The sequence below is a fragment of the Sceloporus undulatus genome, chromosome 1, assembly GCF_019175285.1.
Source record: "Sceloporus undulatus isolate JIND9_A2432 ecotype Alabama chromosome 1, SceUnd_v1.1, whole genome shotgun sequence".
Taxonomy (NCBI): domain Eukaryota; kingdom Metazoa; phylum Chordata; class Lepidosauria; order Squamata; family Phrynosomatidae; genus Sceloporus; species Sceloporus undulatus.
In genome coordinates this window covers 352,136,202-352,203,075 of record NC_056522.1, presented here as the reverse complement: position 1 = coordinate 352,203,075, position 66,874 = coordinate 352,136,202, and the positions used below count along the sequence as shown (strand labels likewise).

The following is a 66,874-nucleotide window of genomic DNA, read 5'->3' as shown; positions in this document are numbered from 1 at the left end:
CAACAAGAACCAAGCGGCGCTTCCCGGCAGCAGAACACAAGAAGCAGCCCCGAGGAGGAGGAGGAGGAGCAGGAGAACGCCGCCCCCTTCCCTTCCTTCCTTCCTCCCCGCCTTCCCCAGCCGCAAAATGCTCCCCTCAAGCCCATAATAATAATAATAAAATAATAATAAATAAAAATAAATAATAATAATATAATAATAATAGTTCCCTCGGGGCCATCAGGCTCATAATAATAATAAATTGAACAACAATAATACTAATAATGAGATCATAATAATGGTTCCCCTCAGGGGTGTTGAGATAAATATAATTATGATGATTGGTGTTGTGTAGTGGTGTCCCCTCCAGGGGCCATCAAGCTCATAATAATAATAGTAATGGTTCCCTCAGTGGCCATCAAGCTCATAATAATGAAAATAATAGTAATGGTTTCCCTCAGGGCCATCAGGCTCATATAATAATAATAGTAATGGTTCCCTCAGGGCCATCAGGCTCATAATAATAATAATAGTAATGGTTCCCTCAGGGCCTCAAGCTCATAATAATAAAATAATAGTAATGGTTCCCTCAGGGGCCATCAGGCTCATAATAATAATAATAAAATAATAGTAATGGTTCCTTCAGGGGCCATCAGGCTCATAATAATAATAAAATAATAATAGTAATGGTTCCCTCAGGGGCCATCAGGCTCATAATAATAATAATAGTAATTGGTTCCTTCAGGGGCCATCAAGCTCAAATAAAATAAAATAGTAAGGGTTCCCCAGGGCCATCAGGCTCATAAGAATAATAATAATATAGTAATGGTTCCCTCAGGGGCCATCAGGCTCATAATAATAATAATATTGTAATGGTTCCCTCAGGGGCCATCAGGCTCATAATAATAAATAATAGTAAATGGTTCCCTCAGGGGCCATCAGGCTCATAATAATAATAATAATAGTAATGGTTCCCTTCAGGGGCCATCAGGCTCATAATAATAATAATCATACTAGTAATGGTTCCTTCAGGGGCCATCAAGCTCATAATAATAATAATAATATGTGAATGGTTTCCGCAGGGCCATCAGCCTTCATAATAAGAATAAATAATAAGATAATGGTCCCCTCAGGGCCATCAGGCTCATAATAATAATAATAATGAATTAATGGGTTCCCTCAGGGGCCTCAGGCCTCATAATAATAATATTGTAATGGTTCCTCAGGGGCCATCAGGCTGCATAATAATATAAATAATAATAATCAGTAATGGTTTCGCTCAGGGGCCATCAGCTCATAATATATAATAATAGTAATGGTTCCCTCAGGCATCAGGCTCATAATAAGAATAATAATAGTAATGGTTCCCTCAGGGGCCATCAGGCTCATAATAATAATATAATAGTAATGGTTCCCTCAGGGGCCATCAGGCTCATAATAATAATAATGGTGGTGATGATGATGATGACGATGGATGGGTTGTCAGTAACAACAACAACAACAACAACAATATTCACCTTACCGCCTCTCCCCAGGGATCAAGCCTAGGAACACAACAACAATAATAAACTTATTTATTAATGTGCCCGCCTCTCCCCATGGATCGAGGGCAGGGAATAACAAAAAAACAACAATTGTAACAGCACCAATTATCATTATTATTGTTGTTGTTGTTAGTTCTTAGCCACCTCTCTACATGGATTGAGACAGGAAGAACAACAAAAACAACCAACAATAACACCAAAATAATAATAATAATAATATAATTTCTTATCTGCCTCCCCATGGATCGAGGTGGGGAACAACAATGAATCACACATTTTTGACAACAACAGCATAACAATAATAACAACAATATTTATTTCTTACCAGCTCTTCTCATGATCAAGGCAGAGAACAAACAACTCATGGATGGAGGCGGGTGGGGGGGTGGGGACAATAAATCAATTAAAAACATCTATTAATCACATTACTTAAAACAGGCAACAGTTTAAAAGGAGAAATAAACATACGTATTTAAAATAGTCTTATTTAAGATGAGATGATGATGATGATGATGAGTGATGATGATGATGTAGTTAATGAAGCCTAAAAGCCTCCCAAAAGGATTCCAAAGCCCCTCCCTAAACTGCAGTGGAATAACAGCATCATAACACTGAGTGGTATTAGATCTCCAGAGTCATAGTCCAATGTTCAAACCCTACTACACCAGGCTGGCTCTCATATTAGGTGTGTGTGTGTGCGCCTTCAGTGTTTCCGACTTAGTGGCAAATCTTGCCAAGAAAAACGCAAGAAAGACCTGAAGGCACACAACAACAACATCCTATTACAGGGTAAATAGGAATGACATAGATCCACGAAAAGCATAGTAATACTAAATTTGAGAAGAAAAGAATCCATCAAACTGATTGTAAGCTAATTCCACCAAGGGAACCAACCGATCATGGGGTTTCTTTGACAGTTTCCTCAGAGGGGGTTTACCATGGCCTTCCCCGAGGCTGAGAGCGTGTGATTTGCCCAAGGTCTCATGGCTGAGCTGGGAATCAAACCCTGGTCTTCAGAGTCATAGTCCAGTCCTTAAACCATGACTTTTCAGCCTCAGAGGATGGCAGTGGCAAACCCTCTTACTCTGAAGAAACTTGCCAAGAAACCCCATGATAGGGTTGCCATAAGTTGGGAATGTTTTGAAGGCAACAACACAGAGACACACAGATGCACCCATGACGATCAGGGCTTACTCTGGGTCTTTTTCTCCACAAGCTGGACACCTTTCCTATGCCATCCATGGCTCTTTAAACATGTGTTTCTTTCTCCCATCTTTGAGCTCATGGTCTATACACTGACTATTTTCTAGTTCTCTCTTATCGCACAACTGTTTCTGTTCCTACAGAGCAGATTTGTCTGATTTATCCCATTCCCCCATTGTGGCTCCTGATAAACTGGACCTCTTCTTTCCAGTCTTTGTCTCCAGCCTGAGCTCGCTAAACAAACTGGCTAGAACTTTTTCTGCTTCTCACTTCTGTAAGATTTGTCCCACACAAATAATAGAGCAGGTTTTAGGTCGGTGCGTGTGCCAACAAAGAGCTCTTCTTGCACAAGACAGGGAACCCTGGCTTCTTTTCCCCAAGGGCTGCAAGAAGGTGGCAGCAGCTGCCTTCTCCTTTCTCAAGCTGGTGCCTCAGAGGCACGAAACTTGAACTTTCTTACCTGCCATGGGCTGTCTCCACACTTTTGAACTGGATGCAGTAGCCTTTCCAGTGGGCGCCAAAAGTCAGAGAAATATCTGCAAGTACTGGAATGTCGAGGTCTGCAGTAATTTATTCATTTACAGAGATCTTGTAGCACTTTGGAGACTAAATGAAAGAAAGAAAGTTGGTGGCATGAGCTTTCGTAGACTTCAGTCTACTTTCAGGTGTACTTCCTCAGATGCATACTATTGTTATATCTTTGAATTGTTCATTACAGTTTATCAGGAGCATGGTAGAGGAGCCAAGGAATTTTCCAGTTACAGTGGTACCGGCGGGAATACGAAGCGCCCCTTACGAATTTCCGGGTTACGAAAAATCATAGAAAAAAAATGTTCCGGGTTACGAAGTTATTTGGTTACGAAAAAAATTTGGGCTTGGCGCTTTTCGCACGAAATCGCGGCTTCGCATTAGCGCCTAGTTTTCGGCTTACGAAGGTTTCGGTTACGAACGCGGTGGCGGAACGAATTAAATCGTAACCCGGGTACCACGTAAATCCAATTTGTCAGATGAGCTTAGGGGTTGAGCCTGTACTGCATATAAGGTTGGCTAAATAAATCATTAGGAGAATAAGAATGAACGTCATTAGTAGATTTTATTTTATTGGGTATCTGTCCACAAGTGAAAAGATATTTACACCAAATAAACAAAAATAGCAAACTCATAGAAAGGTGGGTTGTCAGCAACACTCATCTAGGGGAGGTGCTGGGTTTTTTATAGCTACTCAGGTCTTACAATTAGGTGCTCCATATTGCAGCGTGCTTCCTATACAAATGCTCTGGATGTCTGCAACTTTTCTTTGTCTTGACTTCTCTGCCGGGGGAGGCTTAGATAAGTCCTCTCTGGGATCCCTGCTTCTGTGGCTCCTGGGGCCTCTGTTCGTGGCATGTCATCTGGGGTCCTCAGATGTTCTATCAGAGCCTTTGTTCTCTGATTCAGAGTCCATCCCATGTCCTGGAGGCAGGGCATGATACCCCCCTTAAGACTTTTTTTTTAAACTCACATTTTGCTCCCGATCTTCCCGAAATACCCAGAGCCTCCTTTACAGCTCTGGGTGACTGTTTTCCACTGTACCATTGGCATTAGTTCCTGTGTTTGCTTTCTTGTACTTACAATACAGCATAGTACTATTTAAATCACCTTGTTTGCTCTGCCTCCTGTGTGCTATAATTCATTAAAATAGGGAAGTCATAATTGTGGCAGTTATGCAGTCTCATAAATACATAATATGTAACACTATTATGGAAGCACCGCCATTCCTGGCCCAGATTGGGAAGATGAACATATAGCCCATCATTCCACCATCTTTTCAACTGTCCCCTGTTGTACCAACAGTTGCCTTGTGGTGGCATTCATCTTTACACTTTGTATAGTTACTCTTTATAGGCAAACCTCCATAACAAAGCCTCTGACAAAGACACTGCTTTTTACGAAGTTATTGTTCTGCCTGCCAGACCATACTTTTCTTCCTTGTCCTCAGTCTACTTGGGAGCTTATTTTGCAGAATCAGTTTGAATTCTGGGTGGCAGCGCCACTGGGGGTGACCTTGAGCAAGTCACACGTCTCAGCCTCAGGGAAAGCAATGGCAAACATCGAACAAATTTTGCCAAGAAATCCCCATGATGGGGTCACCTTAGCTAGGGTCACACCATAAATCAGAAACAATTGAAGGCAGACAACAACAGCAGCAATAATTAAGAACAACATAAATGAAATTCTCTTATGGTAAATTTGAATTTATCCAAGGATTTGATGAGTCTGTAATCATAGCCTATTAGATCCTGAAATGTGATCTTTTGTTTCCTCTCACTTTTCGAAAGTTTATCAGATTACTCATCTACCGATGACTGTTCAGTTTTGAAGCCCAATGTATGTGGCAACGACACAACAAAACGCTCCTGACAAATGTCTGAAAAAGACTAAAAGAGGAAAGGGTATGACAAAATAGCACTGCAAATCAGGTAGAGGTCATTCACAAACTGAGCTGGAAAATGTTACTTCCTCATTTGTGCCACTTCACTTTGAGACAGTCATGCCTCTAAGTATGTTTCTAGTTATTTAGAAATGATACTCAAACCTTGGGTACAAGTAACTACCTTACCTGTAACATTTATTTTATTTATGTATTAACACTTTACTGATTACTGAAACAAATGATTGCTAATCTCCATCACTCAAAGCACATTGGCATTACCGTTTCACATTTTTGAGATACAAGAATATAAACAGATACAATGATATTTAGGAAAAACTAAAGGTTGACTACACTTATCCAAAATGCTTGGATCAAAAGTGTTGCATATTTAATTTCCCCCCCCAGATTTTAGAATACTTATATTGGCATATATGTAATAATGAGGTACCTTGGAGATGAGACGCAAGTCTAAACATGAAATTTACACCTTATGCACATAGCCTGAAAGTAATTTTATACAATATTTTTTAATAATTTTGCACATGAAACAAAGTCTGTGTGCGCTGACCCTCAAAATAAAAGTGTCACTATGTCAGCCTCCCATGAAAAAAGTTTTAGTTTTATGGATATTTCTGATATCAAAATCCAGATAAGGGAGGCTGCAACCTGTAGTTAGTGGGTGTGTTTATGTATAATAACATACTACCTTTGAGTAACTGGGGACAATATTCGTGTTTTTTCCAAAAACAATGCAATGACTGGTAGTGTTCTTACTTTTGAGGGTATAAGGCAATAATGTTCATTCCTCCTAAAATTGGCTTTTTGCAAGGGAATGTTTGGACATTTTTGTAAATGTAAATTGTATTTTTAAAACAATTTAAAATGAACAGAATAGGATATTTGCAAGAGTAATGCATTTCCCCCCATGTTAGCACATATGCAGCTATATGCAGGGGTAATCAGCTGATCTAAAACAAATCTCAAAGTCTGTAAAATGCCTAAAACCCTTGAGGCACCAGATCTTATCTCATCCTAGAAGCTAAGTGAGGGTCAGCCCTGGTTAGTACGTGAGGAAAGACGCCAGGGAAAACCAGGTGCTATAGACAATATTCAGAGGAATGCTATCGCAAACCACCTGTGAGTACTTTTGCCTAAGAAAACCCCATGAAATTTATAGGTCCAAAGATCAACAGACTTGGAAGCACACACAAACACACAAACAATGTGGCATACCTTAAGAGGTCATACAAAAAGGCACAAATATTCTCAATGGTAGCTTCGGAGAACCAAAGTTTCTCAAACAAGCAAATATATCTTTAAATATGCAGGAGGAAATTAGGAGGTGTGACAATAAGTAGAGTCAATCATGTATATATTATCTTCAGATGGTGTGGTAAGAAGAGTCACAGATGTAGCGGCCAATGGGCCTAGCTCACTAGGAACCAAAAAAAGAGTAAATAATGAGTGATGGAAACGGTGATAAATATTATTTTTTAAAAAATAATGGGCCAATGTGTATTTTACCACTTTTTAAAAATAACATAACAACTCTGAACTCATTGACTATTTGCTGCCTGATTTCTAGGGCATGTTTAAATAAAGTTTTATGGTGATAATAAAAAAAAATCAGGGGTGCACCAAGCAAAGAGTGTCTGGCATCTTCATCTGCCTTTCAACTCTTAAAATTAGAAACGGATGTTAATGTCATAGCTTTATGGTGTAGATGTGGCTTTGTAAAAAATAAAAATCATATTAAATGCTAAGTACAGTAAACATCTGAGAGTTCACTGAGCCCCAGCCCAACCCAATATTGGACTTAAGCCTGCTTACCTGCCTGCCTGCCTGCCAGGGACCATGAGGGCAGAGGAGGGGCTGCTTCTCCCTTCTCCCTCCGGAGGCCATGGGGCGCCGGGCAGCAGCGCCCCTTCTCAGGTAGGAGCCCTGCTCCCTTCCCGCCGCTTTCTGGACCTCTTGCGCCGCCTGCACTTTCTTTGTCTTATATATATATATATACATGCCCCCCGCTGCTGAGATGGTCCTCCTTTCAGGGTGGCCCGCCGGACGCCCTCCTTGCGGTTGCAAAAGGTCCTCCATTTCGAGCTGGGCTAAGAAGCACTGAGCTCTCTTTCTGTGAGTGTTCCTTCCTTTCCATGGCTCACATCCTGCATTTTCCTTCGGCGCCTTGCATTTTGTGGAGCCTTCCTCTCCTCCTCTGCGGCTGCAATGGGGGACACTCCACCTGTTTCCTCACGTTGTTATTATTATTACTATTATTATTATTATTGCTATGTACTATTATTTTGCCTCTCAAGACAGTGTTGGAGTGGGCTGATGCAGGAGAAACGGTGCAAAGATTTTTATTTTGTGTATTTATTTACAGTATCTATCTATTTTGTGGGGTTGATTTGAGAGTTGGACTATGACTCTGGAGACCAGGGTTCAAATCCCTGCTCAGCCCTGAAGCCCACTGGGAGACCTTGGGCAAGAAGTCACACTCTCTCAGCCTCCTCAGGGGAAGGCAATGGCAAGCCTCTTCTGGACAAATCCTGCCAAGGAAACCCCGTGATAGGTTTGCCTTAGGGACACCGTAAGTCAGGAATTACCTGAAGGCACACACAACTCACACACAGAAAGGCACACAACACACACACATATTAGAATCATAGAGTTGGAAGAGACCGCAAGGGCCATCCAGTCCAGCCCCATTCTGCCATGCAGGAAATCCCAATCAAAGCATCCCCAGGGACAGATGACCATCCGGCCTCTGCTTAAAGACCTCCAAGGAAGGAGACTCCACTTCAAGTCGTTTCCAACTTACAGCCGCCCTAAGGCAAACCTACCACAGGGGTTTCTTGGCAAGTTTCATCAGAAGGGGTTTGCCGGCTTTGCCTTCCCCTGAGGCTGAGAGAGTGTGACTTGGCCAAGGTCACCCAGTGGGTTTCTATGGCCGAGTCGGGAATCAAACTCTGGTCTCCAGAGTCCTACTCCAACCCTCAAACCACTACACCACGCTGCATCTCTTCCCATGGAAACCCACTGGATGAGCTTGGGCAAGAAGTCACACTCTCTCAGCCTCAGAGGAAGGCAGAGGCAAACCCCCCTCTGGACAAACCTTGCCAAGAAAACCCCATGTTAGCTTCGCCTTAGGGTTGCCTTAAGCCACACTTACTGTTACAACAATAGGTGGTTGTTGTTGTGTGCCTTGAGTTTGTTGTTTGACAGGTTTTCTTGGCATGATTTGTTCAGAGGAGGTTTGCCTTTACCTTACTCTGCGGCTGAGAAAGTGTGACCTTTGCCTAAGGTCACCCAATGGGGTTTCCATGGCTGAGCAGGTATTCAAACCCTTAGTCTTCAGGAGTGATAGTCAAACCAATAATAATAATAACAATAATAATAATATTGTATTTATATCCCGCCTCTCCAGTTGGATCGAGGCGGCTTACAGCATAGGTAAAAGTATGATGCAGAATAAAATCCATTATCCCTCCCTCCCTCCCTCCCTCCCCCACACAACACTTAAAATTCCCAAATAACAACAACAGTAATAAAATAGCATTCCATAATAAAAATGATAAAAGGAAAGGCTTGTCGGAGGAGATCTGTCTTGACAGCCTTTTTGAAGCTGTCAAGATTGGTGATGCATATAGTATGGCCCTTCTAATTGGAATCACAGATAAACGCACTTGGTTGATATGAATATCCAAAAGGACCTTTGGATCTTTTACATCATTTAGAGGAGTTTTAAAAAAACAACAACAACCCTAAACAAATTCAACTCACATCAGTATTTAACTTACAACATGTACTGTCCTGATAAGGAAGCAGCAAAAAATTTGGCATACGCTTGAAAGCTTCCTTCAAGATCTTCAAAAGGGCCTTTTCAGTGAGGTGTACGATGTGCAAACTCATTAACATTTAATCGGTGAAAAATACAGATAATATAAGAATCAAAAACTCTACTTTGATTGACAGCCCTGTTAAAGATAAGTTGTTTTCTCACGTAATTGAATGCTTCAAGAATAATCGGCCCCTTTGATCACTTTATTTATTCACAGAAACCTTGGCTAATTCCTGTTTCCTCTTTCTATTTCCTATTTCTTTCCTATTATTAATACAAATAAATAACCAGGTTCATAATTTTCTGTATTGAAACTAAGCCTACAAATATGATTTTTAGGCATGTTTAAGCTTGTACAAGTGCCATAAGTCACTGTCTGGAGGTAGCATAATTTACTTATTTCCCAAATGTTTACTGGTAGAAAGTTTGTTTTGGGAGCTATCTGACCTGAAATTGGAAGATCTTTTACGAACATCTGCTTCTTGCTGAGGAGCAGGGGACTTATTTCCCAACAGAGAACAAACTATTAGCTCTGTTTAATGCCCTTTAAAGTCCTTGGCCACCAAAATTAACCTGCATTGCAACATGTGCTGTTTGCAGCACGTCAGGTGCCTGAATGAAAAAAGAAATGCAACAATTACTGCATATATTCATATATAAGTCTAGAAATTTTAGTCAAAAAATTGATCCAAAAAACCCCGAGTCGACTTATCCATGAGTCAATATAGGTACTATAAGTAATGTACTTTAACTCTCATTTTAAAAAAAAATCTCCTGGTGAAAGGCAAAATTGTAATCTGTCCTGGGATCGCTAGTCCCCCTGTATTCTCTCATCCAGCCAGCCTTTATTTTGAGCATATGCCTGCTATAATGTAATAATAATAATAGTAATAATAAATATTTATTTATATCCCACCTCTTCCGCTTTGATTTTGTAAGTTCTTTGCCATTGTTTTCTTTTGCATTATTGTTTAGATCCTTTGTTATATGCCCCTAGATTTTATCCTTGACTTATCCACAGGTCATATCAAAATCCATAATTTTGGCCCTAAAACTTGCCCTCGACTTATACATGAGGTTGACTAATAGTTGAATATATACGGTACAGACAATTATCTGCCTTGTATGTTGGAGGCAGTTTTTACTCACTGTAGTTGAATGTCTTTTACAAGTCTGATTAAGGTCTTAATATAATTTGTTACAATGGCTGTTTATTTAGACCAAAAACCCAGCAGTGACCTATTGATACGTATTTGTTCTCAAATTGTAATTATTAAGGTAGATTTGGAATTGTATTTATGATTGCCTGTAATTGTGGCATGGTGGTTTGAACATTGGACTACAACTCTGGAGACCAGGGTTCGATACCTGCTCAGCCATGAAACCCACTGGGAGACCTTAGGCAAGTCACACGCTCTCAGCCTCAGGGGAAAGCAGTGGTCAACCTCCTCTGGACAAATCTTGCTAAGAAAACTCCATGAAAGGTTTGCCTTAGGGTTGCTGTAAGTCGGAAACGTCTTGAAGGCACACAACACACATAATTAATTAAAATGTATGGGCATCACAAATATGAAAACCAACCAAAAGTACTGTATAAGGCTTGCATATAGGAAATCTGGCTGTCCGTGGGTTTACTGTCTGGTTTTGGCTTAATATGCTCCATTTCCCATTTGTGGAAAGGGAATGTTGCTTATTATTTGCTCTTGTTCATTGAATTTTCTTAGAGTTGGTAGAATGGGAATTATTTGTTTCTGCACAACATAGACTGGGTTATATGCAAGCTATAGTCTAACTAGCATAATTCAGTTACTGGAATATACATTGCCATCATCATCATCATCATCTATACCTGATTTTTTTCTAAAAAAACAAAACAGGTTGCCTACTTCTTGTGGGTGCTCCTAACTAGAGTAGACCCACTGAATCAGTATCTGAATGGTGGGTCAACAGTTATGGAAATCTTAGTGATTCAATGGGTCCAAACTAATTTGGGCAATGAATAGGATTCAGACCATAGACTACGTCTTGGTAAGAACTCTTGAAGTAAGTAGATCAGTTCAGTTTCTGGGGCGGGGGGGGGGATATTTTGGCATTCTTATTGCAAAGAGATCTGTCTTTCTCCCAATAGAAGCAGAATGTTGTTAAACCGAGAGAGTTCTTCTCTCCTGTCCAGTCTCAGCACAAATCAGTTCTCTGCATGTCTACAGAGCGATGAAGCCCACCATGTTTGATGGACCTAGTCCCATGCAGCTAGACACATGAATAACTGGATACAGCCTTAATTAGAAAGGAAGTACATCTTTCGTTCTTGTTAACTGCCCTCGAGTCGACCCCAACTCATGGCAACCCTGTGGATGAGGCATCTCCAAAACCCTCTATCCTCCATTGCTCTGCTTAGGTCCTGCAAATTAAGGGCCATGTCCTCCCTGATTGAGTCAAGCCATCTGGCATGGGGTCTTTCTGTTTCTGCTATCTTCTACTCTTCCTAGCATTATTGTCTTTTCTAATGAGTCATGCCTTCTCGTGACATGGCCAAAGTATGACAGCCTCAGTTTCATCGTCTTGGCTTCCAAGGAGATTTCAGGATCTATTTAAGGACCCATTTGTTTGTCTTTTTGTTTGTCTGTGACATCCTCAGCACTTCTCCAGTACCATGTCTCAAATGAGTTTATTTTCTCCTTATCTGCTTCCTTCACTGTCCAGCTTCAACATCCATATGTGCTGATGGGAATACAATGGTTTGGATGATTATAACTTTAGTGCCCAATTGTATATCTTTACACTTAAGGATCTTACCAGGTTCTTTCATAGCTGCCCATCCCATTCCTCGTCTTCGTCTGATTTCTTGAATGCAGTCTCTGTTTTGATCAGTATTTGATCCGAGATATGGGAAGTCTTTAACTATTTAAATATAGTTATATTCTTGTACCAACCCAACCCTCGTTTACAAAATTCTGTTGTAGAGGAATTGCTTTATCAGAAGAATCGTCATATCAGAACAATCTCTAGCAAACCATATTCTTTAAGGACTTGACCAGTTGGGTGTGTTCAGGTGTGTCTTACTATTTTACGTAGCTCTCTAAAATCAGGCTAGTTCAGTTCAAACTAGTCTTGTGACCTTATGCTAAGCTATGGGCACATTCTCATCTGGGATGCATTTTATTATTAGAATGCTGTCTGGTTCATTATATCTTTGGAGATATCTGAGACTTACATTCTTCAGTTGTTGAGTTTGTATGACTGAGGATATAAAAAGGTAGTAGTTCTATTAAAAAGAATGTAAAACAAAATGCTGGCTGTGAGTCTCTCTTTCTCTTAAAAACATGGGTATGAGGAAGGACATATTTTATAATTGCCAATATAATCGCACCAGTAAAAGAAAAATTGGACCTGTACCAGTACAGCTGATATTAATAAGATTTGTCCCATTTTAGTGAACTATACTGCCTGTGTCATGCAACATAATCCAACCAAGTAAGGGCACAGAATTAAAGTAGTCATTTGTTGTTCTGTGCCTTTTAAGTTGTTTCTGACTTATGGTGAGTCTAAGGTGAACCTGTCACGGGGTTTTCTTGGCAATATTTATTCAGCAAGGGTTTCCCTTTGCCTTCCTTTGAGACTGAGAGAGTGTGACTTGGCCAGGGTCACCCAGTGGGATTTCCATGGCTGAGTGGGGCTTTGAAACCTGGTCTCCAGAGTTGTAGTCCAGTGCTCAAACCACTACAGCATGATGGCTATACCAAGTGGGATTAATTTCATTCCAAACTTTCCTAATATTCTAACATTATTGTACAGCACCTTGAGATCTTTATATAGCGGGCAGAAGATAAATACATTTATAAGTTCATTTAATAAATAAATACCTTTAAAGGAGAAACTTTAAACTATCTACATACACGACTATATGTCGAGGGCAAGTTTTATGGCCAAAATTTTGATGTGACTCGTGGATAAGTCGAGGGTAAAACTTAGGTGCATATAATGAAGGATGTAAAGGACGAAATAAAGGAAAACAATTCCAAAGAACTTGCATAATTCCAGCAAACATAACTATTAGTGCATATACTAAAGGCTGGATGGATGAGAGAGTAGAAGGGGGTCAGTGCTTCTACGACAGATTAAACTCTTACCTTTCACATACAGTACTTACATTGACATGTGGATAAGTCGACTCAAGATTTTTGGGTCAATTTTTAAGCCTAAATTTCTAGACTTATACATGAGTATATACAGTAAACTACCATTTTGAAATAAGAACATTCTAGATATTTTGTCGTTGTTCCTGGAGCACATTTTTTTAAAGAGAAAAGGGCAACTTTTCACTTCTCCTCCCATGTATTGTACAAAATGTGTTCTGTTTAAATCATGTGTAATTCAAACTTGTTGTGCCTGCCCTTAAAATGCTGAGTACTCTTGGCCTTCATTTGAGTCACACAGCCCATGCTGCGAAGCACAATAAAGTCATTCACATCCATTCACTACATCTGTCATTTCCTTTGCATGTTTCCTTATCTGGCTGAATGAGCATATTGGCAGGTCATGGGAACAATGTTATCAGCAAGACAATTGTAGTCCATGAATCTTGTGCTTGGTAATGCAGCATTAAAATGTATCTAGAATAATTTTACCAGTTGATGCTGGGCAGAGCTTGGACTCTTAAGTAGATTACAACATTCTGATAGTATTCTTTCCACCAAAATAGCAATACAATACAATGTCTTCACTTGCTTCCAGGTTTAAATTTACTTTTATGACACTTTTTAAAAGTGGAATTTTTATTTTTTTAACCTTCACAAAAATGCAGTTGTTTGCTTGTGCTACCATGGATTTTACATAGTCCAAAAGGTGCTACAACAAGATCTCTTTGCATACTGATTTTCCAGAGTAACATAGCTATGTCTCTGAATACATGAAAGCAGGCTGGTTCATTGATCTCATAGAATCATTGCTTAGTAAACACATTTGATCTTTCTGTGGTCACTCGGGTGTGAATAAGATTTTCTCTTCTCTATTGTCAGTTGAATTTCAATTTTTTTCCCATTCCAAAGGTCTGTACATAATATTAGTTCTGTTTTATTTATATTCTAATCTTAAATGTTGATAAAGTGTATTGAAAGCACCAGAATTCATTTCTCAATCCCTGCTATTATGTTTTCCCAACCTTTCTAACTATAAATGTAGACCATGGCTTGGATTTAAAAATACTGTACAGTAGTCTAGTTGTTTTCCTTATGATGAGGGACTGGTCTCATGTTCAGGCTTGGTGCTAATCTTAAAAAAGACCATACACTAAGGGGCGAAGTAGACAGCAAGGAAGGAGCAGCTTCTGGCTGTGATTGGGCCAGGACTGCAGCGACCGCATGGCCCTCTCCCAAAGTGGGCCACTACCTGCAGTCCCAAGTCACGCCAGCCAGGAGTCATTTTTGTGGTGGCTTAGGGTTCCATTTTGTGGCATCGGAGCCACTTCTAGCCACTTTGGGGGTCTGCGTCATGTAAACGCCACACCCACAAAGTGGTTGGAAGCCGCATCTTTTGGCTCATGTATTTCCAGCCTAAAATTAAAAGCCTATATATTATGTCTAGTATTAGAGGCAGTATACTTGCAAATACTAGTTGCGAGGGAAAAGAAACATTTGCTATACTCAAATCCTGCTTTTGAGCTTTCCATAGGCACGTGGTCCATCATTCTGGGAACAAAATGCTGGACTAGACAAACCTTAGATCTGATCCAGCACAACTATTAATATATTCTTAAAACAAGTAGAAAGAAGGGCTTTAAAACAAGCATTGTGTTCTGGAAACAGGTGACCTACTAAGCAACTCAAGTATCTTGGAGTGTTAGTTCCAGGAACCAACCATGTGATAATTGTTTATTGCCACATTGCCTACTGCTGGTCCTGTGCGAGTATGCCACTTGTATTTTCTTTGAATTGATGTCTCAGTAGAGTATATTGTTCAGAGCTTACTGCAGATAATTTGGAAATATTTTTGGTTCTACTTATAATTGTGATCATCCTGATGTAATGCTTTCTTTGCTAAGGTACCTACAAATTTCACAGGATTATGTCCCACACCTCAAGTAAGCCCAACTTTTCCTTGCTTTTACAGTCTATTAGCAGTAGAATACCATGTGAAAGTTCATTCCTTCAAACATTTGTTTATTGATTTAAAAAAAGAATTACAAAACTACTTCAAGGATAGGTTTCTGACAATGTGGGTACCAGCCAATTAGTGCTAAGCACAATAGTTTTTGAGAACTATGTTCTATACTTTATTCTACAAAGGAAATTGTACAGAATTTGTTGAAAATGTCTCAAATAACAAACATTTCTGTGATTTGTCAAATGTCTGTACAAAGCCAGAGAAACAGCTTAATTTTTGTAGCAACTTTCATTTAGGAATACAGTACTGTTTTTCTGCACCTTAAATTCTTACAATGATATGACTATTTAAATAAACGTATATGATCTAAGTATGTGTGAAAACTGTTTCCCAGATAAGTTGTTTGAAACAGAAAATCTCACATACTTTACTTCAGTCAATAAAATATCATGATTCTAATTCTGTGTCTGGTTTTCTTTAATGTACTTTTTGTGAATCTTGAATCTCTTCAAATAGTGAATCAAACTATTCTATCTCAGTTTTAGATAGAATAGTTAGAAAATTCAAATTAGGCAATCCTAAAGCGAATTTATCACAGTTTGCTTGGCAAGAATTGTTTAGAGGGGGTTTGCCTTCCTGTGAGATTCAAAAGAGTGTGACTTGCTGAAGGTAACTCTATGGGTTTCCATGGCTGAGTTGAGATTTGAACCCTTGTCTCTAGAGCTGTAGGCACTACAAACCACTACACCACGCTGGTTCTCTGTTTTAAAAAGGCATTTCTTAAATTTAGCTGGAAAGGCAGTGGTGTTTGGATATATGTGTTATAAGATATATAGATCTACTACTGAAGCCACTCTTCCTTTTCCTCATTATAGCAAGAGTCCTTGTTTGTTGTTGTTAACTGTCCTCGAGTCGATCTTGACTCATGGCAACCCTGTGGATGAGACAACTCCAAGACCCTCTGTCCTCCACTGCTCTGCTTAGCCTCTACAAACACATACTCCTACCCTCCTTAATGGAGTCCATCCATCTAGCATACAGCCTTCCTCTCTTTCTACCCCCCTCCACTTTTACTGGCGTTATTGTTTTTTCCAGTGAGTCATGCCTTCTCATGATGTGTCTGAAGTACAACAGCCTCAGTTTTGTCACCTTGGCTTCCAGGGAGATTTCTGGCTTGACCTGCTCTAGGACCCATTTGTTTGTCTTTTTAGTTGTCCATCCTCAGCACTCTTCTCAAGCACCACGTCTCTAATGAATTGATTTTCTTCTTATCTGCTTTCTTAACTGTCCAGCTCTCACATCCATACGTATAGCGAATACAATAGCTTGTATGTTTCTAACCTTTGTGTCCTTGTACTGTGTCCATATATTGTGTTAGACCACAGTTCCAAGAAAACTGGTTTATCGCAGACAAAGCTGTATTCTGGTGTATGCTGCATGATTGCTCCCTTTGCAAATGGGAACAGCTGAACATATTAGGACCTTCTATCCATGGCTGGTTTATTGTGATCTCTAAATTTGGTACTCTGTCTTGTCTCTTCTCTGATACAATAGAAATTAGCTGACTGCATACTGTGTATTGTTCTCTGGCTAACTGGGGGAGAGACATGCAAAGTGATAATTTCAGACATCATGATAAACAAACCAAAGAAGGAAGGTGCATGATTTGTTTAGCTGTTACTGTTAGCATGGGAGTGATCAAATAGCGTTTTACTAGCATGCTGCCTCTCCCTTTTGTGCTTAGTGATTTTCCAAACATGTCCACATCTTCGGCCACTGGTGGGGGGTGGAGGGGCAAAGAACGTGGAGGAAAGGATCTTTGAAAATGATTAGGTGACTATGAATGTGAATTTGTCATTCCGGTTGTTCACCAGTCTTACAGGCATCCAGTTGCACAGGTGCCCACACTCAGACACATAAGCCAAATATTGTAACTGCAAGTAGTTGATTTAAAATTAAGATAATGAAGTGAATCTGACATTTGTTGCATGTGACATTTCTTCATTATGTGAGGGCTGTGTGTGTATTTCAAATCAAGATAACATTACAGCCAATATGCTGTCACCTGATGTTCCTGATAGGCTGTTAGTTAGGAGTCCACAAACTTGTTCACCATGTTTATCCTGGCAAATTTCCCTCTTATCTCCAAAGAATGTAGCAACCTGAGCCCATTCTTTCCTTCTGAGCTTGGAATTTAGGAAACTAAACATTTCAGTTTCCTATATTCTGAGTCTGTTGTTGGCTGTTGTTTCTGATCTTGTACTGCGTTTAGCTTCTCAAATGTGTTCTGGTAATTAACTGAAGCACTTGTGATTATTTATGAAAACTTGTTCCAGCGTTTATTTAGTTTGGAACCCTACTCTGCAGTTGGAGTTTTATTTACCTAGAATTATGATGCACCCGCGTGACTTGTGATCTCCCAAGGGGAATGCAGTCATATATTGGGACTGCATTTAACACCACCCTCTGCTTTTGTAGTCTTCTGAACATAGTAAAACCAGGAGTTTTATTAAGCCTCTCATGAATTGTGTGTGCAGAGCTGAAAGTTGTGTAGGTCTAGACTCTACACTATGACATGAAGAAAATGTCAGAATCTGGCAGTGGTTGCACAACATGTTTCAAACTCTTTAAAGCTCAAGGAGGAAAGTGTTTGCAGAAGTTGTGGTGTTGCTAATAACTGAAGAGTTCTATCCTGGTATTTCTTTTCTTGACAAATATCATCTTGAGGAATGTGAAAGGGAATATTGTTACAGGTAACTGTGCAATAAGCAAACCAAAGAGGAAGTTAGTTTCCAGCCAAAGGCAGTTAGTGGCCTGCTTGCACAACACATCATACCTTTATTAATTGTAATCCAGGTCAACGTAACAACAGAACATCCTCATACATTGTGTGATATAAAAGAAAAAGTAATTATACAGTTATTAATTTCCTTGGGATTGTTTTCCAATAGTATGATGTATATAAAGAGATTATATGTATACATATGTAGGTTACTTTCATTTCATTGTATTTCTTTGTCCCCCCCCCCATATTTTATGACTCAGTGATAGAAACATTTCATACAGAGACATGTTACATTTTATTCTGACTTAGTTATCTCCATTTTTTGTGTAACAATTTTTATTAGTTTTGTTAATAGGTATTTTCTCTGATAAAACTTGTTAGAAATCTTAACCAACTATGATATCTTTTCATTATGAAAGGGATCCTTCCTTCCCTTTTCTTTTTCTCCAGGTAAACAGTAATCAGCATTCCACTTGTTCTCTTTGTTTCTGAAAAGCAGTCCTTTAAATTTAAAAAAAGCCATACACTTTCTGGATTGTCACTCAAGGGCAAATGTAAAAGGACAGCTTTATGCCATTTTAATGGCTTTATACTCTGATCTAGCTAAAAATAGTCACTAGATGATTGAGCTGAGAGAGTGAGCTTTGTAGGGGAAGAAGACCCATGGAAGTTGACTTGTAATAGATTTATGATCAGATACAAGAAACTATGAAACTGAGTTGGATATCCTTAACAATTGGAGTAGTGTTGGTTAGAATTGGGACAAGACAGAAGAAGCCAATAGCAACCTAAGATGCCTAATAATGGTAGATGGCAAGAGTACAGTGCATTTGTTTAGTATAACTTGTCTGGAAGAGGGCACTGTGTAAAATAATCATGACATGGATATACATGTTGAAAAACTTAAGGTAAAATTCGGCTTTTGAAGAAATGGAAGAATGAGGTAGTGGAAAATTCCACACAGTTAGAGGCGTATATCAAAAGGGGATTTGCCACATAGCAACAGGTGCTTGTATTTCATGATAAACTATTCCTTTTGTGTAAACCACATGAGACATCATGTCTTCTTACTGGTTGCTTCATTTAGGCTGTTGATACTTTGCATTTCTGTAGAGATTTTCAAGATAACTAACACCATGCACACACTTTCATAGTAAATCTAGAAATAACAGGACTAATTTTACATCTAAAAACAGTAAAGGGTAAAAGAGGTCAGGATTCTGGAATAATTTCCCTATAAGGAAGGATTGAAATATATGGAGCTTCTTAGTTTATTAAAATTAATAAAAGGTGGTATTATAGGTATTCATAAAATGATGTATATATAAAGGGGAACATAAGTATAATTATCTAGGAAATGAAGTGGAGATTGAGCGAGAAGTCTTTTATTCACAGGGGAAAGAGGAAGGGAGAAGGAGATTGTTGTTGTATGTTTATATGTAGGTTTATGCCTATGTCAGTGTATGTCTATATTTTGTGTTAAATTTTAAATAAATTTATTTTATACTGAAAAAAATGAAATGATGTGTGTGGCCTTGAGAAAGTGCGTGTAAAGAAACATTTCTCCCTAATATTCTAGAAACCTGGATTATCTAGTTAATATGAATTTATGGAATTCACAGAGACATGAGGATAGAATCATAGAACTGGAAGAGACCACAAGGGCCATCCAGTCCAACCCCATTTTGCCATGCAGGAACTCTCAGTCAAAGCATCCCTGACAGATGGCCATCCAGCCTCTGTTTAAAGACCTCTAAGTAAGGAGACTCCACTACACTCCAAGAGAGTTTGTTCCACTGTCAAAGAGCCCGTACTGTCAGGAAGTTCCTCCTAATGTTGAGGTGGAATCTCTTTTCCTGTACCTTGCATCCATTGCTTCGGGTCCTAGTCTCTGGAGCAGCAGAAAACAAGCTTGCTCCCTCCTCAATATGACATCCCTTCAGATATTAAAACAGGGCTATCATATCACCTCTTAACCTTCTCTTCTCCAGGCTAAACATCCCCAGCTCCCTCAGTCGTTCCTCATAGGGCATGGTTTCAAGACCCTTCACCATTTGGATCACCTTCCTTTGGACACACTCCAGTTTCTCCAAATCCTTTTTAAATTGTGGTGCCCAGAACTGGACACAATATTCCAGGTGAGGTCTGACCAGACTCCCAGCATAATCCAACTTCAGTTTTTTGTTGTTTTTTGTTTGTTTGTTTGTTTTTTCTCTTCAAGCAGTTAAAATTGCATGGCGGGAGAGTAGGGCAATGTTGCGTACCTCTTGCTGTCAAATTTCTTGTGAGATACATCTCCACACTTTCCACCCATTTGGCAAATGTCTACAGTGGCAAAGCCTGCTGGATATACAGTATGTGCACTGTCTCCCTGCAAACTGAAAAGATGTGTGATCTTGGTTCTAATTCAACATGAAGCTTTTGCTTTGCAGACATTGCACAGACAGGAAGAAGCATGGAAGAAGGGACAGTAGGTAACACACGTGCTTCTTGCTATATGGAAGGGGACTTTAGAGAGTAAAGTTTCCAGTGAGAATTAGACATTATGGCTGTATGTTGTATCTAGGATCAGAGGCAGCATGCATCTGAATATCAGCTCCTGAGAGAGTAGCACAGAGAGCTTTGCTCCCATGTCTTGGTTGTGGTCTTCCTGTAGGGATTTGGTCAGCCTTTTTAAGACGCAGAATGCTATGCAGCATTAAATAGGCCTTTGGTCTGGTCCAGCAGGTTTGCTCTTGCATAACATGATCTTCCTTTGATGGCAGGCCTCCAAGAAAATACACGTTGGTCCTTTGACAAAATAACGAGAGACAAACTCCACTGGAGAAGTGCACCTATTTCTGCTATTATTCAATGGCTTTGTGTTAACAAACAACAATTTCCTTAAAACAATGGTCTTCCTTCTGATTCAAAACATGTTCTCTCTAGCCAGTATTACACATACAGGTGTTCAAATAACTATCTACCTCATTAATTATGACTAACTTCATCATAATTTTTTTCGCCTGTATGATTTTTTGAACACTTTTGCCTGATGAAGAAGCCAGTTGAGCTTTGGAAGTTTGCAACATATATTTTGTACATTTTGGTTTTGGATGTTATTGTACTTTGCTACATGGCTCTCACTGGATGTGCTTTCTGGATGTAAGATGCCACATTTTAGCCGTATCAGAGGAAATGTAAAGAGAGGCCATTGGACTAGGACTTTTATCATTTGAGATTTCTACCTCAAACAAAGGTAAAACATTTTTCTAAAACATTTGGACTACATTTGGCACGTTTTACCAAAACAGCACCTAAAAATGTTTCCTGATGGAAAACAATGGAGGGCTTCTTTAGAAATTGAGTTCTCTCTGCCTAACAAAGTAGCTTGAAGCTTCACAAAGGATGGAGGCAACTTGGACCTTAAGAGGAGCATCTGTTTTCTTTCTTTTTTCTTTCTAATGATGCATAAAATTTTATTTCCTGGAGTACCCACATGCCAGAAGGAGGAGAGGGGTCCACCTGCAATAATGTCCCTCCAACAGCACCTGACAAAATGCAGGATTGTGATTAACATTATCATAATTTTCTTTCTCCTGCATGTTTTTTTAAACACATTTGCCAGCTAAAAAGCCAGTGAAGATCTGAAAGCTTGCAACATGTATTTTGAATGTTGGTTGATCCAATAGAGGTATCACTGTTATGCAGATTTTGGGTGTTATTGTATTTACCCCTCACATTTACTTCTATCATTTTTAAGGTCCCGTTTACTGTAGAATGAACAGTTTGGAGGCAGCATTTTTCACTATCTAAATCTTTGTTCTTAAATATGTGTTCACACAGTAGGCAAATTTTAGATGAGAACAGAAATAATGAAGATTGAGTTCTTACCCCTTGGGAACTTTAAGATTGCTCTTTGCTATCATGCAGCAAAACGTCCCTTAGGTGTTGTTCATATGCTGTAATAAATTCATTTGCAACATTATGGTTTTTATTAACTGGGTTGTTATAATTTAATCATTCTAATTAATGTTAATTGTTATCTGTTATGTTTCACATTGTTTGGTTATAGCTAAAAGAAAAGCAATTATTAAATGTAATAATGAAATATTCAATTGTTCAGCCTGATGATTTTGCTGTAGGTCCTTCTTGTGTCACATTTGGAAGCCTAAATGTAAGTGATATTAAGTATAACTCTCTATATTTGTCTATGAGATAGTTTGGGACACTTATAAATTGCTTTATGTGTCTGTTTTATCATAACTTCCATTTCAACAGATACAACTTTTGTGTTTTGGCAATAAGATGTAACATCACATGTCTGCTGATAATAAGTGTCAGTAGCATATCTGAATGTTCTGGGTTAGATGTTCCTCCATGCTGCTATACTGTGTTGTTGTGCCTACTACTTGTGTACCAATTTTAAAATCTTTGAATGCGTTTTAGGATTATCATTAGCACAAGACAAATTTTGAGCAGGATATATAGCACCACAGAAATAATAATAAATTGGTTAATCTTCTCGAGAAATCCAAGCTCTGTATAATCAACTGCTTTTCTTCTCTCAATCTTGTATGAGTTATCTTTTTAAAAAATCCAGCTTGCTTGTTTAAGGTAGACCTCTAGAGTACTGAGCCAAGAGGCAATTCCCATATAGCCTGATAAACAATGACTTACCCATATTTATAATGATGATGATGATGAGCCTGTTTTATTTTATTCAGCTCTTGATTATTTATGCTCTTTACAGTCAGCTCCTATTACGTCCATTTTTACTTAATTACTTGTTGAAAGTATTTACTTTCCTCTTCAAATATTTGTATTTTGTGCTAAGAGTAAAGTCTTTGATATGAGGTTTATCTGATTAGCTTGTACAGTCTGGCCAAACAAATCTGGCAATTGTTAAGGTGATTATGTTCTCTTGTCTAACTGCATTAAAGTAGTAATGATTAAATTCTTTAGGAGTGCACCTGGCATTAAAAGCAAGCAGCTTTGATATATCAATCCGTGTGTGTTAGTTTGAATAGCTTTTAAAATATGTCCTCCTTAGTTTTATTTTTCATGCCCAGGGTGTTTGAGTTGCATTTGAACAAAAACAAGGTGTGACCCATGCCAACCATGTGAACTGGTAGCCAGTTAAGTCAATAGCACTGAACAAAGCAGAGATGATATTACTGTTCAGAAATACTGACACTGAATCTAAAAATATAGTATGCAAAGAAATATTTTAGCACCCTTAAGAATAACTGTGCAAAAGAAGTGGTGGCTTTAGCTTTTGTAGACTTGAGGCCAGTACACACCAGCACAATACGCCGGCTTCCCAGCAGTGTGGGGGTGTGGTGTATGGATGACACACACCCCGACGCCATCCCAAAGCCACTGTCACGCTTTCTCATCTGCTTCAGTATGGACAGTGATTTGAATTTTCATACTCACTGCCAGTCATTCACTCTGTAAGCCCACAGAAATAGAGCCTATCTATAGAGAAAGCTCTTCACCTCTTAACCTTCTCTTCTCCAGGCTAAACATCCCTGGATGTGTCTGTGGGCTTTAAATACTGAGTATACTAAGTGTCATCAGAAATAAATAAGTGGTTCAGACAGAAGAATAAGAGAAAGCAGAAAAGCTATTTGATCACTGCACTGGCACTTCTGAAGAGACTAGCTGCAGTACACTTTCAGTTCAGCAGGAAGAATCACATTTGATACAGGTTCAAGTAGAAATTGATCCTGTGTTGTTGTTATAAGTCACTGTGGTACTGTTATGTATGATTCAGCTTTTGGTTCTGACTATCCTGTTGATGTATTCTTGATTCCAGTATTTGAGAAGGTACAAAAGAAGCTGGAATAGTAACCTCATGATGAGGCACAATACAGAGGTTCTTTCTTATTCAGCAAGCTAATAAGTAAATCACCATTGATAACTACTGTAAATACAGACCCCTTCTTCGGACCAGAAACCAACCTCTTCCTTAGTTAGGTTCAAGACCTCACTGAGTCAGTATGACAAGGCCTTTCTTATTAGATGAAATTTCGTCCCAATCTCATCATGATCCTCCACAGGGTTGATTTTGATTTTATTCACAGCTATATCACTAATTCTGATCTCTTTCATTGCCCTGTATTCCTGTATTCCGTCTGCTTGTTAATCATACTCCAGGTCTTGCCATATCTATGACTGTAGATACTTGGTTGCATCTTGTTGCAGATTTGGTTTCAGAGAGTCCACACTGTCTTTACTTTGCTTCAGAAATCACAACCATTATCCAAGAGATGAGATTCACAGTAGTCATTCCTCCTCCATTCCAAGGTCCTTTCCATTCTAAAAATTAAAAGGGAGGGAAACAACAGGGATGTTATTATGTGAGTCAACTACAGATCCCCAAGTCAGACAGAGTAATTAGATGGTGCCTTTCTAGAACAGATGGCCACACACTCAGAAAGGAGATATATTGTAGTGAAGGGTGACTTCAACTATGCTGATATTTGCTGGAAGTCAAACTCAGACAAAACTTTTAAGATCTAACAAATTCCTCACTTGCCTGGAAGACAATTTCATTGTCCAAAAGGTGGAAGACAATTTCATTGTCCAAAAGGTGGAAGAGGCAACAAGGGGATCAGCTATTTTAGATCTTTAAACAGGAGATGTATAAGAAATGGAAAAGGGGGGGAAATCACCAGAAAGGGATTCATACAAATAGCACATGTAGGGGTAAAGTCAGAAAAGCTAAAGCGTAGAATGAGCTCAGGCTTGCTAGAGAGGTTAAGAACAGTAAAAAAAAATGGCTTTTTTGGGTATGTCCATAGCAAAAGGAAGAAGAAGGTAGGGCCACAGCGCAGAGAAGATGGCAAAACGCTAACCAGGGACAGAGAAAAGGCAGAACTTCTTTGAAGGGGTGTCTTATTGAGGCTGTAACAATGGATGCAAGCTACAAGAAAAGAGATTCTACTTAAACATTAGGAGCTTCCTGACAGTAAGAGCTCTTTCACAGTGAAACACATTCCCTCAGAGTGTAGTGGAGTCTCCTTCTTTGGAGGTCTTTAAACAGAGGCTGGATGGCCATCTGTTGGGGTGCTTTGATGGTGAGTTCCTGCATGGCAGAGGGGTTGGACTGGATGGCCCTTGTGATCTCTTCCAACTTGATTCTGTGATTTCATTGTTCCATTCACACTGGGACCTTGGCAACCACATGTGCCTGGGTTCGCTACTGAAAATGAATGGATTTTTCTGGTTCTTTTCAGCCCGATTCTTTTGGGAAGACCTGGTGTCAGCATGGTTTCACACCTAGTTCAGGGTGTGCGTCATATAAATGCTATGCCCCAAACATGGCTGGAAACCACATCTTTTGACCCATCTGTTAAGGGCCCATAATTCATTCTAAATACTACTGAAAACAGTATTCTCCTTACTGAGAAAGAGAGAGGTGTGATGACATGGCCTGTTCTTTTTTTAATGTTCCTGATTTTTTTAGTGTATGTTTATAGCAACATCACATGTTTTGGAGGGTTTTTTCTTCTTTGTAAAAATCAAGTGTATTTCCTTGTAACAGCACAATTAATTTAAAGTACTTCCTTGCGGGAGAGAAGTTAGGCTTAATAACTACAAAGTCATAACTTGTTGGTGTGACTTGCACAAGAATAGCTCTTTCATGTTAGCTATAGAAAACTTAGGTTTATTATAGATGTCCTGCATAAAACACTTCAGGTATATCAAAGTATAGATCAGCCTTCCCAATCTTGAAAAGGGAATACCTTGGCCCTTTAAATGATGGCTGAATTCTCCTGTTCTCAGTAATAGTAGTTAAAAATGTTAATGTTCCTAAATAACAAAACTATTTTTAATCTATAAAGGATGCTAATATTGCATTTTTATCGCCCCCCCCCCAATTTTTCCTTTGTTTGTAACAGAAAAATAACAGACATGGCTTCCAAATTTCTAGAAATTCTACATCTCCACTCCACACAGTTTTCCAATTAAGTGTCAGGAATATGCGAGATCCTGCCATAAAAGTGGTTGCTGTTTTATTTCTTTTGAGAGAAAATATTGTTTATGCTTTGTAGAACTGTTAGAACTGAAGGCAAGTATGGTGGCCATAAAATTAATATGTTATGGACATGTAAGAGGGACTTGGTGGTAAAGCTAATGAGATTTGTAGTATCTGCACAAAGAAAGACAATTGCCTGTCTGAGTAATGAATAGATGTGTGGGGAAGAACAGTGGTACTGATATTCACCAAAGCAGGTCTGTGGGAAGTTGTAAAGATCCTGAAAGAGATGTATGAGAAAAGGGTAGGAGTTGAGTAGCACTGGCTGCATAAATGTTTTGGCTTATGAATGAAGGGGAGAAAAGCCCACAAACTTATGGGGCAAATGCATTGCTTACTGGGGGTTATGGTGGTTCTTTCTACAAAAGTCATACTGTTAACTTCTTTGGTTACTGTAATAAAGTATTGTCCTAGGATCTTTGGTCACCAGTAGGCTACAACTTCTTTTAATTTTCATCAACTATATATGAACTGACATAAAAAATGCAAATCTAGTAGTACAAACTTTATTTCAAAAAATTCACAGAGGAATACAGCTAGGTTAAAAAGGTAGGCACCCATAAACATGATACAGAAATACAGTGTTTTTAGCAGTATTCAAATGAACAATACTAATTTATATGGTTTAATATCCTGAAAATATATGTGCACTTGGCCCTCCGCATTCTTTACAATGACATCTTCATTTAGTCCAGTTGTCATAAGCCACTCTAATATTTTCCAGTTGTATGAAGGACCCAGATTCATATACAAATGGCTCTGACTTAGAGAAGGGTATAAGAAAAGGAGTAGCACGCAACGAGCTAAACAAGGAAAGTGGATGCATGAGAAATCTGAAATAAGGGTACACTGTCGTCTATTTCCATGGAGGTAAATTTACTCCACAGATCATCCCTGCAATAACGTCTTCTTGTCTTCTCCCCAGTGAAGGTTTCTGCATTGCTCCAAAGTGTCTCTAGTGAGTTTCCTAATTTCACATACCCATATATACTCAACTATAAGTTGACCTAATGTATGAGTCGAGGGCAGGTTTGCAGACCAAAATTATGGATTTTTATATGACCCGTGGATAAGTCGAGGTTAAGACTTTGGGGCATGTAGCAAAGCAAAGTTTCCAGAAGAAAAGCAAAGGAAAACAATGCCAAAGAACTTACAAAAGTTCAGCAGGCATAACTGTTTGTGGCCACACTAAAGGCAGGATGGATGAGAGAGCAGGGGTGGTGGTCAGTGCTTCCAGGACAGAATACGCTCCTGCCTTTCACCAGGAGATGGTTCCTCTTTTTTATAAGAGTTAAAGTACAGTATTTACATTGACCTGTGGATAAATTGAGTCAGGTTTTTGGAGACAATTTTTGACTCAAATTTCTAGACTTATACATGAGTATATACAGTAACTGGTTTGGGGTATACAGGGGCAGTAGGAGGCCTTCAGGATTGCCTCCTCCCATTATGCAGATTCCCCCCATTCTGCACAGTTAAATATTGCTTATGACAGGTCCATATAATGAACGAATAATAATAACAATAATAATGAATTCTCTCAGTCCCAATTTTATAAATGAAAGTAGGTTATTAATAATATAGAGGAAGCTCACATGTTTATATAGTATCTTCCATGATGGCACCAGAACACATTTTCAGACAGTAAAAAAAATCCACTCATGCTGATGTTTCCATGGTGGCTTCAGAAAAGAATGTGCCACTCCATGGCTGGTATAGAAATACATACTTCTACTTTCTTAGTCATTTAATCATTATATTTGCTTTCTACCAAGTAAGCTGGTAAAGGAGGTGTCCGAATGATCATTCATTCATTCTATACTACTATACTGTTGTGATCCATCATACATCTAGCCTGCTTGGGTTCTGCACTGGGTCTAGTAGAAGGGAAAGGACCTAGAAAAAGAGGGTGGTCTTCCTATGGTGACCAAGCAAGTTGTTAACTGTTAAGGCTCCAATAGTAGTCCCTGCTGCATTCTTCTATTATATAAAATGTGTGTGTTCACATAGAAACTTATCTTTCCTTAGCTTCTGCTGAGGCTCAAGCTACTGTTTTTCCATGTACTATTTTTCCATGCCTACGCTCTATATTGTGTACTGGCAATAAGAGAGAATAGTTTTGAAGACTGGAATTCTCTAGAGTTCGATATGGGAGAGCACACCTTCTGTGAGGACTAAAGTAGAATGGCTATTTAGCCTTGGGGAAAGGTTTAATTTTAAAGGTAGGTATCCACATGCTTACAGGAGTATGTCTCGTGGTGCATTCTTTCCTCTACCAGTTAACATCTTCATTGGTTATCCTGCACATGAACTCAGAAGGAGATATGAATGTTTCAAAGCACTCTGGTGGTTGTCCCACTGCTGTGAAATGGCCTTTTTTGGACAAAATATGTTATTAATGGTTTTTACAAAAGACTACAAGATCTTATTTAGAGGGGCATCTCAGAGGTGAGATCTGTCAAGCTTAGTCCTGATTAGTTACGGTTTCTGGATGATTTACAGTACTGTTTTATAGTTATGTACATGCCTAATATTTTTTGAGGTATGTATTATGGCTTTAAATTTACCTGAATATAGAATTAAATATTTTAGTTTTAAATATTTTAGTTTAATTAAGATAATTAGAGTGGTCCTAGCAGTGCTCCCAATGTATCAAATAATATTAATTTATTATTCAGAACATTGCTCACCGCACTAACAGTATATCAGCTGGGAAAATGCTTTTTAAAAGAAGGCAAAAGATTTCATCTAAAATCTGATCTGATGTTTTATTTTCAGGGCTGATATATAGTTTGGATCTATGTATTCCACCTTGTGTTAGAAGCAGTAATGGCAAAAGAATTCATCAAAAACTGTTGCAGAGGCTGTCTATATATTGGGAAAGAAAAGCACGATGGTGAGTTAAGTTAATGTTAAATACTTCTTGTTAATTCAGGCACAAGTCCAAACTTCTTCTTCTTTTGTTAAAAAAAGGTAACAATATTAGTATGAAATGTGTGAAAATCAATTTGTGATCTCACAATATATCATTGTCAGGAATAAAGAATATTAATGTAATGCTTCAAGACTATATTGATAAATTGATTAGTTTAATGAATAAAGCATTTCTCTGCTACCTTAAAAATATTTAAATAGCAGATGGCAGGCATCTTGTTAAAAATGGAATTTTACTTCATTCGTATAGAAAACGAAATGCCTTTTGTGAGAGAGCACCTACTACAACATATATATGCACTGTGGACAGACACTGAGAATAAGTTTTCTCTGTCATAGCTCTTGTTTTAATTCTGTGATTGTATACAGGTTTGGTTGACTCATCAAACTCCTTTGATTTAGTATGCCCTAATATTACTGCAACAGTTGTTTGCCCCATATATTGGATTTGGTGATTACAATATGTATTTTCTTGTCCACTTGCCTTGTGATAACTTCAGAATGTTTGTCTGTGACAAACAGAATGCATACTGTGTGTATGAGAAAGTGACTTATGTAGAGCTATATTTGCATGTCCAAGTTATTAGGCTTCATTGAGTTAAATATCTTAGGTTAAATATCCTCTGCATTCTGTGATGGTTTGTATTTGTGATATATGAGTTACATAATATTTAGTATTCATCTTCTGAAACTTTAATCACCTTTTAATAATCACCTTCCAAAAAAACTTATGAATCAGCTGTGCTAAGAAACTGGAAACAGTACTTCAGACCAATTTGATCGCTGTCAAGATCCTTACAATCCATTATTCCCCTGCCCTGGATACAATCAGCAGGATGGGAAACCCTATTCGTTCCTGATCCTGTTAAAATACAAAAGACCATTTCAGATTGTTCACTCAAGAATGGATGTGCTTTTCATGCTTTTATGTTAAATAACAGCCTCTCTGGAGCAGGAGTCTGAGCTCGCGGCCAAATATAGATCAAACATTGTGGAGAAACCTCCTTTGTCTTCCGTGTCGATGAAACGGCAAGTTGGGTGTTCAGAAGACTATCTTCTTTCCAAGCTCCCTCCAGGTGGCAAGGAAGTACCTTTTGTGGTTCCTCAGTTCAAACTTGCCTATGTCCAGCCCAAGAACCTTGGTAATACACATCTTGGAGGAATTCAAGGTAAAAAATAATGGAAGAGAGCAGTATGAAATTAAAGCAGCTTTTTCTTAGACTATCTTTTGGTACATTTGCAAAAGTATGTTTATATGGTGGGAGTTATAGCCTATATTGTTTCAGAGGTTTATGATAAGAGTTGTTATTTCAAGTTAGCAGTTTTTGCCTAACCACAATTAATTCTAGCTTGTTTAAATCAGCCTGGAGATGACTTAAGCTTGCAGATGGAATACCCAGATTTTCTGATGGATGATTTGCAGTGGAGTGGCAAGGATTTCTGATTCCCAGTTGTTTTACAATAGCAGCAACAAAATTATTTTCCTACTTCCCCTAAATTACAGAACTGACTTGAGGAAAGTGAGGGGTGTTTGTTGTTAACTGCTTAAGTCTGCTTCAAATTATGGCAACTCCATGAATGGGAGACCTCCAAGTCACAGTATCAATAATAGCCCTGCTCAGAACCTGCAGATTCTTCCTTGATTGAGTCTGTCCATCTGTAATTCTGTCATCCTCTTTTCCTACTGCTGTCTGCGTTACCAAGTCTTACGTTCTTTTTAAATTAGTCATGTCCTTTCGTGATATATCCCAAGTATGACCCATCTCAATTTAGTCATCTTGGCTTCTAGGGAGGGTTCAGGCTTGATTTGCTTTAGGAACCATTTATTTGTCTTTTTAGCAGTTCATGGTATCTGTAGAACTTTTATCCAACACATTTCAAATGAGTTGATTTACCAACAGCATTGTGTATTTGCAAGTTGTGGGCTTGAATCAGTTTTGATGCTGAAACAAATTTGGAGGCTCAGATTTCTTTAATTCTAAATGTAAGCATTTTGTTCCAGGTTCTGGGTGGAATATCATATGGTTCTAGGGGGGAAATGAAAGTACCATGTGCAAGCCTAAAGTCTGCCTGCCCCTGTTAGAAGCCATTGCCGCCTGCTTATTATTTCAGATAGTATGTTATTCTGTGGCTTCAAGAAATATCTGATCTACATAGATTTCTCAAGACTGAAAGCAAACAGTGTGTTGCTCTTTGGGTAACCTGTAATTTCAGAATGAAAGCTCCTGGTTTTTATTGGGATTGGTTTTAGTTTCTTAAGCTTCTGATTCACTTTACTTCAGGTGCAAGCTAATCAGCGTGTTAGGGTGTTTATTCCAAGAATATTTAAATAAACCATGCAGACAATCCAGACCATTATTTGGATGCCAGCTGTTATTTCCCTTGCCTAATCTGGATTGGAAGGTAGAGGTAAGGTTTCATTTCAGACAGATAAGGTTCCCTTGGCAATGTGTTGTTTTGTCCCCCTTTTGAAGCTGCTGGCTATAGACTCCTTTTCCCCCCCTACCAGAGTCCTTTGGATGAGGAAACAGTATCTTATTGTGAAATTTATGCTCTTCAAGGACTCTCAGATCAAGGAATGTTTTGCAAGCTAGGATGTTTAATATGCAATGCATTCCTGATCTTGTAGTCTTAAAAAACTAGCAAACTGGCATTTTGTGGTGCTGGAAATGTTAGCCTTTATAATATAAAATAACTTTTAAGTAGTAACAGTTCTAGAATTAAAGGGATAAACAGCAGAATTAAGTTAATATATCAAAAAGATGCTCTGAATGTACTAGTTTATAACATGAAAAAAATAGAATTGCTCCTTTTTCTCACATATTTTGCTGGAAGATGTCTAATCACATTGGCTAATCAAAAGTGGCACTAATCAAATTTTTGCTTAATAAAATGAGAATATGGGCAGACTTCATGCACCAACCTGGTCTTTCTTTCAGACATGTGGGAAACAAACTGAGAAACAACTATTAACCATAATTTTCTGTTAATGTTTGAAATGGGAAACTATGGCCTGTTACAGACTGCCAAAATAAAACTGCTTCGGGTCTCTTTGGAGGTATGCTGTTTAAATGATGCATGGGTCCTACAAGTCCGGAGGTTGCGCCAAAGCCACACTCCATTCCTAAGCACTGGAGTGCAGCTTTGGTGCAGCTTCCGGATTCTTAGAATGCATGCATAATTTAAACAGCATACTTCCAAAGAGACCCGAAGCAGCTTTATTTTGGCAGTCTGTAACAGGCCTAAGATCAGTGTCTTCCAAACAACCTTTAATATGATGACTTGGTTTAAAGTTGCCTTCTGTATACTAGCTTGTTTATGGAAGCCATTCATTGTAGTTCCCAGTATGGGCATACTCACTAGCAAAAATATCTGGCTTTGTGAGGGTTGTGGTAGCATTTTGCTTGATACATCAAAGCCTTCAAGCAAAGTTAATAGAGCTCCCAGAGTTGGATATATTGGATGGCATCCTACATCCTACAGAGAACATAATGTTCCATGTGTACGTCTGCATCCCTAAATCGTAGAAGGCAGTGTTCAAATGCTGAAATGTGCTTCAGTAGCCATTTACTGGCTGGGTGAGGGCAGGAGATGCCCAAGCAGCATGTGGCTGCAGTTCTGCAACTAGGCAAAGATAAATGACATCATCTTCTCATATCTCCAACTGTAGAGGGGACAGCCACATAACTGCTTCAGACTACTCACCCTGCCTTCAAACGGTATCAGTTGCAGACCTATGCACTAGTTAGGAATTCCTACCATCCAGTGCAGCCTTCAAACACCTGGGCACATTTATATTAATAAATTTGAAAAACCAAACAGCCATACGTATATATCCCTAGCATTCCTCTAGTGTACATGCTGTATTTCAAATGTCTTCATTTCAGAATCTTTGAGCTTTAGCTCTTACAGAAGTACACATTCTCTTGTATATAATTGGTTTCAGTTTTTAATGCAAGATAAATTTAGCTATGCTGGGATAGAACGTCAGTGTGGGTCCCAGGCCACATCCTCACCTTGGATAATGTCAAAGGGTGGCATTGCCCTTGAGATCACTGGCTCTCCAGTCTCAGTGCCAAGTGGAGCTTTGTGTTGGTGTTGTATTCATACACTTGGCATTACTCTCTCTTTGCCTTCCCCATATACAGATACCCAAACAATGTCTACAGGAGTCTTTCTATGGCTGGTATTTTGATTTTTTAAGTATCTACCCACTTTGTGCTTTCCCACATTGGACAGAATTAAAGGAAAGCACAGGTCCCTACTGTTATTTTAAATTCAATATAAGAGCTAGGATTCCCATTTGCATATGGGATGATAAGCAAGATGTGGAAAATCTACAGGGGTAGGGCTTTGAGGGATGAGATTGGAAGAGAGACATCCATCACACACTTCAAATGCCAGGTTGGCAAGAACTGCAGGCCATTGGTTTCCTTCCAGTGTTCTAAATATTGCTATGAGAAATAATCATGCTGCAGAACAAGAGGGCTCAGCCATTCAGAAGATTGCTTTATTCTTTTGTGTAAGAATACAGTACTGGGATACAGAGTCTTACTGCCTCAAGTCATTAGCTCCTGTCTAGTCCTCCCACCACACACTTCTTGTTTGGTCTGGGCAATATGTTACAAGGCATTAACACTCTGCAAAGGTGGATAAATATACAGAGTAATGTACTTACCATTGCTATTTCTTTTATAAAGTACATGATACGTTTCATATAAACACTCAGTGGAAGCATTCAAATCCAGGAAACCCTTTTATTTTTACAGGACTGTTTTTCAATACTGCTGCTGACCTTTACACAGACATGCAACCAAGGAAAAAGAAACATTTGCTTTTTGACTCTGTATGGTGACCTTCTGCCACACACATTACACAATATTTTAGTGGATGTTCAATTGTCTAATAATATAAATAATTTTTCACAGGTACTGTAATTACATCTTTTGGTGACCGAAAAACAGAACTTTCTGGTGCATACCAGCAGAGACCTCTTGTTGATGTGGTCTATAACCCGTTTTATATACACCAGCAGCCACCACCTCTTTCCCCAGAGTTGGCTCGATGCCGCCTAGAGAAATTGGACAGTAGGAGACTGTATGGGTCAGGTAAAAAAATACGCTGCAGTGCTACATAGTATTTTGCAATCTCTCTTCCCTGTCTGTAGGTGAAATAAATTGATAATGAGACTTTATGGTCCAGAATACAGTGCTAATTTTGGATGTGAATGAGCTAGCTTCAGAATCCCTGTGCAGCCTTTTGGAGCCTCTCTTTCTCAACTTTATTATAACCATGTGGTTGTGATGATGCAGCTTGGAGGTTTTGTACATGAAGTGACATAGTAAGAATTGCAAAACATACAGTTACACTAGAAAGCTAGAACAGTAGTTGACAGTTATTGAAGTTTGTTTTATATTTATGTACATCACAATGAGGGTGCTTTATACAGAATAACTCATAGATAAATGAGTGAATAATAAAATAGGGGCAGAAATAAATGTTGCTCATCAATTGCAACCATTTGCATTGGAATCTGGTTGTGACCTTTTGCAGACAAAATTGGTCTACACTAAAGGAAACAAAATAAACAGGCACAAATGAAAAAGTGTAAAGAAGAAAGAGATTCATCTGTGCAATTAGGCACAGTGAAGTGGATCCCTTGGGTAGCAGATTTGGAGTGTTAGGAAAGGTCAACAGATACTAATTTAATGTTGTTGTTACTGTATTTTTACTCAGTCTGGGTTTCTGCCAGATTATGAAGCCTCTATGAAACAACACATAAGAATTGTAACATAGATGCCACAAGATTCTGCAAATAGTTCATTTTGCATGAGGAGAATTAACTAACATGTTGTTTGAGTAGGCCATAATAAACTCGAAAGAAGTAAAATAATTTTCTTTATAAACACGTATCAGTGGGAAGCAAATGGGAATTGCATCAAAGAACTACCACATGAATTTGTATGGCTTCCATTTATTTTAATGGGACTAGAACAGTGAGACTTCCACCTTAATTGCACCCTATAAATTCTGAGTAATTTTGATCTGCAGTAGAGCCACAGTTCTTTTGTTTCTGAATGTTATCTTTACATTTCTTTGATAACAATCTGAAGTCCACTACATTCTGTTATAAACAGGGTAAGTCTGTGCTGTTCCTGAAATTTCAACAAGGGGTATCTATTCTGTTCCTCTTTTTAGTTTGTGACTTACGGAGCAGCACATTGCCAGGTGCATCCTCTCTAAGCCATTCTATGTTTGATCTTACCAGTCCACCCCACCGCTTTATCCAGGCAAGTTCTTCTCATTTATTTACTTACATTTCCTGACTTTTCTCACAAAGAGCCAGAAAGGCTAAACTCATCCTGAAATGTGTTGTTTTCTTTTCCAACATTCATCTACTGTATATACTTGCCTATATGCTGACCCATGGATAAGTCAACGGCAGATTTTGGAGCCAGAATTATGGATTTTGATGTGACCCATGGATAAGTTGAGGGTAGAATTTAGGGGCATATAACAAAAGATGTAGAGGACAAAGCAAAGGAAAATGATGCCAGAGAACTTAGAAAATTACAGCAGGAATAACTTTAGCTCATCCTAAAGGCTGGATGGATGAGGAGGGAAATACTGTAAATGGTGGCTGTGCGATGTGTGAGGAAGGCAAGTAGGCACAAATGGGAATAGGAAAACACGTGTCAAAAAGGATGAAAAGGCAAAGAAAAGAAAATGGGTGACTATGTAAACAATGATTACAGTCCTTAACTTTAATGTGATCTTTGCTTGGTTTTAACCCACAAAATTTGATAAACATGCACAGATGTCTTATCCGTATCCTTCAAAGCCCGATTCCTCTTGATGCTCAAAAAAGCACCACCACTATTTTCCTGCCCAGGCATTCAAAAAGGTCAGAAGCAGTGTTGTGGTTGAAAGAACAGAATGGGTTGGTGCTTCTTTTAGGTTCTACTGAGACTTTTGCCACTCTATTCACAAAAGGGGATGGTTCCTTTTTTTATATAAGAGCTAAAGAACAGTGGTTACATTGACGCATGGATAAGCTGACACAAGTTTTGGGGGTCAAATATTTGACTAAAATTTCTAGGCTTATATACAGTGTGCCCATGCCATATGCGGGCGCACTATACGCGACTTTCAGCTTACGCTGAAGCTGCGTGACAAAGGAATGAATGGCACACATGCTCTGCCGCACCACAAGCCCGAGCCCCATTAATGGGGCTTGAGCATACACGCTTTGTGCCTTTTGTGGTGTGTGTGTGTGTGTGTGTGTGTGTGTGTGATGGTGATAGTAGTCCTGAATGGATCCCCTGCATAAGATAAGGGTCCACTGTGTGTGTACATACAGTACTACCTAAAATGTTTAAAAGGCCAAATAATTATAATAATTTTGTGTGGCTAATGAATTACTTTATAGTCTCCTTTTAAAGTTCTGCTCTGCTGGTTATAAATGCATTTCATAATTGGCTGTGTTAGGAAAAATTCCAATGATTAGCAAAACATTTGATATGTCAATATTTAACTAGGATAAACATTTTGTCACTAGAAATCATTATGATGTGCACTGGAAAAAGTAAGGATATGTTTTTTTGGTGGGTTTTTCGGGCTATGTGGCCATGTTCTAGCCTGAAAAACCCACAAAAAACCATGGATGCTGGCCATGAAAGCCTTTGACTTCACAAAGTAAGGCTATGTTTTTAATTATAAAACTGACACCCTCTGATCATAACCTGAATGCCTCAACAAATTTTGAAATGCTTAAAAAGTGTAAGTATTGGCCACCTCACTAGTTGGATATCAGGCAGATACTTAAATGTGTTTGAGGAAAGTCTGGAATAGGTTATCAATCATGATTTATATTTACTTTTGTGATGAATGAAATTAATGATACAGGTATATAGACACGCATACATGAAACTTCTTGGGTTTCTTTCCAATTAAATGCCGTTTCTGTCTCAGGGATGCTTAGAAATGATTGGGGAAATTTATGGGAGCACCATGATATGAAACTGAATGCTATTCATGTTGCTATGTAGACTGTACTCCTTTATGTAGTCAATGCTGCTTTGTTCTCACTGACTTCAGTGGAATTTAAACAACTTTATTGTGGCTACATTGTAACCAAACACGTTCGTTCAGAAACGTCTGTCACTTCTTGGTAGCTTTACAGGTGGGAGATAGCCAATCTCTTTCTTGGTAGCTTTACTCCTTTTTCCTTGCCGTTAGGGGAATGGTACACCAGGTGAATTTGAATAGGTTGCCTTAAATCAATGCTTTGGTCTTTTGTTTTTCTTTGTAGAGATATGATTCAGCGTCTAGTGTTCCAAGCAGCACCTCCTCCAGGAAGGGATCACAAGGAAGTAACAGGAGTTTAGGTAATAAACGTTGTTTTCTTGTCTTGTTTTCAGTCTAACAGTAAATTGGACTGTATGAAAATATGTACATTTCATTACTGGAAATAGATAGTGTGTACTAAGGCCATTTGCAAAAACAGTCCTCAGAGGCATACCCCTGTCAATATAAGGTTAGAAGTAATCATATAGACATTTATTTCCAAGAGGGGTTTCAGACCTGCAGAAACCACCTTGGAGTCTTTCCAAGACAGAGACAATTTTACAGAGATTTTTTCAGAGATAACTAGTATGCTTCTTTCATTGCCTTTTTTGGAACTTGTGACCATTCCTACTCTTTTTCAGAATTTCACATAACTGTAATGAGTTTGATGTTTCAGAGCATATATGGATTGTAGTATCAGTTTTGGAATAAGAATGTTGTAGAGAAAGAGTAGGAAAAGTCTGATTCTAAAGTTGAATGTGTTTCTTTATAAAGGCTCTGTACAGATGGGCCCTTTGTGGCGTCATGGCGACATGCTAGGGTTACCTTCGGGTAGCACGTGCACATGCCCCGCAACTCTAGTATGTCGCCATGATGCCATAGCTGCGCGGCACCGTCCAGACAGCATGCACAGCTATGACGTCACTGTTGTGTGGCGTGCAAACAGAGCCGTGTGGCAGCGACGTGCTCATGCTGCCACCAGCTGTTTATGGTGGTGCAAAAAGGAGCCGCTTTTCAGTGCTCCTTTTTTTCTGTGCAACCGAAAAAAAGAGAGGCGGCTCCTGGCCACTTCTTTCTGGTGGTCTGTACTCAGCCAAAGTTCCCAAGGATATGTTCCATCAACATAAGCACTGACTTGATTGCTATCTAAGTCAGTAGTCCCAGCCAAAAATGTGAGAAATTATTTTTTGTTGTTGTTACCTTTCTCACATCTACCTTTCTTTCAACTGGAAGTGTTAGATCTTCTGATAGCATCAAGAATCATGTGGGGAAAGATACAAAGTAGGCTAGAATTTGGTCAGGATTCAAACCCAAGCAGATTTCCTCCCCCTCAAATAAAAAAAAATATACATAGTTTCAACAAGCAGAAACAACACAAGCTGAATTTCTTCCTGAATTTTATTATTGGAAGTAATAAATCTATACAGTATAGCTGAATCATCCTGTGTGTGTGTGTGTGTGTGTGTGTTTTTTAATGGTCAATAAATGAAATGCTATTACAGACTGCCCTTCATATCTGTGGGGGTCCTTTTTGGATATCCCATCCCCACGGATAAGGAAAAGCGTAGGACCTCTAGTCCTGCCATTCTTATGCGGCCACATGCACGTCCACCAATTGAAATCATTGGAGCTTGCCATCCCCAGATGTTTAAATCCAAGAATGGCAAGCCCGTGGCTATCGAGAGACCGCTGTACATGAATTGCTATTCTCCCATATGTGTGAGTCACAAAGAAAAAGAAATGTTGCCTATCTGCAACTGTTTTTCTTTTAGTGGTCATTTGTGAACTCACTCAACCCATCCTTCTCCTTTGTTCACGCCATCATTTTCTCCAGGTCTTCCACTGGCACATGCAGAATGTTAGAGAGTTCTGACAGGGAAAACAGATAGCAACCCATTATGTTGTTAATATAATTTTAAGAAACTTTCCATGGTTTGAATCACAAATAGTTGAAATGTTGACAAAAATATTTCTGGGTACAAAAACATGTATTTCCTTTTAGATAAAGTTACATGATTCCTGGCAGTAGTAGGAGGTAGGTGCGTTATGAATTATAAGTGGAAACACTGAAGTAATGAGACCATTTTTTTAAAAAAATTCACTGTATTGAATAATGATTTTGCAGTCTTTGAGAACAAAGTCTAAAAGAGTTGTTGGTCTTGTCCCCAGATACCATTACATTGTCAAGTGATGAAAGAGAATTTGGCAGACTTAACGTGAAGGTGTGCTATCTTCTTCCTGTGGAACAAATCTGGATCACAATCTTGCGAGTGAGTGTGTCTAGCAAGACTTTAATGACTAATTCTACCATGAGCCTCCCTTTGGTAATGTTAGAGATATCAGGCAGAGAGATTTTACTTATGCCCCAAGGCCCTACTTTTTTCAGAAGACAATAACTACTGTGAGACCAGCAAGGATGCCTCCTGCCTGCAAAAGCCAATGATTAGCAGTTTCCTGATAAACAGGGAAAGACAGCGTCCATTTTTCTTCCCCTGCTTTCACTTTTCCCTACTTTTAACTGCAGAACAGATAGGATTGATTAAAGTGCTACATCTCATTCAAGTAATGTCTCCAAACATTTCAGTAATGTCTGCAAAGTTTGCAGACAGGGGAGAAATAAACCTTACTGTTAAGACTGATAAACCATATAAAAGAGACATATTAAATTTGGTGAAATAAAACAGTTAAATGTATTCATAGTTTTCCCTGCATTTTATAACTACTGTACTTGTGTCAATATCATATTTTGTAGCAGTTTTCATGACATTTTTGTTTTAATTTACCATTATATGTACATTAATCATCTGCACATGTAGCCACACAATCTCCCTCACAGCAAAATTGCTCTTTAAGGATTAGTACTGTGCATAATTTTCTTGGATTAATAACCATTAGATTTAACAGGATTTATTTCTGAGCAGACCTAGGTATGTACGTATTCTATTTGTTCTTTAGTTGTAGTGGAAAATAAAATAGATTAAAATAAATTCATCCAAATGAAAGCACTTCTCCATCTAACCCAGTGCTGCCTCAGTGATAGAGTGCTTTCCCAGCCTTGATAATTGAGATTCCTTTAAATAGAAATAATAGGAACTGAAGTTGGGATAGCATTTCAGCATATCGTTTACATTTCTCTACCACTTAATAGTGAACTCATCACTCTTTAAGCGGTTTACAATCTGTAAGCCAATTGTCCCCAACAACCTGGGTACTCATTTTACCGACCTACAAAAGGATGGAAGGCCGAGTCAACCTTGGAGCCTGGGATCGAACACACAATGTTGTGGCTGCAGTACTGGCATTTAACCACTGTGCCACCAGGGGTTGGGATCTTGTGTGTGCAAACCATCTATTTTATCACTGAGCCAGAGACTTTCCATAAACGTAATCTATAATATTTTCAGTACTTTTGTACCAGTTTATGATTTTAAAAATGACACATTTTATATTGTTATCCATTGATTTAATGCTGACTAGCATGAATCTGTGTTCTGCAACAGTGGCATATAAAACAGTCTTGTGTGTTACCAGCATCTTAGAGATAACTTGTTGGAAATGGTGTGTTCAGCATCCATAATGTTTGCTCTGATAATCTGAATTACCAAAACTGAATCTGAACTTCAGAGTTAATGCAGTTTGGCACTTCTTTAATGTCATGCCTCCATTCTATGGTATCCAGGGATGTGCAGTTTGTTATGGTACAAGAGCTCTCTGACAGACAAAACACAAAACTGCAAACCCCAGAATTCCATAGTGTTATCAAACTGCATTATTTCTGCAGTGCAAATTCAGCCCAAGAGGTATTTTTCAGGTTGCTTCAGATTTTTATAAGGTCAGAGAACTGTATACTACAACAAGAAAGCAGATAATACCAGAATGCCTTTACTATGCATTTGGCCTGCCTCATTCATTGAATTTTATGGAGAATCTAGAAGACTTTACCTTTCATTTGAAACCTTCTTGTTTTTCCTTTCACTTTTTCAGTCATTTTTTCCCTTCTGCATGCATGTGTTTTGATTGTTAGTGTTAGGCTGGTTCCTAACTTATGTAAGAAAAAAATCAGGCAAGCAGTTTGGTTACTAGTAGAATAAAATGAGTTTCAATTTTTAACTTTACAGTGCAAAGATCTGAGTTGGTCTTCTAGCTGTGGTGAAAAACCCCACATTTCCATCAAGGGAGTCCTTACGCTGCCCAAACCAGTTCATTTCAGGTGTTTGGCAAAAGAAGCTTCCAGTGTAAGTTATCCTTACATATTTAACATTTTCAAACATGTTATATTTTAAAATCTCAAAGTTATTCCATATGCATATTATGTTACACCTTGTAGTATTATGGCAAAACATTTTTTTAATAAAATAAAATACCAGGAAACAGAGTAAAAGCAAAGCTGTTCCTGTGCACCGTGATGTGCTCCTTTATCCAGACACCAGAAGTGCAGTGACTTCACCCGGTCTGGCTGGGGATAGATAGAGGAAGAAGAGGAGAACCACGTCCACACACATCACAGGACTGCCAGAATATTGGAACTGCTGCGGAATGAAACAATTGCACCAGAAGCAATAGCTGAACAACTGCAATATTGGAACCCTTAATGGTTTTTTCCTGTCAGTGAAAAGATGTGATCCAATAACAGTGGAAATGCAATGCATTTCATGATGTCATGTGATAAGGAAAGATCAAACACAGAACTAAGCCAGTGCAATCATGCAACAACTCTATAGTTTGGTAAAGTTCAAGGAAACAACCTGCAAGGGAAAGGGGGTGGGGAGAGAGGAAGGGGAAAAATGAAGCTCAGCAGCAGCTATGTCCTGACACAATGAAGGTCTGCTCAGCTGTTCTTTTTCTTCCTTAGTGGTTAGGCAAGTGGCTTTTGGAAAACTGGAGGAAAGAGCTTTCAGTAGCCACTGGGTCCAAGCATGGTGGAGGTGCATTCCCTGAGAAGAAGAGGTTCTTAGCAATACGTTGAGCCCCTGGTTGCTCCTCTTCGCTCCCTCCCATATGCTAGAATTACAATTTAATGTTTGGATAGTTTATTTTTGTAATGGATTATTATTTCCTTCTAGGACATAGAATTTATGGAAACCTTTGTGTTTGCTATTAAATTGCAACTCCTGCAGACTGCAAAATTAGTGCTCAAAGTACAAGCTCAGATTCCCAGGAAGAAAACCATAGGAGAATGCATTTTGCCACTGCGAGAGCTCAGTTCACAAGAAATTGAGTACTGGTTGATGATTACACCTCCTTCCAAAACTTCAGTAAGTTAATGTATTTGAGGTAGCTTTAGACGTTGTCTGGATTTGATATCATGTAGTGTATGTCTGTGTTGTTCCTAGGATCCTGAAAATCTCTTTCACTGCATAAACCATTGTCATAGTCTCAAAAATCCACATTATGTCTTTCTGTGAGAGGAAGAGAAGCTAATGTACATGCTATTCTTGCCAGAGGAAGAGGATGAGGCATCCTTTGGCAATTCTCCTTTTCTTTTGTCAGCCTCTAACACACCTCTGTCATACTGAATGGGTTTTAAAAGGTGTAGGGGTAGACAGAAGCAGAGAAAATGTCCTCCCCTTTCTCCCCATGGAACCATCCCTATAGTACAGGGTGGGAATAGTATGGTCCTCCAAATGTTGCTGAACTACATCTCCCAACATTCCTCACATTTGGATATGCTTTCAAGTAACACACCTTGAACTTACTTTTCTAATTTTTTTAAACATCTGTAAACCCCACAGAATAACATGATACTAAAATAGAACTGTTGTCCTGACATACTGTAGTTCTACATATAATAATCATACAGCAATTATTTTATATGGAATAGTATTCCCTGTACGTATTGTAATTTTTCAGTTCTTCTCATATTCGTTAAATTTGGGAAGTAAAAGTTCTGCACATTGTAGTCAACAGCTGGCTGCTAAGAGTTCTAGGAAAACACTGAAGCTGTGACTAGTTTATAGCCTGTATGAAATCTGAAACTGGTACAGCTGCAATTTCCAGAGGCAATAAACAGTTTTGTAACCTGTGCTTGCCTATGTTTATGATACAGAAGAAAATACCTTTCTCAGCATCTAAAAAACAGGTAGGCATGCAGTCATGAGGGTGTATACAAGCATTCCTATGGAACTGGTTTAGGGGTATATTCACTCTAATTGAGAATGGGTAGGTTTTAATTATGGTGCTGTTTTAGGATTTTGCATGTGGAAGTCATGTTGCTTCTTTGTTTTCTAAGCTCCAATGCAAAACAAGCAAAAGAACAATGAAATTAATTCCACAAATTCAAGGCTGTTCATTTCTCTGCTAACAGCAGTGAACCATTCTGTGTGGCAAGCTGCTTTTAAAACAAATGGGAGCTTTCAAAACAGCTTGTGATATGGCATAAAGGAGTCTTACTATCTAAAGAGAGGAATGCTTGACCCTTTGCATGAATTTATGTGGATCTTAGTCTTCATTCCTACATATTTGGGCAGATTTGATGCTTTTATACCCAGAATATGCAAAATGCTAACTCAGTAATTAGACTAAAAAACAGGGAGGTTTATTCTATGACTACACTCTCATTCTTTCTATGACAAGAAAGAAACAAATGAGCTTAGATCATGTGATTTAACAACTGTATAATAAAACTTTTTATTTCTGATTTGTGAAAACTGGCCCAGAAACAAATAGAACATATCTTTGCTCTCTCATCTGTATAGGTGTGCCCTGCAGAATTGAAAATAGGCACCTGTTTTCAAGCAGTAAACAGCCGGATCCAGTTGCAAATTCTTGAAGCCCAGAACCTTCCAAGCTCATCCACACCACTGTCATCAAGTAAGATTAGGCCTTTTTGTTATTTTCTAAATATTTTGGAGGAAGGTAGAGTAGATCTTCAGTAGTTTAGTCATTAACAGTGTTTAACATCTGCCGTATAGAGCAGGGGTAGGCAACCTGCGGCCCGCGGGCCAGATGCGGCCCGGCGAGGCCTTGGGACCCGCCCCAGCCCGGCCCTGCCGCCAATTGCCACCAGGGCCTTTGGCCTCTTGCATGCAGGGACAAGGGGGGCAATTGTCTATAGACGCTTCAGAAACATGCATTTATATTAAAAAAAATTTAAAAATCAGCAAATTTTTTTGCGTGTCCTCCACTTTTTTTAAAAAAAGTGTCCACCATTTGAAAATGTTGTCCTACATTTGTCCCGGTTTATTTATTTATTTAAATTTTCAAAAAAATATTTATTTATTGGCTTCGGCCCCCCAGTTGTCTGAGGGACAGCAACCCGGCCCCCGGCTCAAAAAGGTTGCCTACCCCTGGTATAGAGTGCTGGTTTAAAATTTTCGTTCTGCTGCTAGTCTTAATTCCAGTGGCTATCTTGCTGTATTATGTTTCAGTTATTGTGAAGTCATGTTGTTGTAAATGTAAGTTGCTCTCATTTTTCAATTCAACTCCAGAATTATTAATAGCGTTGTGTAAGAATATCTGTACGTTGTTTCCAACTTATGGCAACCCTATCCTGGGGTTATTTTGGCAAAATTTGTTCAGAAGAGGGATTCCTTTTGCCTTCCTTTGAGGCTGAGAGAGTGAATTGCCCATGGTCACCAAGTTGGTTTCTGAGTCCAACTGGAGATTGGAACCCTGTTCTCCAGAGTCATAGTCCAGTGCTCAAACCATTATACTACATTGGCTCAAATATCTATATACTGAGGTCCATCTGTACTTCTGAAACATATGAAATTATTACAAAGGAACCAGTTATACACTTCCTGTGGTGCCTCTCTTGCTCCCACCAGCATCTATATTCTGTTACTTTCTAGTACACATTGAAATGACCAAATACTGAGAGCCAGGATAAGGCATAATTTTCAGTTGCACTTACCAAGGCCCTGTCCAGACCAGCCTGGGGGCAGAGTCGGGACATAGCGTCCTGACAATGCATGCCCGACTCCGCCCCCCCCAGGCGTGCTAATGCTGTGTGCCGCTCCAGATGGTGTACGGTGTCATAACTCACCTTCAGCACTGTGTCCAGATGATGCAGTGCCGAAGGGGCGCCATATAGCTGTGCCACCACGGTTATGGCACCCTTTTGTGGGTGCAAAGAGGAGCTGCTTTTTGCGCCCTCGGAAGGCCTGATCGGGGCTGCAGTGTGAGATTGCTGCAGCCCCAATCTGACTGAAGAAGGGGCAGCCCCTTAGTTTTCTGGGGAAGAGTAAGCAAGGGAAGGCTTTGTGGAAAGCAGAAAAAAACTGTCTTCCTCTAGTAAACTGTGGTTGTGGAGAAAGGTTTATCTGTTTATTTTGTCAACTCTGTGAGTGGCTATCATTTACATGGGGAGAGGGGAAGTGTTGCCCTCAAAATGCTATTTGATTGAATGACCCTTGATTTCCTCACTACAGGTTATACTAACTAGGACTGATAAAGGTTTTAATCCAGCACATTTTTCTCATCCTTGATTTATATCAATATGGTGTGTTTTTTAGTGTTGTCTGCTAACGTAAAACAGTGAAATCACAGGGAACTCCTTTATATTGGGTTAAACTCCTTGTACTTCTAATCCTAGTATTCTGTAGTCTGGCTTGCAGTACATTTCCAGGGTTTCAATCAGGATTTTTTCAAGTCCATCTTTGAGAAATGCAGTGCTCTATGGTGGTCTCCTCTCTACATCAGGTACTAACTAGGGCTAACCCTGCTTAGCTTTTGAAATCAGATAAGACATGAGGGTGTTCAGAACTGTATGTGGCATTATGGTAGTGCTCAAATCAACTCTTCCTACCTCTTGATAGTGGTCATAGAATCTAATTCCCACAGAGAGATAAGATGCTTCCCTTAACAGAGATCTCTGCAATGTTACACCTTTCCAACTCTGCTTGTCACAGTGAAAAACATTATATATTTAAGAACATTTTATATCATTTTCATCTTTAAAAAGTCAAATCAGTTTACCATAAGAACAAATATTTTCAAATCTGTTAAATCTATTAATAAAAATAATAAAATTAAAATGTAAAATAATTTATATTTATAGTGGTTAGTTTTAACAGGTATTATCATACATTTCTGTACTTGCTGATTTTCAAACTGAACATGGGGAAAATGTTTTTCAAGTAATTTCATGTCTAATTTCTTCCATGCTAGATTTTTTTGTAAAGGTTTCCATGCTTAGTGTGGAAGGACTTGTTGATAAAAAAAAGACCCGACTACTAAAATCTACAAATGGACAAGTGAAATGGGGAGAAACTATGCTTTTTCCAGTGAGCCAGAATGAACATGGGATAAACTTTCTTATCAAACTCTACAGCAGGAGCTCAGTGAGAAGAAAACACTTCGTTGGACAGGTTAGTTTATTTTCCCCACCTACCCAAAAGAGCTGGTTGTGGCACACAGGAGGGGAAGTAGTATTGAGGTAGCTTCAGATTCCCTCAGCTGCAGTCTTTTGTGGGCCAAATTATGTTCCTTAACACTGGGTTCGGACCAAAGTACCTAGTGGACCTTTTCCACCCAGTGCTTTGGCTAGGGATCTGGATTGCTCTCTTCCCGGGTAGGTAAGAGGGAGAAGGAGCAAAGTACTGGTAGTGCTTGTAAAAACTGACTAACAGAGCAGGTGGGTTTGCTTCATTACCTTATTCTTTACCTGGAGGAGGAGGAGTAAACCTAGGAAGGAAAGCACCAATGTCTTCAATTAGTGATGAAATATTATCTCCAGTATTGGTTCTGATCAGGGAACAAGGCTCTAATTATGAATTTGCATTCAACTCCTTATGGTGTGTTATGAAACAGTAACATTACAACTGTTTCTAAATATAATGAAATTTCTGTTGCAGATGAAAATATATAATAATCTGTGGCACAAAAACTCTCATGTATACTTCATACAATACTGTAGCATTTTGGTACTCTTAACATTTAAATTCTCTGTATAGGCAAAACAAATAAATATGTATGTGGAAAAAATGTCTTACTCTTGTTCCTAATTCCACTAGCTCAAACATTCCTCCTTGCTCCAGTCCATTTTCCCATGGGCTTTCTGTAGCCTATGCCACATCTCCACCCTGACTGCAAATGCTTGCAAATTGTAGTCTCTATATATTCTACTTGTCTGCCCCCTCCTGTTTTCACTTATATTACTGCACTGTTGGAAATTTGTACTGTTCCTGAAGAAAGGGGAGAGATGACAAGTGATGTGGCATGTAGGAGCACCACTGGGATTCACTCTCCTCTCTCTGTTAAGCTAATAAGTTTGTTAAACCTTAAAGCTAAACACTATCCCTGGCCATGTGTAAGCTACTGAGTCAAACAGGCTAGATTGTTAGAAGATTTGTTAAGATTCCTAAGATGAAACATCTTCTGTGCATCTAGTTTTGATTTTTAACACCTGTATCTGTTTACATGCTGTCATTACAACTGTGTAGGAAGAAATGCTTATATTGCTATTTCAGGTAAGTACGGCAAAACTGTATTTTCAAATATTCCTTTCTATGGTAGGTCAGGACTCCCATGTAAGAGCCCATGAGAGAACAGTATTGTCTTCTTCCAGTTCAGTTAATAAAACACTCTGTTGTTGAAATTGAATATGGAACAAATTGAAAATTATTATTTTTGTTAAATTTAATTGTTAATTTCAGTTGTTAAATGTTTGTTATTCATTTCTTAACTTTACTTATTGTACTCAGTGTAAAAAAAATGTAGTGATTTAAAAAAAACACCATTTTTGCAGGTTCTTGTAATAAGAGTGAAGGTATCTTTTTTATTGCAGATTGTTGAAATCTCATTTTGTCTTTCTCCCTTCCTGTTACCTACTGCAACAGCGTTGCTACCTTCTGAGAAATTATATTTCTTAGTATAATTTTGAAGAAAATTAATGGACTTTTTAATATGTCATTGCAAGAGGATAATCTGCACTTGTGACAGAATAAAGGAGCAACAGAATATATATGTAATGTAATGATGTATGCATAGTCTATATGATTATCCTTCTTTTTTTTAATAACAAAAATCGGCCCAGAAAAGCAGGTTTGACTTTTTACATGGGTCAGTACTAGAATAGGGACTAAGTGCAAATGCAGTGACAAGAGGCAGAGGTGAGAAGCCCCTCTTGGTGTGCCAGGACATGGAAGCAGTGCTCCGACCCCATTACCCCCTCTTGCCCAAACCAGAGAGAGAAAAGCAGCCCTCCCTGTTTTAGCACAGGCTGAATTCCTCCTCACTGAGCTGTCTTTTGACTGACTTCTGTGTTATCTGGATTAAGCTTCAGTTTGTTCACCCTCATCTTGTTCATTACTGATGATAAACACTGCTTTAGTACAGAAACAGCTTCCTTGGAATTAGAATCATAGAGTTGGAAGAGACCACAAGGGCCATCCAGTCCAACCCTCTACCATGCAGGAACTCTCAATCAAAGCCATCCAGATCACCATCCAGTCTCTGTTCAATGACTTCCAAGGAGGGAGACTCCACCACTCTCCGAGGGAGTGTGTTCCACTGTTGAACAGTCCTTACTGTCAGGAAGTTCCTCCTAATGTTGAGGTGGAATCATCTCTTTTCCTGTAGCTTGCATCCATTGTTCTGGGTCCTGTTCTCTGGAGCAGCAGAAAACAAACTAGCTCCCTCAATATGACATCCCTTCAAATATTTAAATAGGGCTATCATATCACCTCTTAACCTTCTCTTCTCCAGGCTAAACATACCCAGCTCCCTAAGTCGTTCCTCATAGGGCATGGTTTCCAGGCCCTTCACCATTTTAGTCACCCTCCTTCTATTCTACTTCTGTTGGTGCAGCCTAAAATCGCATTGGCCTTTTAAGCTGCCGCATCGCACTGTTGACTCATGTTCAACTTGTGGTCTACTAGGACTCCTACATCCCTTTCACATGTAGTCTCGTTCAGTCAGGTGTCCCCCATCCTATATCTATGCATTTCATTTTTCTGCCCTAAGTGCAGTACATTACATTTCTCCGTGTTGGATTTCATTTTGTTAACTTTGGCCCAGCTCTCTAGCCTATTCAGGTCATTCTGAACTTTGAGCCTGTCCTTTGGGGTATTAGCTACTCCTCCTAATTTGGTGTCATCTGCAAATTTGATAAGCATGCCCCTAATACTGTTGTCCAAGTCATTAATAAAGATGTTGAATAGCACTGGGCCCAGGACACAACCCTGTGGGACCCCACTGGTCACTTCTTTCCTAAATGAAGAGGAGCCCCTTTCCTGGACAGAGCAATCTCATGACACTGCGCCCCGACTCCGCCTAGAGGCCGGCCTTTTGGGATGGTCTGTATAGGGCCTAAGCAGTGGAAGTAAATGTGAAACAGAGAAGAATGCCATCCTATCATCAGACCTTTCAGATGCAGCCCGTAATGACAAACAGGCTGCCAGTACTGCATGACATTCCCCTTAGCGCTGGGTATTATGTCACTTCCATTGTCAGTATTTTGCACAAATACCAAGCTGTCAAACTTAGACACAGCAACATGCAAGAAGTAAATGGTAAAGCTTGTAAAAACATAGTTGTAAGTTTGCTTATTATCAATGGTACAGTCATAAATCTTAGAACAAACTCCAGAGCAATGAGCAAGCAAAACAGTAAATGAATATATAAATATTTGTAAAGCATCTTTTTTTCACTTATTGACACTGAAGGTATCTTTGACACTGTATAAACGAAAAGCCTGATTATTCAGATCACACGTGCAATCTTTGACTACAAATAATGACTCATCCTTCCGCTGGACATGCTTCAGAATGCAACAGGAGGTGTTCTTATCTGATGCAAACTTGTATAATGTTACATTGATCCACAGCACCGGATTAATTCTGTAATTATTGTGTCTGAGAGACAGGATGATGTTTCAGTAGTGGAAATATTTAATTTTAAAAAACCTGAAAGTGCCAAAGAAGATCACAGTCAAGATTTATGTTTGTTTGGTTTAAAAAAACAAACCAGTTATTGTTGTGCTCAAGGCAATCCCCATTTATGGCAATCCTCTCGTAGGATTTCTTGACACGATTTATTCAGAGGGGGTTTGCCATTGACTTTTTCTGAGGCCGAGAGAGGGTGAATTGCCCAATACCACTGAATGGCTTTCCATGGCTGGAAAGGGATTTGAATTGAGTCCTAGGCCATCATTGAAACAACATTTTTTGGTATCCTTTCTGTTCTGTGTTCTAAGTTTGAACTGATGTACTTATTTTGTTTATGCAACTTCAAAATAAACATTGAATATGGTTTGTGATATGTTTCTTGTAACAATTCCCTCATATTTGTTTCTTTGTGCAGGTCTGGCTAAGCAGTAACAGCAACAGTGTTGAAGCTGCCGATCAGTGGCAAGACACAATTGCCAATCCAGAGAAGGTTGTGGTCAAATGGCATAACATCAGTTCAGCATGCTGATCCCATGGGCAGTTATGTTGGTTGTGATCTGGACTTTAACCAAAAGACTTTTACACATATTTAAAACAAAGAGCCATTAGTTAAAAGAAAAAGAAAACAAATGTACACTTGGACTCTGCACAGTTCCACTTCTGAAGAGCAAAATGTTGTGTCGAAAAAAATTGACAAAGGGAAAAGTCTTAGAAATGTTCATGGAATTCAGAGACCACTTTTGTTAGTGGTCTGACTAACTGCCTGGCTTTTGTTGTCTATGAAGATTACATATAGATTTTTTATATATATTTATGCTCATCTTGTGCTGGGGGACCTGGGATGCTTGTATATTTATGTTCATTTTAGAAGGAAGTTAATATTCTCAGATTTAACTCAGCTCTCATTTGGATGGACATTTCTCCAGAAAGACTTTCCTCACTTTATCATTTGAAAACAGTGCCTTAGCTACCATTTTATTTCTGTAGCTTTACCACTATGGCCTTGGTAGCGCTACCCTCACAGTGAGCAACAGAGTTAAGGCAGACAGGAGGGAAGTAGTGTTTTATTTTTTAAAATCTTGAAATAAACTTGAAGAATGTATGCTTGTCGTGATTGATGTTGCATTTAAAGGGAGAGGGGAAGACTGGGAGTGGCGACTCTTGCCATGTTGAGGTAATTTACCACCAGCTGCACCATTTTTTCAAAGGTGAAATGTGAAGTCACCATTCTTACTCATATTTAGGGTTCAACACACCATTGTGAGCCCTTTCCACATGACCAGTCACTTCCCAAAGCCCTGATGAAAGAAGTCTTATCCTGCCACCAGAAGGACACTGTGGAAGTTTAGCCTCTCTAAGAAGGGTGTTGTTCCAGAGCCTGGAAGCAGCCATCCAGAAGGCCTCTTTTGTGTTCCCACAAGTTATACCTATGAGGATGGTGAGAAAATCCTCTAAAGATCTCAACACCCAGGCAGGTTCATACTGGAGAATACTGTCCTTCAGCTAAACAGAGTTGTATAAACCCTTTATAGATCCTAACCAGTAGCTGTGGAGACAAACCGAAAGCTAGTGGAACTCTTGTAACAAGGAAGTCACATTCCTTGAAACTAGCCCTGATCAGTAGCCTGTCCACAGCTCTTTTGATCAGTGTGATATATGCCATCCTATGCCAGCAATTCCCTTCTATACTACACTGGACAAACAAGACAGTCTCTATACAAGAGAATAAATGGACACAATTTGGAAATTAGACATGACAATAACCAAAAAACAGTTGCAGAACATTTCAACCCCCTTGGACATACAGTAGAGGAACTAGAGGTCACAATACTTGAACAAGGAAAGTGCAAAGTAAGACTAGAAAGAGACAAGGCTGAATTGACTTATATTCACAAATTCTAATACATTGGCAGAGGTATGAACAAAGACAGTGGCTTCATGGCACACTACATATGTTGATGCAAGAATTGCAAGAATTAGTATTCTTGCTCCTGTATATGTAACAAAAGGCATCTTCTCAGAGAAGGTTTTGAAACTGAACTAAGAAAACAGACTTGGTAAACAGATTTATTGCTTTCCCACATCAGTACCAAGTGGCCACTGTAAAGATCTGAAAGATCCATATCACATTACCCTTAGAAAATTAAGGATAAAACTCATTATTTATATATTTTTTTAATTCTATTACATCCCATCCCACTCCCAGAACTATGAATATATGCTTTAAATCCTAAGGCCAGGATATCACTGTATTGCACCTGAAGAAGTGGATTTATAATGAAAGATGCTAAAACGAAAATCAGTCTTAAAGGTGCTGCTACATTCCTTCTTTTCCCCTTTTCCTCCCTTCCTCCTTTTTAGGCTTATGTACTTCCTGTAATAATAAAACATCCTCACCCATTTTGTAAATTGTTTCGATATAGTTTAGCTAAAGTTTGGCTATATAGTTTGGCTGCAAATTCCAAACAACTTACAATTAAAAGAGATTATGTTTCAATTATTTAACACTTGCCATTGTATTCTTTTAGTTACTTAATTTTAATTTCTTAAGAAATAATACATCATTGTAAGAAAAAGGCTGTATGCTAGTCTCTTCCAAACTAGCACTACCGCCAGCTCCCTAAAGAGATGTTCCATTTTGGACTTCCTTGCCAAGAGCAGTCCATTTCTGAGACTGAACTCTTCCTTCCCTCACCTCTTTACCCAATATAATTGTTTAAAATATTTTTAGGCTATGATAAATGTGAGCCAACAGCTAAATTGCTGCAAGTCTTTACATTTAGATAGAATCACCATCATTATCCAATCATTACTAGATTATAAATGCATACCTTCCTTTTTAGAGAGAAATATATCAGAATGTCACAAGAGTAAAGTTTGTTGTCTAGCAAACTGTCCAAATTAGCAAAGCAACTTGAAGAAGGATTCGGGGAAAGTTTATTACTGCAGCAGAAATAAGATACTGTACACATTTTGGAAATCCAAAGCGAGGCAAAGGAACAGTTTTCAGAGCCCCATTACATACACTGCGAGACTTGTTTTTCTAGATTTGGCATAGCTGAAAGCATGCTCAAAGAGTAAGAATTTCCATTAGCAGGAACCTTTTTGTGTTGTTTAAATCAGGATGTGTCACTTTAAGCAAGGTACTTTTAATTAGCAATTATAAACCAGAAAGGAAGCTCCCTTTCTCATCTATACGTTAAAATAACACAGGACAGAGGCAAGGGTGCCAGGCCATCTATATCTTAATGATTCTCTCCCTTCCAAATAATGGAGATTCAGGGCTCATGAGTCCAGCTTGGAAATATGGAATTTATTAACTTAAAAGAGTGAGGGTTTCATTATTATTTTTGTCACAATCAGCATTCTTGAACCATATGAGTGGCTTGACAAACCAGCTCACTTTAGTTTTCTCTTCTGCTTTTGTTTTCTTGGGTCTCCTCACTCTGCAACTTCTTTTGAAGCTTCTCTTTGCAATTTGGCTCTTCAGTTGATATAATGGAATAAATCCAGCTTTCAGTTATGGATTCAATTGATAATCTAAATCTCAGCATGATGAAACCATAATAATAATAATAATAATAATAAAATTTATTTGTATCCCGCCCCTCTGGGAACAATCGGGGCGGCTAACAAAGTTAAAAATACAAAACATATAAAATCCCTGGTACCCTCCCCTCCTTAAAAATGTATTAAATTCAATGCAATATTTAAAAAACAGAACAAAAAACAACAAACAAACAAGTTAAAAACTGACCAGAAGGTCAACAACATCATACCAACAAGCAATCAGTGGGAGCAGCAGTATCTTTCCCAGACGTTTTTCTAAGGTCGGGTTCTCTATTCTGGGAAGGCCTGCCGGAAGAGATCTGTCTTAACAGCCTTTTTAAAGTTGTCTAAGGATGTAAGTAGACGGATCTCATCTGGCAGACCGTTCCACAGTCTGGGGGCGACAATGGAAAATGCCCTCTGGGAGGTAGCCGAGAGTCTAGATTTTTGTAGCTGAAGTAGGCCTCTCCCAGAGGAGCGGAGTGCGTGGGGAGGATTGTAGGGGAGAAGGCAGTCCCGAAGATAGTTTGGACCCAAGCCATTTAGGGCTTTAAAGGTGATAACCAACACCTTGTACTGGGTCTGGAAGCTAATGGGCAGCCAGTGGAGGGACTTTAGAACCGGGGTAATATGGTCCCTCCTGGATGTTCCAGAAATTACTCTGGCTGCCATATTCTGTACTAGTTGCAGTTTCCTTACCAAGCACGAGGGTAGCCCCATGTAGAGCGCATTACAGAAGTCTAGACGTGAGGTTACCAGCGCATGCACAACAGTCTCAAGATCTCTTACTTCCAGAAAAGGGCGCAGCTGGCATATCAGCCGAAGCTGATAACAGACGCTCCAGACTGTCACATTTACCTGGTTCGACATCAGGAGCGACGAGTCAAGGAGCACCCCCAGACTGCAAACACAGTCCTTGACGGAGAGTGTGACCCCGTCCAGGACCAGAGGTTGCAACCCAGTTCTTTGTTTCGGGGCCGCTACCTTTAGCACTTCCGTTTTGTCTGGATTCAGCCTCAATCTGCTTTTCCTCATCCAGCCCATTACTGCCCGAAGACATTTATTGAGAGAGGAGACGCCATCAGAATTCAAGGCCGATGAACGAGACATGGAGAAATAGATTTGGGTGCCATTGGCATACTGATAACACCCAGCTCCATAACTCCAAATGATATCACCCAGCGGCTTCATATAGATGTTAAATAACATCGGGGACAGAATAGCACCCTGTGGGACATCACAGGTGAGCTCCCTTTTACTGGAGCAACTGTCCCCAAGCAGCACCCTCTGGGATCTACCCGAGAGAAAGGAACGGAACCACTGCAATGCAGTGCCTCCAATTCCCAGCCCCCTCAGAGTAGATAAGAGTAGAATCGAAAAGTTTTATATGTTAATATTAACAATACAAGAAAAATAACTACCAGTCGGTAAAGGTAAAGGTAGTTCCTTGACATAAATGTCTAGTCGTGACCGACTGTAACAGTTGTTACAAAACATTTTTTTTTAAAAGGAAAGTAATGTAAAGTCGCCCCTGCATATCCACAGATTCTTTATCCGAGGATTCACGTGGCTTGAAATTTTTTTATAAAATATATAAATTCCCAAAAGCAAACCTTGATTTGGCCATTCTATGCAAGGGACACCATTATGCTATGCCATTGTATTTAATGGGACTTGAGCATCCACAGATTTTGGTATCCATGGATGTGGGTGTTTGTGGGTGTCCTGGAACCAAACCCCAGCGGATACCAAAGACCCACTGTAAAGCAATTGAACAACTGCCACTGCAGTTGTTATATAAGACAGACAATGAATCATAACTGTCTTGCTTTCTCAATTAAAAGCGCTAGGCTTAGCGATAGGCATTTGTGCGAGTTGTGCATGTTGACTCAACTTTTATTGAATGAAGTTAGTTAGAGGAGGAAAAGTTTTTTAGTTCCTATGAGTTCCTGTTGCTGGCTCAGGCCTCTCTTGGTGATCCAGAATCTGAACTTGTTATGCAGCATGCCAGGCCTAGTGCCAGTGTTTTGTTTAAGAAGGGTGTGAAAGGAATTGACCAACGAGCCAGTGATGCCTAGTGTTAACAGTGACGTCGTGTATACACCTGCCTCTTGAATAATCCCGGATGCACACACAGATGTCCAGTAAATCTAAAAATCTCTTTATCAGCTCAGTCACATATAAAACCAGCATGCACCTCTAATACATTAGGTTGCTATTACACAAAGAGTCAGTCTATGTATTCAGAACAACTGTGTTTTATATTCCCACCAGGACCATACTACTTCACAATTAAGATCACTGGCCCCATTCCCACTGGACATATAAAGCGACGTATTTCGCTTCAATTCTGACTCGGATTTTTTTTCCGAGTCGTAATCAAATCTGACCCATCGTTCCCATTAAAAACAGGTGCAAACAGACCCGGGGTTTTTTTACCCCTGTTTTCGTTCCCATTGGTATTTTCCCCGTGGTAATTTCAAGCGGGTTATTTTGCTCTCCGTTCCCATTGCCCTTCCGGGACCTCTTTTTTTAAAAAACAGCTGTCAATCAAGTGCCTAAACGCTTGACGTCACAGCCAATCAGTCGCTTAGGCGCTTTTCCCCTCTGGGAAAGGAAGAAGGAGCCTCTATTCCCCTCAAATCTATTCTCTGGAAGAGAGAAGGAGCCTCTATTCGTCCTAAACCTCTTTGCGTCCCAGGCTCTTCTGTGTCTCCCAAGACTCCCTCTGGTAGAGAGAAGGAGCCTCTATTCGCCCCAAACCCCTTTGTATCTGAGGCTCTTCTGTGTCTCCCCAGACTCCCTCTGGAAGAGAGAAGGACCCTCTATGCGCCCTAAACCCCTTTGCATCTGAGGCTCTTCTGTGTCTTCCCAGACTCCCTCTGGAAGAGAGAAGGACCCTCTATGCACCCTAAACCCCTTTGCATCCGAGGCTCTTCTGTGTCTTCCCAGACTCCCGCTGGAAGAGAGAAGGACCCTCTATGCGCCCTAAACCCCATTGCATCCGAGGCTCTTCTGTGTCTTCCCAGACTCCCTCTGGAAATAGAAGAAGCCTCTATGCGCCCTAAACCCCTTTGCATCCGAGTCTCTTCTGTGTCTTCCCATAGTTCCTCTGGAAGAGAGAAGGAGCCTCTATTTGCCCCAAACCCCTTTGCATCTGAAGCTTTTCTATATCTCCCCAGACTCCCTCTGGAAGAGAGAAGGAGCCTCTATTCACCCTAAACCCCTTTGCATCTGAGACTTTTTTGTGTCTCCCCAGACTCCTTCTGGAAGAGAGAAGGAGCCCCTGCTTCGCACTCCACTGGGGGAAAGGCTATGCAAATGGGAGAAAATGGCGCCGATAATGCAGGAAAGAGAACAAGCAGGTGACACCCCCAGGCCAGCCCCTTGAGCACTGCTCCTCCCTTCCCCAGGTTCCCGAATCGGACACCCTTGTCGTTCCCATTCGTATGCCGCAAATCAGACTCAGGAGGCACAGGAAAACTCACTGAAAATGCGCTGTTAAATTAAACCTGTTTATCAACCACTGATTCGGGTTTTTTCAGGATAATTTGATCATATTATTATTATTAGTATTATTATTATTATATGGGAGTCAGATTCGAATTCCAATGGGAACAATATCAGAGCAATGCAGATCGAATGTGCGCTCAAATGGGAATGATGCACCCATGATTTGCATCCTGATCCACGTTATAAGCCAGTGGAAACACGGCCACTGAATTCAACCCTTCATAAATTCCATGCCCTAGGAAAGCCAGCTTAACAGAGGTAGGATTTCACAATCGTGTACATTTTCTTGAGCTGCGCCCCCAGTTTCCAAGTACTGCTTTTGTTTCTGGACATGATGGATTGCCGTGAGTGGTTTCACAAAAATTGAAAGCAAAGGAGATCTGAGCAAATTCTAAAAGCAAATTCATATTTTTTTAGTGTGTGGACCTATTATGACTAATCAAGCACTCAATTTATACCTCTGTTGACTTTTCGTCTGATGATAAAAAATATAAGCCTAGAACAAAATATTTGCATTACTTAACCTATTTCTAATGTTCTGGGCTGACAGCATGTCATAGCAATACACAAAGAAATGCCCCAGGTATTCTGCTGCAGTGGCAATAGGTAGAACTTTCTTACTGAGTACAGAAAACCCTTCAGAAAGAAAGAAAAAAGACGTGCATTGCTGCCACAGAGTGTCTATAATACAGAACAGCAATATTGAGGAAATGCATAGCTAGTATTGCTACTGCACTGCAATTTCACCTTTATCCTCTGCCAATTTCTTTTGCCTTAGTCATTTAAAGAAGATACTTCTGTTTGTCTGATCCACTGCAATATTCAGTTTGCGTGCGTCATTGTCTATATGTTTACACTATACTTTTAAAGGGAACATTTCAAGAAACATTTACATGAAGCAAACCGGACTGGCATAAATCAGCATCTCCTTTTGGAAGAAAAAAAAGGAAGAGGAAAGGGGGGCCCTTAATGCTGTTGCTGCTCCCATCCCTAGGAACAAATTTATGGAAATCAATTACATTAGGAATTAGGCTGGAAATCTGCCAGCAGAATGGAGCAATTTAATTGCATTTGGGTTTTTAACAAAAGTGTTTGATTAACTGGAATATTAGCATGAATCTATCTTCAGAGTCAGGTTACTAACTAAATGAGCCAAAGTGCTAAAGAGTCAACAAAGCTTACATGACCCAATTGGTTTTAGAAAACCTTATTATAGACAAATTGACTCAATTAGGGAAGCTACAGAAAAATGGAGTCATGTCTCAAAGTGCTTGATAAATGGCTTCTTTATTGTAGAGAAAGTCCAGTGTGTTTCAGCCTAGATAGATAGATAGATAGATAGATAGATAGATGATAGATAGATAAGCTTTCTTCAGGGGCTACATAAAAACAAACATATAAATATAAAAGGACAACATATATGATAAAACTTGCATGACATAAGAAAAATAATTTTAATCTTTGGACACTATACATCCACATACAATACACTGCTGTTTGTTACTAATTTACGTTTGGTCATATTTTACTTTTGATTCTCTCGCTAATACGTTGTCACCACAACAATTGAATTGGCTGTAACTTCATATTTGGACATTAGTCTTGTGATTACAAAGTTGTTGTTCCTCCTAACCTGTGGTAACAAGTTCATGTATACTGAACCGAGTGGTGGTGTTTACGCTTTTCTATTACATGTGCCTAGAAACAGCTATACACCTTTGAAATAGGTACTATTTATTTATGTGATACACCTATAATTGTGGTTCATTAATCTTGTACGTTCCTTGGGGCCTATGTATTGCAACTTAGAAATCAACTCCAAAGATGACCATCTCATTCCATTTGCTGGATAAAAAAGAAACGTGAACTAGGCTCAAAGGTTGTTTTTTATGTTAGCCAATAATTTTTAAAAAGGAGGAGTTGGGAAGCTGTCAAAGACCTATCGATGCAGCTGGGCTATAAAGGAGGATGCCTTTATAAAAATTATAAAAGTGAGATACTTCATCGGCTTTCAAATAATTCAGCATACAGCTCATGTACTATTACTAAAATTGTAACTGTCTTTTTAAATGTATTTTTGGATTAGATTTTTTTTTACCAGAAATTTGTTCTCCTTCTAATACACAGGCCAAACTGAGGTCCTGATCCACAGTGGTTTTAATAACTGTAATAATAGCCATTAATAGCCTTTCTGCAGCTGGATCACCTGGGAAGCAAGGTGAAATCTTCCAACTGTCAACCATTGGAATCCAGTCATAAACCGTTAACTGGCATCTTTTAGATGCAAACAAGATGGCTCAGCAGGAGTTGTACTAAATCTAGGCAAAAAGAGCTATTGGACAGGTAAATGTTTCTCCTTTTTTTAGCATTAAAGCCACAGTAGTATTTTGAAAAGAGAAGTACACAAGGCAAAGAGGTGGCAAATAAAAGAGATCTGAGAATAATGGGATTGTAAATAAGAATATTTTCTGTTTTGCTCTTTCGGGGATCTGAGGGAATAAATCCTCACAGTACCTCACAAGTGGCATAATTCTCATTCTGAATTAAAATCTTAGATAGTCCTTCTGAGTAGGCTGACCATATTTACCATTCTAAATGCGACGGTACCATTCCCCCCCCCATATTTCCAGACCGTCCCATCGTTTTAATATAAATGTCAATTTTGGCCCTGTTATATTGCGAAAATGGTTTGAAGATCCCTATCTGAAATTGTGGTTGTCAAAAAGTACAAAAAAAGACACACAATAATGGTGTCATGGAGTGTGAGAAGTTTTGTGATAAGATGCTGAAAGACTGAAATGCAATATAAGATTACTTCTTCAGAGAAATATTCATGGTGAAACACAATCCCCCTCCACGTCTACCTAGTTTTTTGTATGAGTTCTGTCTCTGAAGAATAATTGTTAGCTCACTGTGTTTGTGTGATACAACTTTTGCTATCGTCTTACTTTTACATTAATATGGAATATTACAGAACCCTGTCCCATTTTTGCCATCCCAATGTCCCATTTTTGTCTCAAGGACAGCCTACTCCTGAGGAAAAATATGATGGTCACACTTCAAGGAAAAACTAACCAAGGCTCCATCTACACTGCAGAAATAATCCAGTTTTACACCATGCCATGACTCATTGCTATGAAATTCTGGGAACTGTAGTTTGTTGTGGTGCCAGAGCTCACTGACAAAGAAAGCGAAATGTCTCACAAAATTGCAGTTCCCAGGATTGCCTAGCACTGAGCGAAGTGGTGACAAACTGGATTATTTCTGCAGTGCAGATGCAGCCCAAGATATGCAATCTAACAAGAGTTCTACCCATGTTTAAACGCAGTATCTTTAATCTCCCACCCGTTGTAGGTAGGGCTGTAGAGCCATTTTATTCATTTTGAAACGGAAATGAATTTGTTTCAACTGCATTTGGGAAATGAAATTAAATTCTTCAGGGAGGGAGACCAGTCAGCATTTTATTTCCCCAGGAAGTCTTCACATGAGAAACAATTTAGATGTTGGAAAATTCAAAATGCCTGCCACCATAAAATGGTGCAAGGCAATAGAAAACATGAATTTCTACAGAGCAGGATAGATCATTCACTAATAGGTCATTCTGATTTTAAAGTACAGTATTAAACATCTCAACAAAGGAAGGACAGCGATTCAAAGCAGGCATAGTCATTTAAAGTCACAGTGTGCTATTTCTTGAAAAAAGATTTTTAATAATTTTAATAATTTTATTTTGAAATGGATAAATTTCCCCTCCACCAAATCGGATCTTTCCTCTTCAGGGAAAGAAGGGAGACTTTGCCTTCCTTCTACTTAATTTTACATATTTTCATCCTTCCTGTTCATCCCTTGGGAATCTAGCTGCCCCGGTTCTGGACAGAGAGGAGAGATATAAATATTCTATTTTATTCTTTTTATCTACACGACAGCAATCAACTCCACATGCAAGTTATGAAAACTGCATAAATCAGCAATGATCCAGTCAGATATAAGTAAAACCAGTAAATAATAATAAATTGTTGGGTGAGATGTCCCTTTAAGATGTTATGTTGTATACTGTGCCCACCCTATGTACTTTGCATATTATATATTGCGTCTACCCAATGCACTGTGTATGCTATGTTATGAATAAGTTGGCCATAAATTATTTTGGAGGGGATTGTTGGGTAAAATGTCCCTTTAAGATGTTATCAAATAATTATATGGCTATAAATGGTGAGAACACCAGGTGTCACTCCTTAGTTGTTAGTACTGTATATAAGGGCTCTGAAACCTAGAGCAGGTGTGGGTTGAGGAGTTGGTGTGTTAGTTTTGAGAGTGTGGATTGCATATATATACCAGACAAGTGTTTGTTGACAGAAGTCAGAGCTTACATATTGCAACAGGTAGATAAAAGCCTCCAAGGGCTTTGGAAAAAGTCAACTGTGCCTTATTTTAGGTTGGTTAGTGCCTTGTTACCAAATACTGCAATACTGCATACTGGGATGTGCTTCTGCACTCTGCTGTATGTGAGCTACTGTTGAGGTCAACCACCTCAGACAGTGCTGAATGTTGGCACCTCTGTTGGGCCTATTTTTTGTTTGCTTTTTGTCACTGCACACCTGCAGTACACAGAGGGGAGCCAATATAAATGCCCTCACACTCAGAGAGCCACAAGGAGCTGCAGAAGCAACCTAAATGGAACTCTCCTGTCTGGAGTGGATAAATTTCCAGGTGCCATCAGAGTCAAAGGGGATGAGCAAGGTCTTGTTCTTGCCACAATATTATTCTAAAATCCAAAGTTTTACTTTTCCTTGTTGCTGTGAATTACAAACACTCCTTTGTAGCTAAACTAATTCAAGACAGAACATATTAGAAATGGGACTAAATTTGCCTCCTGGCTTGTGCGTATTCGAGGAGGGAAGTAGGCTTTGCCAACTGCAGGTGTAAGAGAAGCAGGATTCTCAGTTTCACCTGTTTTGTCATCCTCTCCCAGAGGACATTTTCATTGGCAGCCCTTGGATTGTGGAATGACAGCTGGGAGAGATTTGACAGCTAAACATGCTGTCTGCATTTAAAAAGTATGAGTGTTGGACTATGACTCTGGAGAATAGGGTTTAATTCCCCTCTTGGTTATGAAAACTCACTGGTTGACTTTGGGCAAGTTACACTCTTTTACACAACAATGGAAAACCTCCTCGGAACAAACCTTACCAAGAAAACCCTGTGATAGGTTTGCCTTAGGGTTGCCATAAGTTGGAAATGACTTGAAGGCACGCAATGCACACATGTTAAAAACTTATCTCTTCTGTCAGACCTACCCAGTTGAATTTAAACTATGGTATTAAATTGTGTTTTTTAAATTTTATGCTGGATGATTTGAATGTATCCTGTGTTTATGTGTTTTAATGTAATGTGTTTAAATGGTTTTATGTGTTTCTAAACCTGTGTTGTACCCAGCCTTGAGGCCTTGGGAGAGGCAGGTAAGAAATAAAATAATCATCATCCCATGTTCTACTTCTTGGTCACTGAAAGATTGGCTTATAATGTTGTGGGGGCAACTTTAAAAATCTTTTTAATGCATGTTTTATTACACAGATGGAGTTGTTCCAGATATGTATGGTACTTGCAGCCATTTTAAAACTTTCATCAGGAATTGCCTACAATATAAAAGGCGAGTTGAAAATTCCTTATTACTATCATCTTCATAATGTATTGTGCAGATTATGCATATTAGATTCTGGATCCATGTTAGTTGGCTAATGCATCAGGCTTTGCCCAAATTAAACAATTTGTACTGACTTTTATTTCTCATGAGAAAATAACTTTCAGTTGGTCCAAAAAAGATATCATAGTGTTTAATTTAAAGAGAAAAATGAGTAGATCTGATTTATTAATTATGTATCACAGTGGGTCACATAAAACAGAGTACATCTAAAACTGATATAAAAGTTTTAAAACCATTAATTAACAGTTGTATGAAAATATTAAATCAAATAGTTTTAAACACACTAAAAACTCTCCTCTCAATGACTGTTTTAAGGCAGTAATGGACTGGATGAGGGAAAACAAATTGAAGCTGAATCCAGAAATAGCAGAGGTACTTACGGTATCGGCTCTGAACCCAGGTATCGGGATACAACCTCCAGTCCTGGAAGGGGTGACACTCCTCTCAAAGGACTGTGTTCGCAGTCTGGGGCTGCTGCTAGATCCGTCGCTTCATAAGGCAAACCAGGTGAATGCGATGGTCAGGAGTGCCTGTTATCAGCTTTGGCTAATAGGCCAGCTGCGTCCTTTCCTGGATGTCAGGGACCTTGAGACCGTAGTACATGCACTGGTAACCTCATGTCTTGATTTCTGCAATGCACTCTACATGGGGCTACCCTTGTGCTTGGTCTGGAAACTTCAATTATTCAAAACATGGCAGCCAGACTGGTCTCTGGTAAATCCAGAAGAGACCATATAACACTGATCTTAACATCACTTCACTGGCTGCCCATTAGTTTCTGGGCTCAGTACAAGGTGTTGGTTATCACCTTTAAAGCTCTAGATGGCTTGGATCCAATCTATCTTTGGGACCTCCTCCTTCCATATAATCTTCCCCACACACTTAGATCCGCAGGGAGGAATTTGCTACAGCCTTGTAAAACAAGGCTGTCTTCGACCTCCCAAAGGACTTTCTCAGCTGTCGTGCCCAGGTTGTGGAATGGCCTGCTGGATGAGATCCATCATATTACCACCCTAAACAGCTTTTAAAAAGCTATAAAGACGGATCTCTTCTGACAGGCCTTTCCCGAATAGTTTCTCCAGCCATTTGCTATGTTATTTATTTATTTATTTTTATGTATTTTTAAAAACTCTTATATCGTTTATTCTATTATAACGGGGATTGAGGGTTTTGGAATACATGTTGTTGTTGTTTTTTTGTTTGTTTGTTTGTTTGTTTTTTGTTTTTGTGTTTTGTAAGCTGCCCTGATTGCATCTTGTAGAGGGGTGGGATATAAATAAATGTTGTTATTATTATTAATATTAAAATATGGTAAGATTATAAAAGCATAACTGTCTTGTACTTTTCTGAATAATGTGACTCAAGGCAGCTTACAAATTATTGAATCCATTACAGAATAAAATGTGAGTACATGTGTGCTATTTTTAAAGTTATCTATAGTGTTAAAGCCATTTAAAATTCATTAAAAGACAATATAAAAAAACAGCCAAACAGCTCATTTGTTCCTGAAAGCCTTAGGTGGCATTAGATGGAAAGGAATAATAAAGGTGTGTATTCTCAGCATACTAGTGTGCCTGACCCCAAATATCTGGAAACCCCTTCCCAGCAGTTTCATGTATATGTTAAATAACATAGGGGCCAAAACTGAAACGCATAGACCTAATGTTGGAGAGGGGATGTACTCTTTAAATCTCTTGGAATCTTGAATAGTCTATAAGAGAGTTGTGCAGCCCTCAGATACTGAACTGTAGCTTCCAAAAGCACTAACCAGTGAAGGATGCAGAGGGCCATGATTCCCACCCCGTTTCTGCAAAAATGACTGTTTCTGATTAATATTTAATGTTAGATCTGGACAGTACTCTGTGCTCTAAACTATTCAGAAATTGCCCTGCTCCAAGGATGTGGAGCTCCAACTCACAGGAGCTTAAGCTGGCCACCTCTCTGCTCTCCTTCCTCCAGAAAGCAAGGACTTATTTCTTAAACAGGATTTTAGCCTTTTAACTCTTTGTTTCAGAAGGATCTTTCCTGGTATCTTTTCACCTGGTATGCTTTAAATGGTGCTAAACATTTTGGTTCTTCACTTGCTGTTTTAATCTGTTCTGTTTTGTTTTTATTGCAGTTGATTTTAGCTGTGTTCTCCTTTAATCTCTGTTGTAAAACATCTTGGGTCCAGCACTAGGAGAGGGGTGGGATATAATTTAAATAGACAGATAAAGTAAGGCAGGACTGCCATCAGCCACAGCCCTTTCTAACTTGCTATATGGGAACACTTAGGAGTTTATTGCATGCTGTTTTAACGCTGACCCAGACATGGGATGGGATCGGGCTGGAATGGATTAAAACTGATTTTACCGCATGCAAAATTGCTGCTGTGCTGCTGCGTGACTATCACTGGTTCTCCAGCAATGCTCTGGCAGCTGATTTTGGCACTAAGGAAAGCTTCCATAGTAACAAAAATTGGCCGCTCAAGGCACTGTGAGAGGACGGGTGATAGTTGTGCAGCAACACAGCAGCAATTTTGTGTGCAGTAAAATCAGTTTTTCCCCGTTCCAGCCCAATCCCATCCCGTATCCAGGTTGGCATTAAAATTGCATGTGATAAACTTCTTAACGGCATTTGTACTGGAATTGCAATGGCAGTACATGGGAGTTGCTAGGAGGTTGTGGAGGGTGCAGCCCACACCGGGTGACATCCTAAGGGGAAGAGGTGACACCACTTCTTCCTAAACATCTGCCTTTTGACAGAAACGTGCAGTGGTGTTCACCTGCGTCCCTTTGAAACAATGAAGAGATGTGTGAGTAAGGCATGGCTCAATGGGAGGAGACAGCAGAGGCCCTAGTGTTTTTCTTTTTTTTAATAAATTAATAAACACTGAATACAAGCTTACAAAAAGTTGCAGAATCTTTTTTAAAGCAAAGATAACAGTACTGGTCCATGAGAAGAAAAAAGATCCACTATTTAAAAAAAAAAAAAAGTGTATACACAACATTAATCATTATTTTTTTCCACCAGCGGAGGCCAATTCAAGTTTCTCCTGCTACACAGAAATCTTGAATGATACTAAAAAAACAAAAGTAATTAAATTGTTCCTTCCAGAGCGTAAATTGGTAAGTTTCCAATTTTGTGTTATTAATTCACACACACATATATCTGTAAAATATATTGATAAAGAGAAGAGGGCCATCCTTAAATAAAAAGATGGTTTCTACTTGGTCAGATATTCTCATGTAGACTGAACTACAAGCCTGTAAATAAGAATTTAAACAAAACAAAATGGCCTGGGAAGCACCTGAAACAAGCTTCCAGAATGAATAATTATGGTAAGAAATTTAACATTGGTAGTAGCAACTTCCTGGTTCACACTGAATGCCAAAAGTGGGAATTTATTATTACAGTGCGCTTGTGTCATACTCAGCTTTCAGCATATGCTGAAAGCCTCGTGGGAAGAAGGGGCGGCGCATCCCATAGGGACTAATGGGGCATGTGGCCATGGTGTGTGTGCACTGCCACGTCACCGCATGCATGAGCCTCATTTATTTAAATGGGGCTCGAGCATAGGCAGCGTTTGCTTTACGTGGGGGAGTCCAGAACGGATTCCCCTGCGTAAAGCAAGGGTGCACTGTATATTTTTATACCTGTGATAAAAATTCTCAGATTGCAGATTGGCAGTCATCTTCATATATGAGTTATCCAGCACTATTTTGGAGGTCTGCGGTAAGCAGCTCCAGGGAAAAGGACCCAACTGTCCAGAATCTATAGGTTCTTTCAGACTTGACAGTTATACCATTCTGATTCCATTTTAACATCTTTGTAGGGGTTTAAAGTTGGGGTTTGTAGTTGGATGAGGCATTAGAGCTCTCTGGCTAAGAATTCTAAATTTCCCTGCCTAAAATAAAAATCTCATCATTTTATAGGATGGAATCTTAGCAGTTAAAATTGGAATCATAATACTATAATTGTGTGATTATAGGACAGCGAGGCAGGCAGGCAAGCAAGAGCAATTCAAAGACAGGTCAAGCCAGTCCTTGAGTTCAACCCTGAAACCAGTCAGTTAAAGCAGGCATCAAGGAGGGGACTGTTGACCCAGTAGCAGACCCTGTTTCTTACCTGGAACTGAATTTTATATATCTAAGCCCCTCAAATCTCATCCTTTTCCTTTTCCATAAATACTCCTTACAATGAAGCCATTATTTCCTTCAACTACAAGTCATTATTTTGAGGTGTGCAATCTGTCAAACAGCCATTTGCCTAGCATATGCTTTCAACCACAGGTATTTTCAAGAGCTTGGTAATGGCTAGGTGTGCCAACTCAGGATTGTCCCAGGCCTTGAAGTTTCTGAGCCAAAACCTGAGCATTATGTGTTAAGTGACAAGTACAACTACTGCTTGT

The 66,874-nt window shown here is 39.2% G+C and overlaps 1 protein-coding gene across 2 annotated transcripts; it reads left to right on the top strand.

Moving 5' to 3' along the window:
* The first annotated feature begins 6,959 nt into the window (after positions 1-6,959).
* Positions 6,960-50,820, top strand: TC2N (tandem C2 domains, nuclear). Of its 2 annotated transcripts, XM_042438743.1 has the most exons (12): positions 6,960-7,071; positions 28,669-28,786; positions 29,766-29,993; positions 33,753-33,932; positions 35,023-35,114; positions 37,136-37,211; positions 39,061-39,161; positions 41,010-41,126; positions 41,955-42,146; positions 43,587-43,701; positions 46,000-46,199; positions 50,134-50,820. In XM_042438743.1, the coding sequence occupies exons 2-12, from the start codon at positions 28,720-28,722 to the stop codon at positions 50,245-50,247; spliced, it is 1,482 nt and encodes a 493-aa protein (XP_042294677.1). In that variant the 5' UTR covers positions 6,960-7,071; positions 28,669-28,719; the 3' UTR covers positions 50,248-50,820. The 2 variants fall into 2 exon arrangements, with proteins under 2 accessions (XP_042294677.1, XP_042294686.1); XM_042438752.1 differs by lacking the exon at positions 29,766-29,993.
* The last annotated feature ends 16,054 nt before the right edge of the window (positions 50,821-66,874 follow it).

Bases quoted from the DNA above. Each gene is read 5' to 3' on its own strand.
- TC2N (XM_042438743.1), top strand. From the start codon at position 28,720: ATGGCAAAAGAATTCATCAAAAACTGTTGCAGAGGCTGTCTATATATT. The intron at 37,212-39,060 runs GTAATAAACGTT...TCTTGTCCCCAG, and splicing joins AGGAAGTAACAGGAGTTTAG to ATACCATTACATTGTCAAGT. The intron at 42,147-43,586 runs GTAAGTTAATGT...TCATCTGTATAG, and splicing joins CACCTCCTTCCAAAACTTCA to GTGTGCCCTGCAGAATTGAA.